General features: G+C 41.5%; 3 protein-coding genes across 4 annotated transcripts in view; 1 reads left to right on the forward strand and 2 right to left on the reverse strand.

Annotated features, from left to right (window-relative positions):
* Nucleotides 1–29258: 29258 nt before the first annotated feature.
* On the reverse strand, nucleotides 29259–38164 carry LOC123765760 (ras-interacting protein RIP3). Of its 2 annotated transcripts, none has more exons than XM_045754488.2 (2): nucleotides 38025–38164; nucleotides 29259–31764 (listed from the first exon to the last, which is right to left on the reverse strand). In XM_045754488.2, the coding sequence occupies exon 2, from the start codon at nucleotides 31654–31656 to the stop codon at nucleotides 29776–29778; it is 1881 nt and encodes a 626-aa protein (XP_045610444.2). In that variant the 5' UTR covers nucleotides 31657–31764; nucleotides 38025–38164; the 3' UTR covers nucleotides 29259–29775. The 2 variants fall into 2 exon arrangements, with proteins under 2 accessions (XP_045610444.2, XP_045610445.2); XM_045754489.2 differs by lacking the exon at nucleotides 38025–38164 and adding an exon at nucleotides 36909–37754.
* On the forward strand, nucleotides 33278–44444 carry LOC138372130 (glutamine-rich protein 2-like). The gene is made up of 2 exons (XM_069337446.1): nucleotides 33278–33412; nucleotides 43146–44444. Exons 1-2 carry the CDS (start codon nucleotides 33278–33280, stop codon nucleotides 44442–44444), a joined length of 1434 nt encoding a protein of 477 aa, XP_069193547.1.
* A 14399-nt stretch (nucleotides 44445–58843) lies between these two features.
* The window catches only part of Tom20 (translocase of outer membrane 20), a 15891-nt gene continuing 2645 nt past the window's right edge, over nucleotides 58844–72089 (reverse strand). The window contains exons 2-4 of the mRNA XM_045754487.2: nucleotides 71278–71381; nucleotides 62465–62632; nucleotides 58844–60169 (exon numbers count right to left, since the gene is read on the reverse strand). Coding sequence (XP_045610443.1) covers nucleotides 60116–60169; nucleotides 62465–62632; nucleotides 71278–71381 — 326 coding nt within the window. The 3' untranslated portion in view covers nucleotides 58844–60115. The remainder of the gene's footprint in view (nucleotides 60170–62464; nucleotides 62633–71277; nucleotides 71382–72089) is intronic.

Consider the following 72089-nt stretch of genomic DNA (forward strand, 5'->3'; position numbering starts at 1 on the left):
CAAAGGGTCAGGTTACCAGAATTTGGATTACTGAGCTCTTACTGTAGGTGCAAATTCACATTCGCCAAACTTGTCCAAAGCAATTTGTGCTTTGGACAAGATGCACAAAGCATTTGTGAATCAGATTTAATAGAATGTGCAACAGATTTAATAGAAAACCCATTACAGAGAAAGATCAGCAGCAGCTATCATGATGACCAAACCACACACCAGAAGATGAAAAGACAACGACGTTTCGGTCTGTCCTGGATCATTATCAAGTCACAATCGACTTGATAATGGTCCAGGATGGACTGAAATGTCGTCGTCTCTTCACCTTCTGGTGTGTGGTTTGGTCATCATATCTTCAATCATGTTATTATAACTCATCATCTGCAACACCTATCATTTTCACTATTTTTTACAATTATTATTTTCTGTTAGCTCCAATGACATTACATGTTTTGGGGTAAATTTTGTTTTAAAAATTATTTTGAAAAAGTAAATTTTATATGGGTTTATAAAAAAAAAATTCAGTACCATATTTCCAACAATATTGTTCAGCCAGATAGAACCCTTCTCAGCCAATAAGAACTCTATTCAGCTGGATAGAACTCCACTTAGCCAGAAAGAACACTGTTCAAACTGGACAAACCATACTCAGCCAGACAGAACACTGCTCAACTGAACAAACCATATTAAGCCAGACAGAACCCTGCTCAACCAGAAAGAACCCTGCCCAGTTAGAACTTTGCATTCTTACCACTCCTGTGCTTGATCAAACTTAGTTGTATCAGGTCCACCTGGAGACATGTAACAACAGAATCTATTCACATAGAATCACAGTGCTGTATTCGTATGTACCATAATTTGGTCAACAGGGAAACTGCTATTAATTTCATAAGAATGTGATGTAAATATGAGAAAATATTGAGGCCATACAATGAGTTCAAAGCTCATCATAGTGGGTTGTGTGACTAGCAACTCCAGGGGTTGATCCCACTGCACCGCCTCAATGCTGTTAATTGTTGAAAATGATGATTTACTATAAACAGATTAACAGAATTTATTTGTTATATTGCACATGACCTTTAAAACATGCTTCAGATAAGAAAATTTTAATGTAAAATGTTGAGTTTTATATATACATGAGAATAGTGTAGTGAATAAAATCAATTTTATGTACTGTATAGTGAATTCTCATAAATTTCTTTCAACTTCGATAATAAATATAATTCAACAATATATTTTACTTTTCTCAAATGCCAACTTTAGGTCTAATCCTTAAAATTAATATTGAAAATATATAAAAGCCAGACTATGATATCACTACTCTATTATTTTTACATGGCCATATTCCTTGAGCCATCAGAGTCATCCAAAGACCACTGTCCACATTCAAGGGCTCAACAGTGCAATTAATTTTTTAACAATACAGAACTCCACAACATCCCCCATGGAGTTCTATGGTAGAATACTAGGAGAATACTCCTAGTATTCCATGGAGTACTAGGATTTTTAACAATTTCCAAATAATTATAAATACCAGTATTATAATACATTCTATGATAGTGGTAATCAAGTATCAAACAATATTGGCATTCAACCAAGTTTAACAATTTACTTTGTATGCAGTATGAGAGCCGACATAATCGTTAACCGCTAAATGACTCAAACTGCTACCTGCTCAAATCATCAAAATTGAATTATTTTTATTAGTTTTGTGAACTACTTTGTTTCATACACACAACGATGTAATTAGCCGAGCCATTAAAGGGTTAAAGATGACAATGTCACTTTCTGTTTCCTCCACATGGATGGTCGTGGTGACTTTCTGCTCACAGAAAAACTCTTGCAACACTCAAGATCTCCTTAAATGAGGAAAATATTTCTTTGGATGCAGATGGCTATCATAGGTTACCTCTTTTTTTGCAATACATAGTACTATATTGTATTGACATGGACAGTTTCTTAATGTATAAACAAAAAGAAATCATATAGTTCATCTTCATAATCTCAAATAATTAAAAGATTTAAAGCTATTTCCTAGGTAGATAAAAGAAAGATACATTGTATCAGAACACATGTTTATGTTGATGAAAAAATGTAAATAATGTTAGTCATGCTGTATGTGTCGGCATCGGGCATTTCTTGATGTCTTACAAGTACTGTATTGTATCTGCCTGGATTTATTTTTTTTGAACATTTGACTTGTAATAGTCCTGAACAGATCCTCACTCCAAGAATACCAGTGGCAAAATTTTGAGGGCAGCCATTTAGTGACTTAAATCCTATATTATATACATGTTAAAGTACTGTAGTAAGTTTAACTACTGAACACACTGCACCTCATTACGTTAGTTTCATACTCTTCAGATTTCTTGTATACAAAATTAGACAAATGTTTACAAAAATGACAGGTTTCATTAAATGCACTTTAAAGTTATTGTACAAAATGTATGCAAATGTACATTTAGAAAGCATTATTGCCCATAAAAATTACTTCAATGTAGAACATGAAAAATAATGTCTGCACATTCATGGTTCTTTAAGAATAAATTAAGATAACATATTGACCAGACCACACACTAGAAGTTAAAGGGACGACGACGTTTTGGTCCGTCCTGGACCATTCTCAAGTTGTCGTCCCTTCAACTTCTAGTGTGTGGTCTGTTCAACATACTTCAGCCACGTTATTGTGACTCATCGCCTGCATAAGATAACATAGATGTTTAAAGATAGTCTTGTGCTCTTAAGCTCTTATCTGGAAACACACTTCACTCTTAAAACAAGTCACTCTATGCTTTAATCATCACCAGCACGCAAACAAGTTTATAACAACCTCTGACGTCACACTGGAGATAAAACGACTCTGTGCTCAAATTGTGTCAAAGGTTCATAATTTCAAATAATTAAAAGATTTAAAGCTATTTCCTAGGTAGAGAAAGGAAAAATATCAGATATGAATAATGAGCTGCACTGATGGTTCTAGCATTGAGAATGACTGAGACACTGTATAGAGTTTGATCATTGTTGTGACATGATGCAAAAGCCATTCTCATAACTAGAACTCAGTGGAATGCACTAAGATAAGTAGTTGTGGAAGCCACCACCATTCACAACTTTAAGGAAAGGTTCAACAAAGATACATGTATTGATTGTTAAAATAGTGAAGTTTAAAGCAAGAGGTAGAACAAGGAGGTTGGGCATATAGAGCTAGACCTCAATTTCCCCTATATCACTGATGGGTAAGTACCTCCCAATTCACCGTATGCTCCACATCTGAATGACCCTGTACACATAATACAGGTTACACCATTCTTTTATTTACACAGATCAGCATGTGATGCCATGTGCAAGGTGTCTATACTGTATTTGAATCACCACCAGTAGGATAGGTGAATGATTCACTCTATACTTGAATCCTCAGATATTATGCAAGTCATTGCCACCATGTAATTACCTAAGTGCAGTAACAGAATGAAAACTATGCTTGTGGTGACCCATCTTCCGTATAGTTTGCCATACGATGCTTTCAAACTACTGATGGTTTGGGCATTCATTACCTTCTCACTTAAATTGTTCAAACTGTCAACAAAACAGAACTTTTGTGCATGACTTACTCAGCTCCAATCAGCATGAAAACGAACCACTCTGTGCCTGAATCATCATCAGTACAATACAGCATATGAAAATCAGTCACACTAAAAGGTATTAGAATCATCACCAGTACAACATAGTATAAGAACAAATCACTCTATGCTTGAATTATGATCAGTGTATGAACGAGTCTAATGCTACTTGGATCACTGCCAGTCTGTGAACATGTTGTTCCATCCTTTAACCACCACATTCAATGTGAGAAGCTGTGCTGTACTGTACTAGACTCTGCCAGCATGTGAACAAGTCACTCTACACTTCAGTCAACCCCAGTATGTGAACAAGTCACTCTACACTTCAGTCAACCCCAGCATGTGAACAAGTCACTCTACACTTCAGTCAACCCCAGCATGTGAACAAGTCACTCTACACTTCAGTCAACCCCAGCATGTGAACAAGTCACTCTACACTTCAGTCAACCCCAGCATGTGAACAAGTCACTCTACATTTTAGTCAACCCCAGCATGTGAACAAGTCACTCTACACTTCAGTCAACCCCAGCATGTGAACAAGTCACTCTACATTTTAGTCAACCCCAGCATGTGAACAAGTCACTCTACACTTCAGTCAACCCCAGCATGTGAACAAGTCACTCTACATTTTAGTCAACCCCAGCATGTGAACAAGTCACTCTACACTTCAGTCAACCCCAGCATGTGAACAAGTCACTCTACACTTCAGTCAACCCCAGCATGTGAACAAGTCACTCTACACTTCAGTCAACCCCAGCATGTGAACAAGTCACTCTACACTTCAGTCAACACCAGCATGTGAACAAGTCACTCTACACTTCAGTCAACATCAGTATGTGAACAAGTCACTCTACACTTCAGTCAACATCAGTATGTGAACAAGTCACTATACACTTCAGTCAACATCAGTATGTGAACAAGTCACTATACACTTCAGTCAACACCAGTATGTGAACAAGCCACTATACACTTCAATCGTTACCAGCTGATGACATTCTACACTTCTAACTTCACCTGCATGTGAACAATTCACTCTACACTTCAATCGTCACCAGCATGTGAACAAGACATTCTAAACTTCAAACTTCACCTGCATGTGACTTACTCTTTCCATACTTGAATCATCACTATTATGTAAGGATTTATGTGAAGATCACCATAATGTGCTGCTTTATATAGTACAATACAATATTGTACTTGAATCACCTTACAGTACGTTAAAAAACCAGCGTTGACTGTAATGTAACGGCATTTTCTGGGTGAGCCCCTCAGGCTTCCTGGAGCTATCAGGCTAATGTGTGTCACATTAGACCGGGGCATTAGTCTATGGAGTTCAGCCTACCGGGGACCACGAGCCAGAACCTAGCCCCCTCAGAGAGGTGCAAGGAGCAATGGCCCTGGAAAACCCCCCCTGTGGTTGGTAGTTTTCCTTATCTGTCTTCGCCTGGGGTTAGGCACCCAGAAAGGTAGGCATAACAAAACAATCCCCATATGGTAAGAAAATCACAACTAAAAACCGAAAAAGATAGGCAGAACGCCCTCCAATCCTAAAGAAACAAGCAAACAAGCAAATGTCACACTCCAACGCCACGTTGCTCGTTTGCACAGCCCTCCCCTCCCCGAGAGGGAAGTGGGGAAGCCCTGGACCTCCCCATGTCAGCTACCTAGCCAGACTTTTTGCCAGACTTCCCTGCCGTATTGTGGCCAAAATATGCCACTTACGATTTTTTTAATATTTTTCCCGTGATCAGGGAACACAAATTAACAGGTTTACAAGAACAAAAAAATTTGATTTTTTTTATGCCCCTGTGGGTGTCAAAGGCCAAATAGCCCTTAGCAGCTTGGAGGTTAAGGCACTCAAACTTGCTCCCCAGGTAAACCTGTAGAACGGTAGATTTCCCACCACTCAACTGTGCGGGTCTAACAGAACCCATGCAACGCCCCCTATGAAAAGAATGGGCAGTCTGCCAGCCAGGAAGAATCCGGAACCTCCAAATGTACCCAATACGAGGGAAGAAGAACCGAACTCAAATAAGGACGGATCCATCATGGAGACGGAATCTGGGTCTCGCAGGAGGTACGCAGCAAGAGCTTCCCGAACCTCCCTAGGGAAGATACGAGAGGCAGAAAACCTCAGGAAGGACTGGGCTGAGGAACCTAAGGGAGCTCGGAACCAAACCCAGGGAAGGAGCCGACCCCAAATCATACTCATACAAGGAAGGAGGGTAAGAATTCCCCCCCCTGCTAAGAGGGCACCAACACCAACATCTTCCAGTGATGTGAAATGTGTGTAGTAAAATGCATCTGTATAATAATAAAGTAGGTACACTTACCTACTTGTGTAAGGGAAGCAAGGTCTAGTTCTAGAGCCCCATCTCATAACTACTGTACCTGGTGCATTCATAACCTCTTAATGCTTAAGTACTCTATCATACCTGCTCTTGAAGTTGTGAATAGTTATTGCTTCCACCACCTCTGGCATTCAATTTAAGTACCACTCTCACTGCATGCAAGTATTTATCTGTGTATCCAACCTGTGTACCCGTTCTGTTGTCTCTCGCCTGAAAAAAAAAAAGGCTGCCTCGACTTTGAATATTCCCTTTACTATCTTTTATTTTGTGATCGTATCACCTCTTGTACGTTCTTTTCCAGTGTACTGTCCTTTTAACTCTTGTAGAGATGGTTGGGTTGACTTCATCTACCTGGACCTAAAAAAGGCTTTCGACGGAGTTCCACAAATAGTTGTTCTGGAAACTGGAACATATAATATAGGAGAGATGACAGGTAAGCGTCTAACATAGATGAAAAATTTTCTGATAGAAAAATGAGGGCAGTAATCAGAGGCAATGTATTGGACTGGAGAAATGTCACAAGTGGAGTACCATAGGGTTCAGTTCTTGCACCGGGAATGTTCATTGTCTACCTAAACCATTTACCAGGTGGAATACAGAATTATCTGAACATGTTTGCTGATGATGCTAAAATAATAGGGAAGATAAGTAACTAAGATGATTGTCATGCCCTTCAAGACAACTTGGACAAAGCAAGTATATGGAGCACCACTTGGCAAATGGAATTTAATGTGAATAAATGTCATGTTATGGAATGTGGAATAGGAAAAACATAAACCCACACAATCTATAAATTGTGGGAAAACTTTTAAAGAATTCTGATTAACCCATTAACTGCACAACGCGCCTGCAGGCCCACATCTGGGGTGCGCTACACGCCTCCAGGTATCTGTATTTTTCACGTTCCATTCAAAACTCCCGTGGCTACATGGGGTTCACATCAGCTTCCTCAGGGCTCTTATAAACAGATGCCATCTTTAAAAAAAATCGTGGTCCACATTCCCGGGTGTGAGAGCCTCAGTAGTGAGTGAGCAACCAAGGCCGGCGCACGCAGCATGAGCTCACAGCACTGCTGTTCAGCTTGATACCACAGCATCGCCTAATAATGTCAACAAATATATATACATAACTTGTTTTATTTAGCCATGATGGTATTACAAGAAAGAGCTTGAGTGTGATAATGACTGTGTACAATGTTCAAATATTAGTGATTCAATGCTGTTCACGATGTTCACAGCGCTAGCCGCAGCACCACAGCATTATTTCCTCCATCTAGGAATCTTCAAACGACTTCTTAGGTTCCTATACAAAATAAACTTGTGGTCAATTATGTATTTACAGAATTTAGTGACCAGTATTGTGATAACAGCAGGATTGTGGTGATAATAAGCACTGTGCGTAATATTGCGGGAGGAGGAATTGTGGTGAGGGAGCGAGGGAGAGAATGGAGGTAGCCTCACGGTGTGGCAGCCACTCTTGTTTTGCTCATCATACTAGCTTAGTGGTTCGCTATGGTAAACACATATGTACATGGGGTATATACAATATGTGTATATACCCCATGTACATATGTGCATAGTATTGTGGGAGGAGTAATTGTGGTGAAGGAGTGAGGGAGAGAATCGAGGTAGCCTCACTGTGTGGCAGCCACTTGTTTTGCTCATCATACTAGCTTAGTAGTTTGCTATGGTGAACACATTTGTACATGGGTATATACAATGTGTGTATATAGTGTAGTAACAGCAACAGGAGTATGTTGGGAGGAGCTATTTTGGTGAGGGAGGTGACGTAATCGTTGAGTCGTCTGCTGGCTGCTGTGTGATTTCTCATGCAGTGTATGGTGGCCACTGTAAAGTTTGGATACAATACTGGCTTACTTGCATAGTTCTGGTTAATAAAACATGTAAATAGGTATACATAACATGTGTAAATAGTGTAATACAAACAATAACAGTATGGTGGGAGGAGCAATGTTGGAGGAGTGGGGGAGAGACTGGATGTTGGAGGAGTGAGGGTGTGGCAGCTGACACTCGCGGAGTTCTGAGTGTGTTCATGGTGAATGTATATAGTGTGTGATAGAGCATAGTGTGTAAATTGACTGTATATATACATAAATTAGCATAATACAATGGAAATATGTGCCAGATATGTGTACACATGTGTCGTGCACGTAACGCAGTGTCTTCGGACAGTACGGATGTTCTACTGCCATAATATACTGTGTACATGTTCATTATACATAGGATTGGCACGAAAAAGCATATAAAATATATTTGGAACTGTGCACAAAAAATGAACAAAAATATATTCGCGGCAACTCGCCGTACCGGTCCCGGGGCGTATGCAACGGGCGACCAGGGAATGATGACGTCACACACGAAGTTACGGACCCCATAGCAGCTAAAGCACTTACAATTTCGACATTCTGTTACTATACCCTTACTTAGGGAAGGGTTTTTGACACTTTAAAAACAGAAAAAAAAAATTTCCAGGGATTTTATTTCCTGCGCACTGGGGGGGGTGGGTGGTCATATTTGGAGGCCGCGCAGTTAAGGGGTTAAGAGAGAGATCTAGGGGTGGTTCTAGATAGAAAACTATCACCTGAGGGCCACATAAAGAACATTGAGCAAGGAGCCTATGCTACACTTTCTAACTTCAGAATTGCTTTTAAATACATGGATGGCAAAATAATAAAGAAATTGTTCACAACTTTTGTTAGACCAAAGCTGGAATATGTAGCAGTTGTATGGTGCCCATATCTTAAGAAGCACATCAACAAACTGGAAAAGGTGCAAAGACATGACATTAAATGGCTCCCAGAACTGAAGGCCAAGAGCTACGAGGAGAGGTTAGAGCCATTAAATATACCGAAGATAGAAGAAAAAGAGGTGATATGATCTCTGTGTACAAAATAGTAACAGGAATCAATAAAATTGATAGGGAAAAATTTCTGAGACCCGGAACTTCAAGAACAAGATGTCATAGATTTAAACTAACTAAACAAAGCTGCCGAAGAAATATAAGAAATTTCACTTTTGCAAACAGAGTGGTAGACAATTGGAACAAGTTAGGCGAGAAGGTGGTGGAGGCCAAAACTGTCAGTAATTTCAAAGCGTTATATGACAGTGTGTTAGGGAGACGGGACACCACGAGCGTAGCTCTCATCCTGTAACTACACTTAGGTAATTGCCTGTCTCACTGCAAGTCTTTGGACCTACTCAATTTTCTTCTTGTGGTTTTCCAGATATGTACATTATTTTAAAGGATTCCATTGGTAGGTTCTTGAATGCCATCCTAATGTTAGCTAGTCTTGTATAAGCAGCTGATGGCATTCTGTTATTTACCTGAGGGCCCCATTTTTAAGAGCCTTGACAGAGACAATAAGTCAGCAGCTTGTCAAAGATTCCTCATTGCTCCTGAGGATTTTTTACAACTGAATCTTAAACTGAAATACTGTAATGTTATAGCATTTAAGATTTCAGTGGATATGCAATTCTATGCATCCCTGAGTAAAAATGCAGGACCTGCTTTGTCCTATTGTGACTTGAAAAGTTTGAAGCTACGGCTCCCTGTAGGCATTATATTGGACCTTTTAAAGTAGTGGGGTGGATGAACATCTACCTATTGATTCAGTATAGTATTTTGACCCTGATAAGATCAGCCGTGTTATATCTGTTATGTTTGGTTCAGGGCCTTACACTCCTAGCATCATGATCCCTAAATAGATCACGATGAGGCCAGTGTGTCTCTGGTGTCATTACATATACATCGAGGTTCTTTTCCTAGTTTGATTCCTGCACCTGCCTTCCTTCTAGAATGTACTGTCCTTCTGGTCTCACCACCACCATTCTCCCTAGCCTCATCAGTTTAAATTTTGTCTTTGTTCACAAAGCAAAGAGGAAACTGCAGAACTGCCTTCTGCAGTTTCCTCTTGTTTGTAAACAGACATTTTTTTCACCTCATCTCATTCCTGCCTATATATCCACCACTGATTTGTAATATCAATCCTTCTGAAGATGTATTGATTAATACGAAAGTATTTAAGGAATTTCCTGTTTCGTTTCTTCCTTCATGATCGACAGGATCACACTATTCATCGCGTGTTAATTTCTTCGTGATTTACACATGAAGGTCGAATTACTGACCCTCCCCAGGATGTAACCCCACAAGAGTTGACTAACTCCCAGGTACCTATTTACTGCTATGTGAAATGAGGCATTAGGTGATAGGAAATGTGCCCAACAATTTTTGTCCTGCCTGAGATTCAAACCAGGAATTGCTGATTGAGTCAAGAATGAACCTAACTGTACTACCGTGAAAAATAAAACTAGAGCAGGGCAAATGGACAATATGAGAAGCATGTGTGGTGTTAAAATGAAGTAGCACATACAATGCTAAAGAGAGATGCAGAGTGAAGGAAAAAATATTGTAGTGAGATTGGGGACAGAATATCAAGATAGTTTGGGCACATTGAACAAGTAGATGATGGTAGAATGAAGTGTGTGTGTATTTAAGTGCGGAGAGGATAGCAGAAAAGAAGATGGGCATACATGACAAGTGTGTGAGGAATAAGTTACAATAACGTGGCTGAAAATATATAACCCAATCCACACATAAAATTAAAAGATGGTGATAACACATTCCTTTCTTTTCATATGTGTACATTGGGTCATTTATTTATTTAACTAATAGGATAATGGAAGGCATAAGGCTGGGTGAAAGCAGATTGTTAGTAAAGCGAATCAGTTATAATTCGTACTGTATTCTATATGCCAATTTACAAAACTGCACACCTAGTCTTATAGAGTAGCGAGGAAGGTGGTGTGGGTGACTGCTGGAGTGCGTTGTTGCTGCTTTATCTGTGATGCTATACAGTGTCGATTACATAATGAATGGATGACTTACAGTTCTTACTCTTGTCTATAACTTTTCACTATACAGTACAGTATTGTTATAGTACTGTACTTGTTTCTCCTGGCAGATACCTGGAGAAACAAGTATAACAAACAATAAGCCATGAACAAGGAGAGCTGGGTCACGATAAAGTATTTTTGTATTTATCAAATCTAACCGTAATATTTAAAGATGTTATTACATAGCCTGGAGGGTGTGAAACTAATGACACATGTTAAACGTAATATGTATAACTATTTTCTTGTCATTAATAAACATTTATTGTTCACCTAAACAATGTTCTTAAAGAATACTTTCAAGTATTTTTTCTCTATTGGCACTTTTTTAAAAATTATCACCAGTTTAATAACATGCTCTCAAAAATGTTCCTACCCCTTAACCTAGCGTAACCTCACCGCCAGTTTCTTGAACAGCATACTTATTGCTGTGTTCCCTCTCATTTTGTTCCTCCTCACTAGTAACCTGATAAAGTTACAATACAAGCCAAAACATTGTCCAATACATGCTCTAATAACTGTTCCTAACCAGTCGAACGGTGGTGGTTACATCAAGCTGTAAGCGCTAATAGCTTGGGTTGCTGATCCCCAGAATCCCTTCAAGGAAGTCAAGTAAAGTTTGTGTAATGAGATATACCGGTGCAGAAAGAACAACACAGCATAATATCTTCTAAATGAGATGTCTGTGCCGTGTACCCTCTGCTAAATGAGATGCATCTAATACTGAGACAAGTGTGGTAGCCTCCACTGCCTTAGTAAGCTCTGAACCCTTAACTCTTCAAGTAATTTTGCAAAGCAACATAATTTAGAATGTGAGGACAATGAGATGTGATGAACTCGAAGGAAACTACTAAAAGTAAATTGTGTTCAATTTAATAAGTGTGTGTGTGTGTGTATATATATATATGTCATACCTAGTAGCCAGAACGCACTTCTCAGCCTACTATGCAAGGTCCGATTTGCCTAATAAGCCAAGTTTTCTTGAAATAATTGTTTTTCGACTACCTAACCTACCTAACCTAACCTAACCTATAAAGATAGGTTAGGTTAGGTTAGGTAGGGTTGGATAGGTTCGGTCATATATCTACGTTAATTTTAACTCCAATAAAAAAAAATTGACCTCATACATAATGAAATGGATAGGTTTATCATTTCATAATAAAAAAAATTAGAGAAAATATATTAATTCATGAAAACTTGGCTTTTATATATATATATATATATATATGTCGTACCTAGTAGCCAGAACGCACTTCTCAGCCTACTATGCAAGGCCTGATTTGCCTAATAAGCCAAGTTTTCCTGAATTAATATATTTTCTCAATTTTTTTTCTTTTGAAATGATAAAGCTACCCATTTCATTATGTATGAGGTCAATTTTTTTTTATTGGAGTTAAAATTAACGTAGATATATGACCGAACCTAACCAACTCTACCTAACCTAACCTAACCAATCTTTATAGGTTAGGTTAGGTTAGGAAGCCGAAAAAGTTAAGTTAGGTTAGGTTAGGTAGGTTAGGTAGTCAAAAAAACATTAATTCATGAAAACTTGGCTTATTAGGCAAATCGGGCCTTGAATAGTAGGCTGAGAAGTGCGTTCTGGCTACTAGGTGCGACATATATATATATATATATATATATATATATATATATATATATATATATATATATATATATATATATATATATGTCGTACCTAGTAGCCAGAACGCACTTCTCAGCCTACTATTCAAGGCCCGATTTGCCTAATAAGCCAAGTTTTCATGAGTTAATTGTTTTTCGACTACCTAACCTACCTAACCTAACCTAACCTAACTTTTTCGGCTACCTAACCAAACCTAACCTATAAAGACAGGTTAGGTTAGGTTAGGTAGGGTTGGTTAGGTTCGGTCATATATCTACGTTAATTTTAACTCCAATAAAAAAAAGTGACCTCATACATAATGAAATGGGTAGCTTTATCATTTCATAAGAAAAAAATTAGAAAAAATATATTAATTCAGGAAAACTTGGCTTATTAGGCAAATCGGGCCTTGAATAGTAGGCCAAAAAGTGAGTTCTGGCTACTAGGTACGACATATATATATATATATATATATATATATATATATATATATATATATATATATATATATATATATATATATATATATATATATATATATATATATATACATACATACATACATACATACATACAGTGGAACCTCGAATAACGAATTTAATCCGTTCCAGCACCAAGCTTGTTATGTGAAACACTCGTCTTTCAAAACAAATTTCCCCATTTAAAATACAGTAATGGGAATCAAATGAATTAGTTCTGCCACCGAAAAACATCAATATGATATTTGATGATTTAAATAATGGAGCAGCCTATTTAACATAAACTGAACAAACCTTTATGGCATTTTTCTTTCTTCAAATTTGTTCAATTTGTTTTTCATTTTTTTTTATAGCAAAAGGTTCTTTCGGTGTTCAGCAGGTAGGCTGCTCCATGTTTCTTAAAAAAAAAAAAAAAAAAAAAAAAAAAACGGTTAAAACAATTTGAAAACGGACAAATGCCATATAGGTTTGTTCAGTGCTTGTCGGGTAGGCTGCTCCATTATGACATTCTTTGTTTCAAATGAGTTCCATTTGTTTTGTATTTTTCATTTATTTCTCAATAATGGAGCAGCCCATCCGACAAACACTAAACGAACCTATATGGCATTTGTCCGTTTTTCAAATTGTTTCAACTGTTTTTTTTATTTTTCATTTTTTTTAAGAAACATGGAGCAACCTACCTGCCGAACATCGAACAAACCTTTTTGACATTCGTTTTTTTTTTTTAAATTCATTTCTTTTTTCTACAAAAAAGTCACTGCTTTGCAACATCACAGCAGTCACCCTTTTACATCCCAGCATCATTAGCATCTTTAAACAAAAAAATAATTTATTTGCATCGTCGAAGGCGTCCGAGAAGCAGTGCGACCCCACCATGTGGTGTTGCTGATATTCAAACGAGCGCTCGCCAAACGAGACAAATTGTCGGCGATCGTTACCCAAATTGCTTGCCAATTGAGGTGCTCATCACTCGAGGTTCTACTGTATATATACACATATACATACATATACAGAATTCAAACATCAACAGAATATAGAAAAACATCAGCAAAATCAAGTATTGGCACATTACTGTACCAATACTAACAGCTATCACGCAAAACACACCTCAACACGCTACATTATTCCAACCCATTACAACACACACATTCAGTATAGCACACTTATCAAAATAATGGAAAAAACAATTAAAACTAAATGGGTAGAACACCTGGAGAAAAACTATAATATCAAACCATCAGTATGGTTTTCGACCTGGAAGATCCCCTGTGACGAATTTACTCAGTTTCTATGATCAAGCCACAGAAATTTTACAGGAAAGAGATGTTTGGGCCGACTGCATCTATCTGGACCTAAAAAAGGTTTTTGACAGAGTTCCACATAGAAGGTTGTTCTAGAAACTGGAACATATTGGAGGGGTGACAGGTAAGCTGCTAACATGGATGAAAAATTTTTTGATAGAAAAATAAGGGCAGTAATCAGAGGCAATGTATCGGACTGGTGAAATGTCACAAGTAGAGTACCACAGGGTTCGTTCTTGCACCGGTAATGTTCACTGTCTACCTAAACGATTTACCAGGTGGAATACAGAATTATCTGAACATGTTTGCTGATGATGCTAAAAAAAATAGGGAAGATAAGTAACTTAGATGATTGTCATGCCCTTCAAGAAGACCTGGACAAAGTAAGTACAGTATATGGAGCACCACTTGGCAAATGGAATTTAAAGTGAATAAATGCCATGTTATGGAATGTGGAGTAAGAGAACATAGACCCCACACATCCTATAAATTTTGTGAGAAATCTTTAAAGAATTCTGATAAAGAAAGAGATATAGGGGTGGTTCTAGATAGAAAACTACCACCTAAGGATCATTTAAAGAATATGGTGCGAGGGGCCTATGCTACACTTTCTAACTTCAGAAATGTTTTTATATACATGGATGCCAAATTACCAAAGAAATTCTTCACAAGTTTTGTTAGACCAAAGCTAGAATATGTAGTGGTTGTATGGTGCCCATATCTTAAGAAGCACATCAACAAACTGGAAAAGATGCAAAGACATGCCACTAAGTGGCTCCCAGAACTGAAGGACAAGAGCAACGAGGAGAGGTTAGAGGCATTAAATATGCCAAAACTAGTAGATAGAAGACGCAATATGATCACTACATACAAAATAGTAACAGGAATCAATAAAATTGACGAGGAAGATTTCCTAAGACCTGAAACTTTAAGTACAAGAGGTCATAGATTTAAAATAACTAAACTAAGATGCCAAAGATATATAAGAAAAATCACTTTCAGAGTAGTAGATGATTGGAACAAGTTAGGTGAAGTGGTGGTGGTGGCCAAAACCGTCAGTAATTTCAAAGCGTTATATGACAGAGTGCTGGAAAGACGCGACACCACGAGTGTAGATCCTGTAACTATAGTTAGGTAATTATACTTCACACTAATTTCTTGTCACACACTACAATATTCCGACCCATTAACGGCACTCACATTCAGCATTATGTACTCATCCACACTCATTTCTAGTACAGGTACACACAAATTTCCTCAGACATGAGGTATAATATCCCATTTTCCTTCTGCAGTGCAATATTGTCACAAATTGCACTATTTTTCCTTAAAACTCTTTAATTCTCCATGCACGAGAAAGCAAAACCGAGTCGTGGAGATGTAATAGCAAGATTAAAATTGGAAAGTTCAATGATGCAGTAGGTTAGATAAGTGTATAACATGTGGCTGTGGGGGTATGAATATAATATGGGAGAGGTTGTGGGAATATGAATACAGTATAACATGGGAAAGATTGGAATATGAATATAACATGGGAGAGGTTATGGGAGTATGAATATAACATGGGAGAGGTTATGGGAGTATGAATATAACATGGGAGAGGTTATGGGAGTATGAATATAACATGGGAGAGGTTATGGGAGTATGAATATAACATGGGAGAGGTTATGAGAGTATGAATATAACATGGGAGATATTATAGGGGTATGACTATAACAGTACAGTATATGGGAGAGGCTGTGGAAGTATGAAAAAACCCACAACAAGCTGACTAACTCCTGGGTACCTATTTACTGCTAGGTGAACAGAGACATTACGTGACAGGAGACGTGCTCAGCCATTTCTGAAGTGCCCGGGATTTGAACCTGGAGGCTGTGAGAGTATGAATATGGAAGAGGCTCTGTGTGTGGGAATAAATATAATATGTGGGAGGCTATGGAAGTATGAACAAACACCTGGAGGAAGTCAATCAGAAATCAAGGCACTGAAGCATTATGAAGAAATTTTTTAAACTGTCACCACTAAATTTGTTCAAAAATATGTGCCAAGAAGAAAAGAAAAAGTACTACTAGATGGGTGACACAGGCAGTAAAAAAAAAACCAGCGTTGAATGTAATGAAACGCCATTTTCTGGGTGAGTCCCGGAGGCTCCCCGGAGCTATCCCAGGCTGATATGCTAATGTCAGACTTTGGCATCAGTCATGTGTATGGAGTTCTTAGGCCTACCGGGGACCACGGCCAGAACCGGGCCCCCTCAGAGAGGCAAGGGAAGCAATGGCCTATAGAAGCCCCCGTGTAGTTGGAAGCATTCTATGTCTGCCATCGACCGGAACAGGCACCCAGAAAGGTAAGCGCCCCAAAACAAACCCCTATTCTGGTTAAAATTGCTACCTAATACCGAACTAGTGGATAGAACTCCCCAACCGAAAACAAGCAAATTAGTGTGACGTCACACACTGCCGCGCCGCTGTCTGCGCAGCTCCCCCCTCCCCGGGAGGGGGAAGGGGGAGCCCCAGACCCCCCGCGCCGGCTACCCACACCTCAGTTCTTGAGGCTGGATGTCAAAAACGCGAAAAACCGCCGACCGGAGGGAGGGAGGGATGCCGGGGAGCCTCCGGGACTCACCCAGAAAATGGCGTTTCATTACATTCAACGCTGGTTTTCTGGGGGGAGCCCCGTCGGCTCCCCGGAGCTAACTACCCACAGACAGAAAAAGAGGGACTTACCCGGGAGGCGGTCGTCGCTCACCCCTCAACACGAAGCCGAGACAACTGGCTGCAACCGCCGACCCAAAGCAACACAGGCCCGACGAGGGCCAGGGACATTCACAAGGTAACGAGCAGCCAGGACCCTGTTCGACCGCCAAAATCCCCGCGCCCGAATATCAGACCAAGACATATTCCCAAAGACGGCAGCAAGAGCCGCGAACTTACGAACGTCATGGGCACGGGGATAGACCGCAGGCTGGCTAGACCTAATAACCCTGCGGACGACCTGAGAGACCCGAACCCGCGAACAGGAAAGAAGGGAAACCGGATCAACCCACAGCGCGTCCCCGGACACAGAAGCTGTGGCGCGCAAATAACGGCGAAGCGCCGCAACCGGACACAAAACATGATGCACCCCCGGCCTGACCAACCAAGCATCAACCACCCATGGACCCCTCCGGAACGCAGCAGTCTCATTCTTCGCCAGAAAAGAAGGAGACGGCTGCAAACGAACAAAACTATCACCACGACCAAAAGAGCAGAAACCCCTGCGCCGGAGGAGAGCATGAAGCTCCCCTACCCGACCCCCAGAGGCCAAAGCCAACAAGAAAAGTGCCTTGGAAAAACAATCCTGGACCGAAGGGGCCACAACGAAACGAGGAGATGAAAGGAAAGAGAGCACTCTGTCCAAAGACCAGGACGGCTCAGGCGACGCATGAGCAGGCCGGAGGTGAAACAATGCACGAGACAGCTTGCGAAACGGCGCAGACGTAACATCGATACCGAAAGCAAGCTGAAGCGGCTCCGCCAGCGCCGCACGATACGAAGCGACAGTGTTAGGCATAAGATGACGGTCCTGAAACAACCACGAGAGGAAGGACAAGACCACCCGAACAGACAAGGAGCTAACACGACGAAGACGCAAAAAGAAACGGAAGGACCGCCAGGAAACTTCATACTGCCGCCGAGAAGAAGCCCTCAGGTGGGACACCAACAAGGAGGCCACCTGATCACCATAGAGATGATGATAGACTCGAGTCAAAAAAACCATACGCGAAGACTCGAGGAGAAGATCGAACCAGCTACGTGACGTACCGGCCCGATCTGCTGAAAGAGGCGGAGCCGCGGGAAAACCCTCGGGTTCGGACACCGAGCAACCAGCGCCTGAAACCAAGGCTGGGCCGGCCACCAAGGGGCCAGAAGGACAACTCTCCCCCGGTAAGTCTCTAAGCGAGTCAGGACCTGGAGCAACAGCCGAACTGGGGGAAAGAGGTACAGGAACCCCCACCTCGACCAGTCGAGCCGAAAGGCATCGACCCCGACGGCCTCGCAATCGGGGAAGGGCGCCGCATAAACGGGAAGACGCCGCGACCACGCCGACGCGAAGAGGTCCACCTCGGGGCGCCCGAACGTCTGGCAAAGCCAACGGAAGGACTCGTCGTCGACCGTCCACTCCGTGGAGAGGGGAACGAAGCGAGACAGGGCGTCGGCCAAGACGTTGGACACGCCCCGTACGTGAACCGCCAGGAGAGCCAAACCCCGAGAACTCAGCAGACGAGTCACCCGAAGCGACCAACCCCAAAGAGACAAGGACCGCATCGAACCCCCGCGGTTCAGGCAATGAACCACCGGAGAGCAGTCCGAATGGAGCCGAATCGTCGATCCGCGGGCCACCCGAATCCTCCTCAGAGCAAACCACACTGCCGCGAACTCCCGCACCGTACTGTGAGCTCGACGGAAGGACGGATCCCAACGCCCCTGGCCGGCCTGGTGAGCACTGGTCACAAAACCCCAGCCGAGAGACGACGCATCCGTGTACACATCGAGCGAGGGCTCGGGTAGGCGCCAAGGCACTGAACCCCGAAAAACCCGAAGAGGAAGCCGGTGACGCAGCAACCGACGCAAGTCCCCCGGGGGTCGAACTCTGCGATCGCGAGAGAGGCGGAAGGGGGAACCCCGAAGGAACCAGAACAGCCGTCGAAGCCAAACCCGACCCGGCGGGTAGACCACCATCGCGAAGTTCAGGCTCCCGCACAGCCCCTCGAGCAACCGCCGGGTGACCCGAGGGCCCTCCAGAAACAGACGAAGGCGGGACCGCAGCCGCAGGAGAGACTCCGGAGGGAGAGACAAGGAGGCGGTTCGAGAGTCCCACACGAGACCCAGCCAAGTCCGAACCTGAGAGGGAACCAGATGGGACTTCCTCCAGTTCACCAAGAACCCGAACCCGGCGAGCTGGGAAAGAACCAAATCCCTGGCTAGCAAGCAAGCTGACTGGCTGGGAGCCCAAACCAGCCAGTCGTCGAGGTAGGCCAACACCCGAACACCTAGGAGACGCAAACGAGCCACCACAACCCGTGTAAGGCGTGTGAACACGCGAGGTGCCAGGTTCAACCCGAACGGGAGACAACGAAAGCGGTAACTCAGACGCCCCACTACAAAACCGAGCCAGTCCCTGAACCGCGGATGAATCGGGACATGCCAATAAGCGTCCCGGAGGTCCAGGGACACCATCCAAGCACCCGGCTCCAAGAGGAGCCGAACCTGAGACAGCGTAGTCATCCGAAAGGAGGGGCAATGAACCCAGGGGTTCAGACGGGACAAGTCCAGAATGAACCGCAGGTCCGCGCAGTCCCGTTTCGGAACCGGAAACAGACGGGAAACCCATCTGAGGGACGACGTCGTTTCGACGACGCCCAAGCGTACCCATTCCAAGACGACTCGACAGAGCGCAGGGGAAGAAGCCTGCCCCGCCACCCCCGACCCCCCAAAGGGGGGAGGGGCCACCCAACGCCACCGCAGGCCGCGAGACACGACCCGAAAGGCCCACGAATCGTGGGACCAGGCGCGGGCGAACAGCGCAAGCCGCCCCCCCATCGCCCCGTCAAAGGGGCAAACCGCGAAAGGGCCGGCGACCCTTACGAGACCCAGAACCCCGCACAGCGCGAACACCGCGCCGACCAGACGAGGGAGGGTCCGCAGGAGGAGCCAACCCCAAACCTGACACCAGAGGCCTACCACGACGAGAGGAACCCCGAGCCCTGGCACGACCTTTCCGGGAAGACCCACCCCGGGACCCCCGGAAAACCAACAAGTCCGACATCGGACGACAAGCCGCCGACGCAGCCTGAATAAACTGCGCCACGGCCGACTCCCCAAACAGGAGAGGACAAAAAGGTGAAGAACGCCTAAGAGCCAGAGCCCAAGCAGATTCCACGGAGGAACCCAGCACCGCCTGCCGACACGCGAGACGGGAAGCATAGAACAGGGAAACCGCATCCCGCAAAATCGGCGTGAACAGCTTCAACAAGGCAGCCGACGAACGCGCAGCCGAGGACAAGGTGCCGGACCCCGGGACGGACCCAAGCGTCCCCACATCCTCCACGAGCCAATCCGAAGACAGCTCCAGGAGGGAAAAGAACCGCAAGGCCGAACACAAAAGGCCCCGAGCGCGCAAGTCCTCCGCCACGAGCGCCGCCGAAAGGGAGGGAACCTGCACATGGAGCTGAATAATGCCCACATCGCGGGGAAGGGCAGGGGCAAACAAGCACTCATTCAGGTACTCAAGTTCACCCCCCAGGAAAACCTGAAGCACCGTGGAAGCTTCCCGCCACTCCAGCGTGCGGGAACGACAGAAGGAATGCCAGGAATCCAGACCAAACAAGGGGCAGTCTGCTAGCCAGGATGACTCCGGAACCTCGTAACGGAGCCAGAAAGGGAACGAAGTCCCAAACCTGAACGTGGACGGATCCATTTCCGAGGCATAATCCGGGTCACGCAGGAGGTAAGCTGCAAAGGCCGCTCGCACCACACCAGGTTGGATGCGATAAGCCGAAAACCTCCGGAAGGACGGAACCGACGTACCCGGGGGAACACGGAACCGTACCCGGGGAGGGGCCGACACCAAATCCAACTCGTACGCAGAGGGGGGGAAAGAAAACCCCACTCCTTGTAACAATAAGCCCCGCTCAGTGGGAAGAAAAACCCAGGCGGGGTCCAGCGGGGCCCAAGGCCCCCAAGTCAGCCCCTCCCCAGCCTCGAGGTCCGTCACCACAGGACCCGAGGCCGAGTCCTCTCCCCAAGCCCCGACCCCACAAGACAAGGACGGAGCAGCCGGAAAAGCTGGAGGAAGGGGGGCCCACTGGTCAGACCCTGAAGCTTCGGCCGGGAGACAAGACTCGAATGCCTCTGCCGCCCCCCCGGAAGGGGCAACCCCCGAAGCTGCCCGAGTCTCGAGATCAAGTAACCCCTGCTCCGACCCCGAAACCCTCAGACGCTTCGGGGCCGGAAGCAGGGGCGGGGGGACCAGAACGAACAGAAGGGGAAGGACGAGGAGGTGCGGACTGAACCAGGATCGAAGCGACCCCCACCCCCAAGTCCGGGTCTCGAAAAGCAAAGCGGGGCAGCCCCGGGGCATCCGGGGAAGCAACCAACCGAGCGCGTTGCAACAGACGAAACCTAGACTGCAACGCACGTGCCGCCTGTACCCGAATAGAATCATCAGAGGATTGGGTAAATTGAGTCACAAGCAAGCAGCAACACTCACAGGACTCAGGGTCGAAAGTATCACCGACCCAACAGGCAGCGTGGCAGAGGCAAAAACAATGAGGGTCACCCTGAGACAAGGGGACCGAGCAACCCTCAAACTCGCACACAGCGAGTGGGGACTCCGGGGTCACATCCATCGGACCCACGCGCCCCCTAGGGGATTCCCAGGGTCCTGAGCGTTTACTTTAAGAGGACTCGCGCTCAGGTAGTCCCAGGCAGGGTGCTGCAAACCGGCGCCCAAAACTACCAAGCAAACTTCTAAAGCTGAACCCCAGGGACGTGTACACTCACGGGGACCTAGCAGGGGGCGCCACCGAGGAGAACAGTGGAAGGGCAAAAACAAACTGAATAAAATGACAGAACCCCCCACCAGGCAAAAACAAAAAGAAAAACAAAACCCCGCAAGAGGACAGCGAACCCCAAGGAACAGAGCCGGCCGCGATGTCGGGAATTACAAGCTGAGCAGCACCCTGCGCCCCTACCAGTGCAAACTGCCTCTTACCTGCCGGTAACAAGGGAGAACAGAACACCCAAGAGCCCAACAGGCGGCCGAAAAACCGAAAGGTAAAACGGACCAGCAGAGGCAGACCCCGAGGAGCCTGTGGAAGGTGGCCCCAAGCCCCAAGGGCAGTACTTACAGGGCACCTAGGGAAGGCAGCCCTAGGCGCATGCAGCCCGAGTACTGAAGATAACTCCTGGCTCTCGCACCCACAAAACTAACACCACACTCAAAGCACAGTGCAGTAGCGACACCGGAGCCAGAGCACACGACCATCGCCTATAGCATCAGCCTCAAGAACTGAGGTGTGGGTAGCCGGCGCGGGGGGTCTGGGGCTCCCCCTTCCCCCTCCCGGGGAGGGGGGAGCTGCGCAGACAGCGGCGCGGCAGTGTGTGACGTCACACTAATTTGCTTGTTTTCGGTTGGGGAGTTCTATCCACTAGTTCGGTATTAGGTAGCAATTTTAACCAGAATAGGGGTTTGTTTTGGGGCGCTTACCTTTCTGGGTGCCTGTTCCGGTCGATGGCAGACATAGAATGCTTCCAACTACACGGGGGCTTCTATAAGCCATTGCTCCCCTTGCCTCTCTGAGGGGGCCCGGTTCTGGCCGTGGTCCCCGGTAGGCCTAAGAACTCCATACACATGACTGATGCCAAAGTCTGACATTAGCATATCAGCCTGGGATAGCTCCGGGGAGCCGACGGGGCTCCCCCCAGAAAATAAAATAATTAAGCACAACTTCAGGAATGCCATTAATCCACAAAGATTATGAGATACGCAGAAGGGCATTAAATTCAGTCAATCAGGAAATCAGATCAGATAAAAGAAACTATGAAAGAAAACTTGTCCAAAACATAGAGAGATTAGACAACATTCCAATACCCACACAAATGTTTGAACCAGGTGAAGGGAATGAATTAAGGGGTTTTCCTATAACATGCAATATAATCAGGAAAAGCATTGACAAACTAAAAGACTCAAAAACCTCAGGTGTGGACGGAATGTAATACAAAGTTGTATAGGAACTGGCAGATGAACTATGTCTATCACTAAAATTCCTTTTCAGAAAATTTCTGGACCATGGGATAATTCCCAAAAATTTAAAATATGCAAATGTCACCCCTATTTTCAAAAGGCAGAAAGCACTCGGCAGAAAACTACTGTCCAATCAACCTGACCACAAATCTGCACCCTCATGGAAACCCTAACAGAGGGCATCATTCACCATCTCACTGTGAATAACAATCTAGTAAAATCGACACAAGATTTTGTTAAAAATATACCCTGCCTTACAAACCTGCTCACGTTTTTGGAAATACTGTACAGTAGTAACCAGCTGTTCAGACAAAGAAATTCTAAAACAGTGCTAAAACTTTTGATAAGATAACACATGAAAGAAATTAGCTATGAAATTACAAACACAGAATAAACAGAATACTAGAATGAATACCTGAAGCGTGCTTGGAGAGGGTTTCAGTTCTTCTACTCCCGGAGCCTGGGGCCAGGCTCAACTTGTGATAACTTGGTCAAGCAAGCTGTTGCTTGGAGCAGCTCGCAGGTCCATATATCCACAACCCAGTTGCTCCTGCACATCATGCAAGAACTTATCTAATTGCTTTTTGAAGAAGTCCACCTTTATTCCAGCAGTACTTCTAATGCTCGCTGGGAGAGCACTGAACAGCCGTAGACGTCTGATGTTCAGGCGGTACTATCTAAGTATGCCTATGCAACCTGTCCTCTTAAAAAGAAAGTCGCTTTTCGCTCGTATGCGTTATTAAGGTTAAAAAGTGCCATGGAAAATGGAAGTAGCTCGCGAAAGTGACATACTGTCTCTTTTCTGTTTTGGGTCCTCTGGCTTAGTCTGCTAGGTTAGGAGAGGACACTTTAAATTAACCATTTTCTTTATGTTTTGAAATCTTAGGAGGATGGGCTGGCCTATGGCCCCTCTATTTCTTACTGGGTCTATTCTACATTTCCTTCAATATCTTTTGCTCCAGTATGTTGTTTTTCTACTGTGCAAATTTGGGACCTGGCCTTCCAGTATCTTCCGTGGTAAAAACGATGAAAGTAAAGAGTCATTCTAAATTCAAATGAATCTGACAGAAGTGTGGCAAGTGGGGTACCACAAAATTCCATCTTGGGGCCAACCCTTCTTGTCATACACATCAATGACATAAATGAAAATATTATAAACCACATCATAAAATTTCCAGATGACACTATTTATAGTAAAATAGGAAATGAAAACAATATTGAGTCCTTACAAGGAGATCTACATGAACTCCAAAAAAGGTCACAAGACTGGCAAATGCTTTTTAATATAGAACAAGACCTTGAATGTGGGGCATAAGACTGCACATCACAGCTATCAAAATCAATAACATTACCTTATAGCAGTGTTGAAGAAAAGGATCTTGGAAAAGAAATAGAATTATCAGGAGAAAGTGCCAAGCCATTACGATTACATAGCACTTGGAAGGGATCATAATAAGAATTTGGGATGTGCAGGGTAAAGGAATGCCCAACCACTTGGGCATTCCTTTTTCTGTAAGGAAACAGGAATTTTCTCAAGTACAGTACTTTCGTATTTTTAAACAAAACTGTGGATTGAATGTTGAACTGCCTGATGCGAGACTGTTGTTCTACTGTTTGATCTTAGAGTCAGAATCAATTAATCATTGAAGATTGCACAACAAGTAGGAGCTGCAGTAAAAAAAAAAATCTGACCAAACCCTAGGGATAGTCAAATAAACCTTTGGCTTCAAGGAGAAGATAGTTATTCAACTAAACAAATTTCTGGTGTGCCCCATTTAGTCTACCATGGAGACCTTATCTTCAGTAGGATTTATCTGCTCTAGAGAACGTTAAACATTGGGCAACAAAATTCATCCCAAAACTAAGTTGACTTTCATACCAGAAACAGTTCTGGGCAACAGGACTAATAACAGGCCTCATCTCATTGAAACTTTTAAAATACTGAACAATGACAGAACTGATCTCATTGAAACTTTTAAAATACTGAACAATTTGGAGCATATTAATCCAGTCCATTTCTTTGAAAGGTCAGATGACTTCTAGCTGAACAAGTAACAATGTAGGACAGAAAGTCTGTTTTTCATCCACAGGGTTATAAACCCATGGAACTGTCTACCTGATGAAGCCGTAAATCCCAAAACATTGCTGCAGTTCAAAATCCAGCTGGATAAAACTATCAGGAAAATGAGGGGGACCTCAGACAAGCTGCTGGCTTCCTGTTCTCGTCGAGGCTACTAGAGATGGTGCCCTTCAGGTAAATTCAGGTAAATAACATGGGAGAGATTAGGAGTATAAATATAATATTGGAGAGGCTGTGGATGTATGGATATAACATGGGAAAGATTGTGGGAGTATGAACATGGGACAGGTCATGGTCATGGGGGTATGAATATAACATGGAAGAGGTTGTGAGAGTTTGACTATAACATGGGAGACTGTGGGAGTATGAATGCATTAGACACAAGCATAGGAAAGGTACCACAACACAGCACAAACATTCTGCCAAGGATAGCCCACAATTTTTCCAAGCTTAAAATCAGTAGATGTTTTTTTTCGTTCTTAATATTAAAAAAATGTCATAAATTTGTACATTATTTCCAACCTGCCATCCAAAAATTATGTACTTATAGCAACTACAGGTGAACCATGCACAAACTGGATATTGCAGAAGTGCATGCCTTAAACCACTGAACCACAATACAATATAAGTAATGTAATGTTATATTCCCAGGTTACATTGCTGTACCTATAGCGTATTGTGGTTCAGTGGTTTAAGGTGTGCGCTGGGGAGTACCCATGGTGCCGGTTCAACACCCCTGAATGGCTCCAATTGATTTTTTCAACCAAACCTAAACTTTTCTGTGCCTAGAATAGCATATATATATATATATATATGTATGTATTATTTGAGGCCTAAGATAGCATTATATCAAGCCTAGGACAGGTTAGATTAGGATGCATAGTTACTGTTACTGTCTGGCATGGCCTTTGTATTCCTTCAATAGTACAAAACATTAAATATTATTTTGCATAACAGTACATTTTTATATGTTCTACAAATAATTGCTGTATTACCATTTTTGGAGGACGAGTTAATTGTCAAGAGATTTTATTTTCATAAAGAACTGCAGTATGAAAACTGAAGGTTAAACATTTTGCCCTATGTATCGGTAAATAAATTACTGCCGTCTCTCTGTTTCTAAAGTTCTGATCGAGGGAAATATTTCAAACCAAATTCTAATCCATTCAGCAGCTTATTAAGAGCTCTGTACGTGCGCTGCTAAGGTATGGAGACTAGTACATGATTCCCTGCAGTGTGTGCGGGGCTACAAGTACACTTCTACGTGCTTCACCATCACATAACAATCTCCAGGGGGATACACTTCTATGTGAATCACCATCACATAACAATCTCCAGTGGACACACTTCTATGTGCTTCACCATCACATAACAATCTCCAGTGGACACACATCTATGTGCTTCACCATCACATAACAATCTCCAGTAGATGCACTTTTATGTGCTTCACCATCACATAACAATCTCCAGTAATGCACTTTTATGTGCTTCACCATCACATAACAATCTCCAGTAATGCACTTTTATGTGCTTCACCATCACATAACAATCTCCAGTGGACACACTTCATGTGCATCACCATCACACAACAATTTCCCATGTTCCCATCAATTTTCAATGGTCATTTATTTCTTTATTAAAATAGCTAAAAATATAATCTATTATTTTTGTTAAACTGAAATCGATTCCTGTTGAGTGCAGCAAACGAGTTTCGGTCTTTATCCATTAAGAGGTCAACTCATTCACACCACTCATTCCATGATGAAGAAAAAACTTAATCTGGTAGACTTTAGTATAAGATATAATATTAAGCACCTTCATTACAAATTTTTAATATACTGTATATTGTATATATATATATATATATATATATATATATATATATATATATATATATATATATATATATATATATATATATATATATATATATATATATATATATATATATATATATAATATATATATATATAATATATATATATAATATATATATATATATAATATATATATATAATATATATATATATATAATATATATATATATAATATATATATATAATATATATATATAATATATATATATATATAATATATATAATATATATAATATATATATATATATATATATATATATATATATATATATATATATATATATATATATATATATATATATATATATATACTGTGCCATAGTCTTGTTCATTCAGTCTATGGACATAATTGTGTTTTACATAAGAATGTTAGTCTTCTAGGTCCAACCCTATCAGTGCTTGTGGCAACTTGGCTTTACAGTATTTTCACACAATAAGATTATCTGCATTAATTAAAAGGCTGCAAGATTATTCACATACTCGTCTGATATGAAGATAACTGTTTCTAACAGTGGCAGAGACAAACCACTTTATGTTATTGCATTAATTCTTACAATTCATATTGCCAGTCTGATCAAATATGACATCTGCCTCACACCTATACATTATTATTTTAGATACTGTACATACTTATTATGTGTTTTTACTCTTCAATAAGCTCCAAAAGACCGGGAAGGATCTAGTTGGCTAATATCGTTCAGCGGAAAATATACTACTATATTTATGTGTTGGGATGGGTACAATACTCGCCAGGCAGCCAGCATCCAGCTCTGGCAGCATTAGTATGACAAGAAAACATTATCATACGAGATATATATATGTGTGTGTGTGTGTGTGTGTGTGTGTGTGTGTGTGTGTATGACAGTGTCAGACCATGAATGAAGAATTGAAACAGGAATTTCTTTAAGTACTTTCATATTTAATAATACATCTTCAGAAGGGTGAAGAATATATCTTCACCCTTCTGAAGATGTATTATTAAATACGAAAGTACTTAAGGAAATTCCTGTTTCAATTCTTCCTTCATGGTCTGACACTGTCATATGTATGTATGTATGTATGTATGTATGTACGTATGTATGAATGAATGTATGTATGTGTGTGTGTGTGTGTGTGTGTGTGTGTGTGTGTGTGTGTGTGTGTGTGTGTGTGTGTGTGTGTGTGTGTGTGTGTGTATGTGTGTGTGTGTAAATCACGAAAATTAACATGTGATGAAAAATGTGACAGTGTCAGACCACGGAGGAAGAAGTGTAACAGGAATTTCCTTAAGTACTTTTGTATATTAATACGAAATACTGATTCCATACATTGATTCCTTAATACGTATATTGATTCCTTCTGAAGATGTTTTAATATACAAAAGTACAGTACTTAAGGAAATTCCTGTTTCAATTCTTCCTACGTAGTCTGACACTGTCATATTCATATATATATATATATATATATATATATATATATATATATATATATATATATATATATATATATATATATATATATATATATATTTTATATATATATATATATATATATATATATATATATATATATATATATATATATATATATATATGTCGTACCTAGTAGCCAGAACTCACTTTTTGGCCTACTATTCAAGGCCCGATTTGCCTAATAAGCCAAGTTTTCCTGAATTAATATATTTTCTCTAATTTTTTTTCTTATGAAATGATAAATCAACCCATTTCATTATGTATGAGGTCAATTTTTTTTTATTCGAGTTAAAATTAACGTAGATATATGACCGAACCTAACCAACCCTACCTAACCTAACCTAACCTATCTTTATAGGTTAGGTTTGGTTAGGTAGCCGAAAAAGTTAGGTTAGGTTAGGTTAGGTAGGTTAGGTAGTCGAAAAACAATTAATTCATGAAAACTTTGCTTATTAGGCAAATCCGGCCTTGCATAGTAGGCTGAGAAGTGCGTTCTGGCTACTAGGTACGACATATATATATATATATATATATATATATATATATATATATATATATATATATATATATATATATATATATATATTTATATATATATATATATATATATATATATATATATATATATATATATTTATATATATATATATATATATACATTATATATGTATATATATATATGCATATATATATATTATATATATATATATTATATATATATATATATATATATATATATATATATATATATATATATATAATATATATATACATACAAACACATATATATATACATATATATATATGTGTGTGTGTGTGTGTGTGTATACAGTACACACATGTCTTCACATTTCATAAATATGTAAACCTTAGGAAACGTTCAGCTTAAAATGCTGAACCTCACAAGTTACTGCGGTTTTGCACGACAACTCTTAAAATAAAAGAGAGTACACATTCATTGCATATATCACTCTTGGTCTAGCCTGGTACTAACCCAGCTAAATAAGAAATGCTATCATAAGTGAGAGCTTGGAACTATACCAAGGCAGAATCCAAGTCATTACAGACTATTGGCACTTCAAAATTTAGCTTGTACTTCATGTATAAAAAAAATTGAGAATAGATTTAATTACTATTGACACAGTACTGACCTCACGATAATGCCCAGAGCTTAATCACTGACAAGGTTAGATCCTCTCTTGACAACTGACTCCACAGGTATGGGAGATGAAGGCAGTGGGGCTGCTGTGGGCAACATTATCCAGAGGATGCCAACCCTGCATGCAACTGTAAAGGACTCAATTCTACTGAGGATGTCCCTTAACCTTAATGAGGTTCATAATCTGATTCATATCCCCCACATCAACGGTGGCAGGCACCAGGTCGTATTTAATTTCCTGCCGTCCACCGCCAATATTCGTGGGGACCTGGGAAACGTGGATGACCTGCTCAAGCAATGCTGGATGCTGAATGTGTTGAACTTGTTGCACCTGTTGTTGATGCTGCTGGGTCTGTACTGCTCTCATATCAATAACAGCAGTCTGGTGCTGATTAGGAACAGCTGTGTGTATTTGGATGGGTCCGGTAAGTTGCACGGTTGAGCCCGATGACGGCACTGCAGTTACAGTTCGTCCTGTGTGTATCTGCACATGCTGTGGCTGTGTGTGATGAATAACTTGCTGCTGTTGCTCTTGCTGCTGATATTGCTGTTGTACTTGCTGGGACTGTGCTATTGTAACATTTTTAACTGATAGGTGCGGTGCCTTACGCTTCTTATCACAGCGTCTACGATGCGCCTCGTATAATTTACGATACAAAAACACAAACCGGCATTCTTCACATTTGAATGGTCCCTCTCCAGTGTGTTTGGCTTTATGTGTCTGTAAATCTTGAACAGTCTGGAATGAAGCATCACACTCATGGCATTCAAAAGGTCGGTCCTGCCGCTGTTCTTTCTTTTGTCTCTTAAAAGTCGGATTGCTTGGATTGAAAGGAATATTGCTAGTATTGTTCTGCTGTTTATTGTGCTGTGCCGTATTTTTAGCTGCAGGTCTGTTGTTGCTTTGTGGTTGATGTTGCTGTTGTTGCTGCTGCTGTTGCGGGTGCTGGTGCTGCTGTTTTGAGTTTAGTTGTTGATGTGTGGGGAATTGTCGTTTTATAGGAGCTGGCATTATGATTGGTTTTGGTGGGTTGGGCATCATTGCACGCTTTTTCTGGCACCGTGTCTTATGACTTCTAAAATGGCTTTTATACATAAATGTGAAATGACAGTCTTCACAAGTAAAAGGACCATCCCCACTGTGTTTCTTTTTATGCTCATTTAATTCAGTTGGATCAATAAATGATGCAGTGCACTGGTCACACTTGTACGGTCGATCTTTGGTATCTAGCGCTATTACAAGTCGTTGCTGTTGTGGCTCCTGTGGGTGCTGCTGCTGTTGCTGTTGTTGTTGTTGCTGTTGTTGTTGTTGTTGTTGTGCATGTTCTTGAGGTTGCTGGTGGTGGTGGTGATGAATTGTGGCAACAGTTCTGTGTGGCTGTTCGGGTGCTGCAGTCAAAACATAACTTGAGGCAGTGTACGTGGGAACGTTGACCTGTGCTTGTATGGCTGTTATATTTGCAGCATTAATGGCATGAGGGGCTGTAGTTACTACCTGATACCTAGTAGAAGGGGCAACTTCATATATCTGGTGAAGTTCTCCACCATAGGCTCTCTTGTACGCAGTCAATTGAGGGTCTTGGTGAATTATTTGTTGCTGTTGTTGCTGCTGTTGTTGTTGCTGCTGCTGTTGCTGCTGCTGTTGTTGCTGCTGCTGCTGCTGTTGTTGTTGCTGCTGTTGTTGCTGCTGCTGTTGTTGTTGCTGCTGTTGTTGTTGTTGTTGTTGCTGTTGTTGATGTTGCTGCTGTTGTTGCTGTTGCTGCTGCTGCTGCTGCTGCTGTTGTTGCTGTTGCTGCTGCTGCTGCTGCTGATGCTGGTGTTGATGAGCTGGGGCTGGCTGGGGTGTTGGGGTTTGTGGTGCTGCAGTCATAACAATCTGGACAGTAGGTAACTCTCCCTTTTGATGCGTCTGCTTGTGCATCTCAAAGTATGCCTTATCCGAGTACGAGGCATTGCACTGCTCGCACTTGTAGACTTTCGTGGAGGCATTATTCATAAAGAGCTTAAGATCAAGTGGGATATCCATTGTGGAGCATGACCCTAGAAGCTCTGGATCAATTCTGCCGGTAAAAAGTCCTAGTTCGGTAAAAATACTTGTGTGCTGCTCAGCTTTTCCTCAAGTTCTTGATGCAGTCTGAAAGAATTAGAAATAAAATACTGTAAGAGTGCATCATAGCAGTATTTACCAAACCAAAGCACTTTTTGATATCTTTGTACAAATTGGAGATACTATACAGTACTGAGTTATACAGTATGACTAAATACAACATTCATTCATGTACAGTATAGTCTATGACATAACATCCTACAGTATATACATGTTGCACTGCATTAAACTTTTTCCTATGGAACTAGTCTCCTGTAAGGTCAAAATTAATTACAAAAATGAATGTGAATTCTAGTTCGAACCCTCGTCACGGCCCTTATGGATTTGTTCTAATGTAAATTCTATATACTGTAACTGGGTTTTTCTATGGGTCATTCCATACCAAATCATCACGGCTCTCAACTTGATGTACATATCTCACATGTACATGAAATTTGTACGGATGCTAGAGTACATGACGTACAGTAATATACATATGCAAAATTTTAGCCCCTAGTGATGCTAATGTGATAAAAAAAAATACATTTTTACAACAAGCTCAACAAGAAAAATTCATAACTTTGCTTCTAATTGAGTTAGAACCTTCATGTTGGACTTGTTTTGAAACTAAGAAAACATTATCATCATTAAAAACAGTTTTATATTAAAAAATGATTTTTTTCATTTAAAGATCACATGACATAACCTTTGAATTTGAATATATAAACACCAGCATTGAAATTAATGAAATGCCTCTCTCTGGATAAGCTCCAGAAGCTCCTTGAAGCTATCTCAATGAGATGGCTCCCAACTGATGGGTCACACCAGTCATGGCGCTCTGTTTGGCCTACCGGAGACCAGAACCAAAACCTGGCCTCCCTCCATTCACAGTGATGCAGAGAGCAAGTGACACTCTGCCACCCCACTGAGAAAGCATCCAGAAAGTCAGCGAACCAAAACAGACCACTGCTAGATTCAAAAACACTGAAACCTAGAAACTACCAAATGAACTTCCAGGGCAATGTAAACACCCTCCAACAGTAACATGGGCTACTCCCTGAGCCTGGCCTCGGGCCGGGCTTGGGGAGTAGAAGAACTCCCCAGTCAGAATCTTGAGGTAGATGATTTCAGGGCTTAGTGTCCCCGCGGCCCGGTCCTCGACCAGGCCTCCACCCCCAGGAAGCAGCCTGTAGCAGCTGTCTAACTCCCAGGTACCTATTTACTGCTAGGTAACAGGGGCATCAGGGTGAAAGAAACATTTTGCCCATTTGTCTCCGTTTCCACCGGGGATCAAACCCGGAACCTCAGGACTACGAATCCGAAGCGCTGTCCACCCAGCTGTAAGGCGCCCAGGAGCCCATTCTTACAGCGCCCAGCTGTAAGAATGAGCTCGTTTGTATATAGAACTCCCAAAACCCCATCAAGCAGGTATCAGTGGGGAAGGGGGGAAGGGCAGTAAACTAAAAAAAAAACTGCAGGTATTCACCATTGTCTAAATATCAGCCCTGGACATGTTAACAAAGATGGCTATGAGAGCAGCATAATTATGAACATCGTGAGCATGAGGGTAGACTGCAGGCTGGCTGCACTCAATAACAATGTGGACGACCTGAGAAATACAAGCCTTAGAACAGGGAACCAAGGAAGTAGGAGCAATCCACAAAGCATCCACAGAAACAGAATTGATGCCACAAAGGTAGAGGTGAAGAATCAAAAAGCCAGAAGAGGAAAGCGGCAACACAGCAGCCGACGAAGGTTAATTAAGGCCCGAACCCAGTGGTTGTGGTGAAGGGGTAGAACTGGAGAAACAAAACAGCCCATGAAGCCACACTTTACCCAGTGGGCCTCTAAATGAGGCCCAGCCAAGTCCAAACCTGGGACAGAACCAACTGGGACTTCTGCAAGTTCATCAGGAACCAGAATCCAGAGCTGGTAAAGAACCAGATCCCTGGCTAGTAGACATGCAGACCAGCTGAGAGCCCACTCCATAAATAAAGTAAAAGGAACTATAAATAAAGTTCCTTTTTTTATTTATAAGGTGCAAGAAACTGCATTATATAAATATCGTGAGAAACAATTAAAATAAATGGACAAAGTTATTCCTGTATGGCATCTTCCCTTATTTCTGCTGCAAATTCCCTGGGCCGCTACAGCTAAACCTCAAGAGATAGAGACTTTTTATTTTGAATTTTGTGCTTCCTGGATGCTAATTAACAATGTTAAAAAAAAAAATTTGTCAGAACAATTTATTCTTTTGCACACCAAGGGACATCAGCTATTAACACTTTCGCGCTCTCCGCAAAGGTCACTCAGCCAACCGAATGTGCGCGCTGCGTTTTTATCGCTTAAGCGTAAAAACAAAAATGTGTATACTCTTTTTACTCTTCTGACCTTAGTTCTCATGCTACGTATTTCATTTTGGTACCAACGTGTTCGCAATAAAATTCTCTAGAAGAACATCAGTAAAATAAGTCACGAAACATATAGGGATACCAGCACCAAATAAATAACTACAGTACGTAGATGACTCGCCGTGAGCGCCCATCAGCAACAAAATGTTTTTACTCTTGGGATTGTAATCACCTCCACACTTGTTCTACAGCGTTAATTTTGGTATCAATGGACTCGCAATGAAATTCCCAACACGGTGATATGAATATAAGCATAGAATAATGATGCAGCCCGCCCGCAAGAGTGTGGGAAGTGGTGAAATTGTTACCCGGTATCGGTGACGGGACGACGCACGGCGCTTTGAAAGTTTATACTTATTTCACTCTCATGACATTAATTTTCTATGTACGTCATTCATTTTTATGTCAATGTGTTCGCAATAGAATGTTCTATGTGCCCATAGGTAAAAAATATCAACAAAGCATAAGTTAGAATAGCGACAAATATAAAACAACGCTGGAACATATCAGTGAGTGTCAAACACACACGAAATATTTTTACTTTTGTTATGTTTGTCAAGTTTATACTTGTTGCACACAGTTATTTTTGGTTGTATATTGATCGGAATAAAATTCCCTAAACAGACATATGCATATAATACATGATATGGGGGAAGAATTACCAGTATAAACGGCTAAAGTCACCCACCTGCAACCCGTTTGGGACAAAATACCATTTGATCGAAGTTATCCACACCTTTCATGAACTTATTGTACCATGCAGCCTAGTGGTGAGAAAGAGAGCCTCATAGCGCGCAGTTTGAAACAAACCCAAAGTAAATCGGATAAAAATTGAATTTTATACAAATATTTTAAAAGTAGACATAACTTTATGTCCACTATGCGTTTGCGTTAGACGAAACCGAACGCGCCGGCGCGTCCAGATAGCGCGAAAGTGTTAACAGGTGCACAGCCCAGGGGTTAATTAATGTAAAACTATTTCTAATGAAAGCAATGCTTCCTTAGCTTCAAACTAAGTGCAGTGTGAAGGGTATACCCACTTAGATGCAAAGTTATGATTTTTTTGAGCGTGTAAGCAAAATTTTTTTTGTTCACATTGATAATCCTGATGTATGAATGTCATGCATCAATGAGCACTAAAATGTTGCCAATTTAAATGACTTTTTACCTGAGGGCCACTAACACACTAATAGCCTCGATGAGGACAGAAAGCAGGCAGCTTGTCAAAGGTCCCCACATTTGCTTTGATGATTTTTTTCCGACTAGATATTAAAATTTAACAGAGTTTTGGCATTTATGGCTTTGGCAGACAGGCAGTTTCATAGTTTATACCCTGTAAGTGAAAAAGGCCTCTCCTGCTTTCAGTCCTACATTGTGGCATGCTGAACTAGAACCCATTGCTCCTTGTTTGTGTTACATCTGACCTTTTGAAGAAATTGTCTGGATCAACATCCTCCAAATTGTTCAGTATTTTAAAGATTTCGATGAAATCAACCCTGTCATGCCTGGTTTACAGTGCTGTTAGCCGAGACCCTTCTTGTCCTCAAATATCATACTAAATTTCATGAGTCAAAGATGGTCTGGTTGACAGTCCACTTTTTATGATGATTTAGCACGGAATGACATGTATTACAATTTTGATAGTAGATGATATATATATTCCACTGAGCATTAAAATCCAGTACAGTACTATATTGTATCAGCCCATTCTCCTAAATGATAATACAGTACTTATAGCAGAGATCTGGTCAAATATACAAAAATGTGCTCTATACTGGATCCAAAAATTTCACATTTTGTATTACTGAATTAGACTAAATGGCATACCATTAAAACAGAAATGTAACTAAAGAGCCTAAACTAAACTGTCCAAGCAATCCTAGGCCTAGTACATATATTTTAGGCCTAGCAGAGTACATATATGTGCTTTAACAGGTTTAGGAATGTTCAAGTTTGGTTTTTAGATTTTTCCCAAAAACATAAGTAGTACAAAAAATTATTTTTTTGGGGGGTGGGGTTCAATATACACTATTAGCATATTCAGCCAAATAGTTACTACATGTACCTGTACAATACTATCATTTTGACAGCATGGGTTATTGTATACATGAATGTATAATTTGCTGTATACATATTCATGTACTCATGTTGTATACATGAAAGTATACAACAATTACATGTGCTTACAAGGCTAATATTTACCAACCACTAAAACTATTTAAATTATTCATCCGTTAATGAGCACTAATATTTTTTCCTCAATAAAACTTGTCTCTAGCATGGTCTACCAAGATAGTAATACTGTATGAAAGGGAGTGACAAAAAGACTAGCATTCCAGTGGAGGGAATTGTAGCAGCTCTTAGGTCTAGTATTGAGAGACTGTATAGACCAGAAAAATGCTTGTATGATACAGGTGTGGTTTTCAGTTCTGGTACAATTACGCACTATTCTTATGCACTACCACTGACTAATAAAACTACTCAAATGTTTTATTTAGAAAATCATTGAATTCAGCTATTATGTGAAATGTGCTTTATTTGAAAGTAGGTACACAATTTCCTGGAGATAAGGGGCCAAGGAGTTGAGGTTTCTTCAATTGGAAACTTGCACAAATACACTACTTACAAATTACACACTACTGGCAGCAAGCAATAATTTATATATTTAGTTAAAAATATAACCTCCCACCTCCAAAATCGAAATTCAGTTTGGTTGCTCCCATAGTCAACTCAAGCTCCCTCCACTGACCTCAACAAACTCCATAAGCAGATCCTGATTACCTCAATATAGAACCTGAGCATATCGAGGCAGGTGTTTCTGCACTTGGAAGAAAAGTAGTAGAACCAGGCAGCCCAAAGCAAGTAATGACTATCTTGAAGCAGGCTCTGGCCATCCAAAGACATATAATTCCCACTGTCAAGAGCAAGAAGCTTGTACTAAGGCCTGTCAAGCCCCTTAGATGGCCTAAGGCCTAGGACAAGTACTGAAGTAGGTACTGTAATCAATAGGCAGTTCATATCCATTCAAAAGTAGTTCCTGGCCATCAGGAGGTAATTCCTTGTTTGGAGGCTGGTCCTGGCCATGCTAGGTGGTTTATTCCCATCACAAATTAGGTCCTGGCCAGCCAAAGCTAGTTTTTGCCTCTCCAGAATCAGGACCTAGTTGCTTTGAAAAAGGTCCTGGTTAATCTGAGGCAGAACTGGTGCACCACAAGGAAAGTGTAGGAAACCCTCCAAGGCAGGTATGAGGCACATCAAGGCAGATGTGAGGCACCTCAAGACAGATGTGGAGTACCCCAAAGCAGGTATGAGGAACCCAAAGGCAATGTGAGGTACCCCAAGGAAGATGTGGGGAGCCTAAAGACAGGTGTGGTGCACCCTAAAACAGGTGTAGGGCACCTTGAGGCAGTTATGGTGTACCCCAAGACTGACATGGTGCACTCCTAAGTAGGTATGGAGCACCCCTAAGCAGTTGGGGTACACGAAGGCAGGTGTGAGGCATCTCAAACCATTTCACTGGTCCCCCAAGGCCGTCAAATCCGACACCCCAGGAGCCAGGCTCAAGTGGTGCCCAAGACATCAGTAGTGTGAGGTTGAGCCTCAAGGCCGCCCTTCGCCCTCTGGCCTCTCCCCGCCCTCTTAGCATGACACGCCCCCCCTGACCCAACTCTTGCCCACTAGCCACACCCCCCTCACCACACCACGACCCTCTCCTCCCATGACACAGCCTGTCACGCCTCCATGACGCCAAAGTCACAATAAATACAACCCAGTAAATCAGCAATAGCACTGGGTAGCCATTTGAAAATGTGGTTGCCATTACCACCCATATTTATATACCAAATTTGGGCGCTTTCGGTGGCCTCCTGGCGGCTTATATAATTATTAACAGCTTACCTGCGTGGGTAGTGAGGTGCTGAACTGGTTAGATGGTGAAAAAGTTCTTCACAGAGGCCGAAATTAGTGGGAAAAGAAATAACGATTCTCGATCGACGCTACCTTCGCCATTTGCATGTAAACAACAGCCTCAGCGAAGCTCTCCCGAACATCTTCCGCATTTATTATAACTTCTCCTAGACCACATTTATAAATTTTATAAGTACATTTTAATTTGAGTCACTTTCTAAATATGAATATGAAGCAGAGTAGAGATTGGATAAGCAGGGAAGGAAATATAAGTGAATACGTAGGGAGGGCGGCGGGGAGGTGCTCTGGACAGTCTTTAGCTCCCGACCAAATTTCTACAAATATATTTTCAGCGACTAAATATTGCTATTAGATACAATAAAATATAATTGTCAGTGGCGAATATTCGATGAGACGCATCAGTAAACACAACTGCACTGTCAAAAATAATACAGGTGAGCAACATGTCTTGTACAGTAAGGGGGGGATTCCGATGTGCATTGAATTTTTGTAACTAGCTCATCAAGATTGTAACTTCCTTAGCTAAATGAATTGTGAGTGTAGAGAGTAGATTATGTCAAATGCCAATAATATACTCGTTCCATGGGCCCATTATGTGCTATGTAACCCTTTCCACTACCGCCCACAAGATGGGTATGGGGTGCATAATAAATGAACTAAACTCTGCATGCCGTTCTCATGCAGACGTGAAATTTATCTGATGGCTATTAACACTCCAGTGACCTCGGCGAGGACAGAAAGCCGCCGGCTTGTCAAGGGTCACCCTATTTGCTCTGATGCTTTTTCCGGTTGGATCTTAAAATTTAAGTCTTTACATTTACGGCTTTGGCGGGTAGGCAGTTCCATGGGTTTATAACTCTGTGGGTGAGAAAGCATCTCTTGTTCTCAGTTCTCGTGGATCAACATCCTCGAAATTGTTCAGTATTTTACAAAGTTTCGATGAGATCCGCTCTGTCATGTCCCGACTTTTATACCCCTGGATATTTTGACCAGACCACACACTAGAAGGTAAAGAGACGACGACGTTTCCGGCCGTCCTGGACCATTCTCAAGTCGAATCGACTTGAGAATGGTCCAGGACGGATCGAAACGTCGTCGTCCCTTCACCTTCTAGTGTGTAGTCTGGTCAACATACTTTAGCCACGTTATTGTGACTCATCGCCTGCCCCTGGATATTCTCCCAATTCTAACCCAGCTGTGGTGGAGGAAGGGTGCGTCCTAGGCAGCTCTAGAGAGCTGTGAACTTGTGATCCAGTGACTTTGATGGATGATGACGATTCCAGGCCTCTTTTAGGTAGCAATGATCAGGAGAAACAAACGAAAAACTGCGCAGAGTTAAGTGATATTGACAGTGATGTTCCCTACACCGAAGAGCAATCAAGTTCAAGTTGCAAGTTCCGATTGCAAGTTCCCTGCAATCAGCTTTTTTTATGCAGACAAGTATAGACCCAGAACTTAACCTCTTATCCACTATCTATGACAATAATCACTTTAATGATCTAAATTGCAGATATTTTGCAGCACATGATGTAAACAATGTATTAACTCATAATCACAATATCTCTGTAATCAATTTGAACGTTAGATCCCTAGGTAAACACTTCGATGATGTTAGTGCCTTGATTGAAACTATTGGCAACAAATTCTCTTTTATTATACTTACTGAAACATGGTTGAAAGAGGATACTACTCAACTCTTTAACATGCCTAACTACTCAGCAATTCACAACTGTCGTCAACTTCAGAGAGGTGGTGGCACTGCTCTTTACTACCACCAAGAACTAACATGCTTAAAAGAAATTAGAACTAGAGACTGCTGTGGGGAGTATATCTTCGCCAGCTTTAGAGTCAAAGGTGCCGAGTCTGTCCTGTCTGTGGGTGCAGTTTATAGAATTCCCAACACTGATGTGTCTGAATTCAACTCAAACCTTAGAAATCTAATACTTGATAACAGACTGAACAAAAACCACCTAATTATCGCAGGGGACTTTAATATTGACCTCTGCGAGCCAGAACACCCTACTGCTGTTCGCTTCCTCAACTGTATGAATTCCTGCTTCCTCATACCCTTAATCACTAGACCTACTAGAATCACTGATAGCACTGCCACGACTCTAGATCACATCTGGACCAACATAACCTCTCCGCTTACTTCAGGTATAATCACCGATAGCACTACAGACCATTACCCCACATTTCTCTTAACTAACATTAGCAAACCACCTCTAGAAACAAGGGAGTTAAGCTTTAGGCTGCACAATGAAACTGCTATAAACAATTTTATAACTGCTGCTGATAATGTCAACTGGGAGTCCGAGTTAGGTAACATAGGGGACATCAACCTAGCAGTGCAATCTTTTCTACAAACAACTCTTAGCCTTTATAACACCCACTGTCCTAGGCTTACAAAACAAGTCACAAGCAAAAGGCTTAACAATCCTTGGCTTACAAAGGGAATACTTAAATCCATTAACAAAAAACACGACCTTGAGAAGAAGTATAGGTTAGGAATTGTCTCCAAAGAATTCTCAAAGAATTACTCATTATTGCTATCTAAGATAATTAGACGAGCCAAAACTAAATACTACGAAGATAAATTTACCCAAATAAAGAGCAACATTAAACAAACTTGGAGAACAATTTCACAAATATTGGGATCAAAGAAGTCTTTAAATAACAAACCGACTCTCCTGTCTAATAACGATGGTCAGCTTTCAGCCTCTGATTCTGCTATTGAGTTCAATAGGTTCTTCTCTTCCATTGGTTCATCCCTTGCAAATGATATTCCATCTTCCAGTACTGACATTAAGGACTATCTTACAGGTAACTATCCACAGTCTCTGTACCTAAAGCCTATTAACTCCACTGACGTCAATGAGATAATCCTTTCCCTTAAAACCAAGTCTGGTGCCCTTGAGGAGATACCAACTTTAATTTACAAAAAAGCCTCCAGATCTTTAGCCCCTGCTATTGCTTTGCTCTTCAACAAGTCACTTGAACTCCAAACCTTTCCAGATATTCTAAAAAAGCGAGAGTAACGCCTGTCCACAAATGTGGTGATCTCACAGATGTTAACAACTACAGACCTATATCAATCCTGCCAAACTTGTCAAAAAAATTTGAAAAACTAATCTATAAGCAGCTTTACTCATATCTAGCCAAACTCAATATACTTAGCCCTTGCCAATATGGCTTCAGGCCCAAAAAAAGCACTAACGATGCACTTATTAGTATGCTTAACTCGATTCATACAGCTCTTGATAAAAAGGAGTTCCCTGTTGGGTTATTTGTAGACCTGCGTAAAGCTTTTGATACTGTCAACCACCAAAACCTTCTTCTTAAATTACATCATTATGGAGTCAGAGGACACTCCCTACAATACCTCGAATCCTACCTTACTGACAGGCTCCAATATGTTTCTGTGAATAATACAATTTCTCCCACCCTACCCATAAACATTGGTGTTCCTCAGGGCAGCATACTTGGCCCTCTCCTCTTTCTCATCTACATTAATGACCTTCCTAATGCCTCCCAACACCTCAAACCAATTCTATTTGCTGACGACACAACCTTCATTTACTCCAGTCCTGACCCTCTTGCTCTAAATGCCACAGTAAATACTGAGCTAAATAAAGTCCATCTTTGGCTAACTGCCAACAAACTCACCCTTAACATTGACAAAACTTTCTATATTCTGTTTGGCAATAAATCCTCTAGTCAAATAAATCTCAAAATAAACAATACCCAAATTTGTAACAAATTAGATGGCAAATTCCTTGGCATTCTCATTGACCACAAGCTGAATTTCCAGGGACACATTCTAAATATATCAAAAAAAGTTTCAAAAACTGTGGGCATTCTTTCTAAGATCAGATATTATGTACCACGCCCTGCCCTGGTGACTCTCTATTACTCCCTTATCTATCCATATCTCAACTATGGTATTTGTGCTTGGGGTTCTACTACCCAAAATCACTTACGTCCTCTAATTACCCAACACAAAGCTGCTATTAGAACAATATCCAACTCTGGCCCCAGACATCACTCGGTACCCCTACTCAAATCTCTGAATATGTTAGACATTAAGTCACTGCACATTCTCTCATGTGTATTATACATATATAAAACGCTAAACTATAATGCCAATCCTGATCTCAAAAGCTTCATAGAAGGTTGTAACAGAACCCATGAGCACCACACCAGAAATAAATACAGTTTTGATATTCCTAGAGTACGACTTAATCAAACTAGAAATGCTCTACAAATCAAGGGGCCCAGAATGTGGAATGACCTTCCCAACCATGTTAAAGACTGTACCTCTCTCAACCAGTTTAAGATAAAAACTAAACACTACCTAATAAATTCCCTGTAACCTACCTCACTCCTCTATTATCAACCCATGTCTGTTATTTTCTTTTTTTAATCAACACTGTTTGTCAACCTATTGTATTTGTGCTGCTTTTTCAGTCATGTTCCCCCTTTTTTTTTATCTTTATTTGTATTTGTTCTCAACACTTTTTATTCTTTATGCTCAATTAGTATTAAGTTCTAGATATTAATGTTTTTCTTGCCCGAAACGCATTGCGTAATAGTGGCTTTAGGCATTGTATGTACTAGCTCTATCTATATATCAATCCATTAATGTAACATCACTTGTATGTATATACCTTACCTGAAAGAGGTGTAGGGAACGTCGACAGACGGGACCTGGGTTTCAAAGTTCTATACAAACTCAGCAGGAAAATTTCACCTGAAGGATGCAAGATTAGTGGAAGGAAGCGGCTGTTATTTACCTCGACATGTCAACTATTGCACTACCCATAGCTCTGCTATTCAATAAATCTCTTGTGTCATACTTTTCCTGATATCCTTAAAAATCTCAGAGTAACGCCAGTTCATAAAGGAGGCAAGACAGCTCACATAAATAATTACAGACCAATATCAAATCTACCTATATTGCTAAAGGGATCTGGGAGTTATGATTAGTAAGAATTTAAAACCAAAAGATCAGTGCATGAATGTTCGCAATAAGGCAAAAAGGACACTGGGATTTATTAATCGAAGCGTTAGTAACATGACACCTCACGGGAGACATGGTACATCCATCCATTACTTCCATCTGTGGTGGAAGATGGTAGTGTTCAACCCCGTGTGGTGGAAGATGGTAGTGTTCAACCCCGTGTGGTGGAAGATGGTAGTGTTCAACCCCGTGTGGTGGAAGATGGTAGTGTTCAACCCCGTGTGGTGGAAGATGGTAGTGTTCAACCCCGTGTGGTGGAAGATGGTAGTGTTCAACCCCGTGTGGTGGAAGATGGTAGTGTTCAACCCCGTGTGGTGGAAGATGGTAGTGTTCAACCCTGTGTGGTGGAAGATGGTAGTGTTCAACCCCGTGTGGTGGAAGATGGTAGTGTTCAACCCCGTGTGGTGGAAGATGGTAGTGTTCAACCCCGTGTGGTGGAAGATGGTAGTGTTCAACCCCGTGTGGTGGAAGATGGTAGTGTTCAACCCCGTGTGGTGGAAGATGGTAGTGTTCAACCCCGTGTGGTGGAAGATGGTAGTGTTCAACCCCGTGTGGTGGAAGATGGTAGTATTCAACCCCGTGTGGAGGAAGATGGTAGTGTTCAACCCCGTGTGGTGGAAGATGGTAGTGTTCAACCCCGTGTGGTGGAAGATGGTAGTGTTCAACCCTGTGTGGTGGAAGATGGTAGTGTTCAACCCCGTGTGGTGGAAGATGGTAGTGTTCAACCCCGTGTGGTGGAAGATGGTAGTGTTCAACCCCGTGTGGTGGAAGATGGTAGTGTTCAACCCCGTGTGGTGGAAGATGGTAGTGTTCAACCCCGTGTGGTGGAAGATGGTAGTGTTCAACCCTGTGTGGTGGAAGATGGTAGTGTTCAACCCCGTGTGGTGGAAGATGGTAGTATTCAACCCCGTGTGGAGGAAGATGGTAGTGTTCAACCCCGTGTGGTGGAAGATGGTAGTGTTCAACCCCGTGTGGTGGAAGATGGTAGTGTTCAACCCCGTGTGGTGGAAGATGGTAGTGTTCAACCCCGTGTGGTGGAAGATGGTAGTGTTCAACCCCGTGTGGTGGAAGATGGTAGTGTTCAACCCCGTGTGGTGGAAGATGGTAGTGTTCAACCCTGTGTGGTGGAAGATGGTAGTGTTCAACCCCGTGTGGTGGAAGATGGTAGTGTTCAACCCCGTGTGGTGGAAGATGGTAGTATTCAACCCCGTGTGGTGGAAAATGTTGAAACAAAAGCTCATGAAAAATGGTTTACTAAAATAGAAGTTGAAGATATATGGTTAATAATAGCATTACCGTTGATTGCAGAGGATGCACGAATGTTGAACAAGAAGAAGTGTTGGAATGTTGCAGACGATGAGACACAATAACGTGGCTGAAGGTATGGTGACCACATCACACACCAGAAGATGGAGGAACACGACAACGTTTTGATCTATCCTGGACCATTATCAAGTCGTATGTGATAGGAAAGAGATTGATTGATGAAGAATAAGCCACCCAAGAGGTGGCACGGGCATGAATAGCCCGTAATGAGAAAGAGATTGATTGATTGATGAAGATTAAGCCACCCAAAAGGTGGCACGGGCATGAATAGCCCGTAAGTGGTGGCCCTTTTGAGCCATTACCAGTATCAAGAGCTGATACTGGAGATCTGTGGAGGTGCGACTGCACCCTGCGTGACGGGAGATGTCTCCCGTGGATGAGTAGATTGATGATTGATGAAGATTAAGCCACCCAAGAGGTGGCACGGGCATGAATAGCCCGTAAGTGGTGACCAAATGGTGTGAGAAAGAGATTGATTGATGAAGATTAAGCCACCCAAAAGGTGGCACGGGCATGAATAGCCCGTAAGTGGTGGCCCTTTTGAGCCATTACCAGTATCAAGAGCTGATACTGGAGATCTGTGGAGGTGCGACTGCACCCTGCGTGACGGGAGATGTCTCCCGGACCAAATGGTGACCAGATGATGGTGTGGTGATGCGTGTTGATTGAGAGAGAGAGAGAAGATTAAGCCACCCAAAAGGTGGCTTGGGCATGAATAGCCCATAAGTGGTGGCCCTTTCGAGCCATTACCAGTATCAAAAGATGATACTGGAGATCTGTGGAGGTGCGAATGCACCCTGCATGGCGGGAGATGTCTCCCTTGTGAATGTGTTAAGATGAAGATGAAGCCACCCAAAAGGTGGCACAGGCATGAAGAGCTCGTAAGTGGTGGCCCTTTTGAGCTATCACCAGTATCAATAGATGATACTGGAGATCTGTGGAGGTGCGACTGCACCCAGCGTGACGGGAGATGTCTCCCGGACCAAATGGTGTGATGAGTAGAGAGAGAGAGAAGATTTAAGCCACCCAAAAGGTGGCTTGGGCATGAATAGCCCATAAGTGGTGGCCCTTTTTGAGCCATTTCCAGTATCAATAGATGATACTGGAGATCTGTGGAGGTGCGACTGCACCCTGCGTGACGGGAAATGTCTCCCGTGGATGAGTAGATTTGATGATTGATGAAGATTAAGCCACCCAAGAGGTGGCACGGGCATGAATAGCCCGTAAGTGGTGACCAAATGGTGTGAGAAAGAGATTGATTGATGAAGATTAAGCCACCCAAAAGGTGGCACGGGCATGAATAGCCCGTAAGTGGTGGCCCTTTCGAGCCATTACCAGTATCAAGAGCTGATACTGGAGATCTGTGGAGGTGCGACTGCATCTGCGTGACGGGAGATGTCTCCCGTGTTGGACGCTGATCGATGATGATGATGAAGATTAAGCCACCCAAAAGGTGGCACGGGCATGAATAGCCCGTAAGTGGTGGCCTTTTTAAGCCATTACCAGTATCAAGAGCTGATACTGGAGATCTGTGGAGGTGCGAATGCACCCTGCATGATAGGAGATGTCTCCCTTGTGAATGTGTTAAGATGAAGATGAAGCCACCCAATAGGTGGCACGGGCATGAATTGGTAAGTGGTGGCCCTTTTGAGCCATCACCAGTATCAATAGATGATACTGGAGATCTGTGGAGGTGCGACTGCACCCAGCGTGACGGAAGATGTCTCCCGTGTTTTAAACAGATGAAGAAGATGAAGATGAAGCCACCCAAAAGGTGGCACGGGCATGAATAGCTCGTAAGTGGTGGCCCTTTCGAGCCATCACCAGTATCAAGAGCTGATACTGGAGATCTGTGGAGGTGCAAGTGCACTCTGCGTGACGGGAGGTGTCTCCCATGAATGTGTCCAAGATGACGATTAAACCATCCAAAAGGTGGCACGGGCATGAATAGCCCGTATGTGGTGGCCCTTTTGAGCCATTACCAATATCAAGAGCTGATACTGGAGATCTGTGGAGGTGCAACTGCACCCTGCGTGACGGGAGATGTCTCCCGGACCAAGTGAGTGGTGGGACCAAAAAAAACTGAGAAAGAGGAAGGAACGGGCAATAAATAAGGAAAAAGTGAGGTGAGGAGCAGGTAAGAGAAGAAGGTAATTTCTAGAGGAAGGTAAGAGCAAGATGAAAGGTGGATGGATGGATAGGATGAACATTACGAATGAGATGAAGGAAGAATGGGATAAGGTAAGAACAAGAGGAGGGTAAGAAAATTAAAAGAGGCTTGGCTTGAGTCATGTCACGTTTGTTAATAAGGTTAGAGCATTTAAGTATATATTGTGAAAGGGTCAACAGCAACAAAGCCCGGACTAAGGTTCATGTTGGGTAGACTGTGTATCAGAGCCGACTTGACAAGACGGCGTCTGTGAAGAGTAGAGGCAGGAAAGATTATTTTAGAGAACAACAACCAATCAATAGAATGATTAGAATCCCTAACATGACAGAAGAGAGCATTGTTTGTGTCTACAGACTTAACACTTCTTTTGTGTTCCTTGAGTCTGTCATTTAGTGTACGGCCAGTTTCCCCAAAGTACTGGAGAGGACAAGACGAACAGGAAACAGAGTAGACACCAGCAGCATTAGAAGCAGGAGCAGCAGTGTGAACCAGAGTACTACGAAGTGTGTTAGTTTGTCGAAAGGTGAGCTTTATGTCAAGAGAACGAAGGGTATTAGTGAGATTTTTTAGTTCAGACATGAAGGGACGGCAAAGCACAATGGTACTAGTGTTGGTAACAGGTTTGGGATGAAAGAAATTTCGTTTAGTTTAAGAATATGCACAGATTCAATCTATTTCTTTATTATGCACATCATACCCATCTTGTGGGGGGTAGTGCAAAGGATTACAGAGGCACATAATGGGCTCAGAGACTGAACCCAATAAACCAAGGCCAGTGAAAGATTTGTAAATAAAGGAAATTTCAAAATCAAGAAACTGAAGGTCACTGATGCGTAGTGAGGAGGGAGTTTATGGATTTAAACTATTTCACACAGATAGATATATTAGACGAGGAGGTGGAGTAGCCATATATGTTAGGGACAATTTGAAATGTAGTCCCAAAGAGGGAATCAAAACAGAGCCACACACAGAAACTATTTGGATTGAATTAAACGAAAAAGCTAATAATATTATAATAGGAGTAATATATAGGCCACCAAATTTAGACAGAATGGAAGCAAAGCATCTATGGGATGAAATATCTAGAGCATCTAGATCTAACAGTATTTATGTCATGGGTGACTTTAATTTTAGCGGAATAAACTGGTTGAACAAAACAGGGAATAGTGAAGCAGAAGATTTTCTAGAATTAATTGACGATTGCTTTCTTACGCAACACATTAAGGAACCAACACGGGAAAATAATATTTTAGATTTAGTGTTAACTAACAGGGAAACGCAAATTAATGACATCGAAATAGGGAGTGAGCTAGGGAGCAGTGATCACAAAGAAATCAGATTTAGCATAGAATGGAATAGACCAGTAGGAGAAAATTCTGTTAAAGTGCCAGATTTTCGAAAAGCTGATTTTAATAGCCTAAGAAATTTTTTGGGTCAAATTGATTGGAAAGGCTTGGGTATGGGGTGTGGGCCGGTCTTGGAGCGAGACATGAACCCAGCGATAGGTGACTTAAATGGGGATTTCGATGTGGATTCAATATATAACTTATTTAAGAATATTCTAAACAAAGCACAGGAACGTAGTATACCATACAAATTGAATAGATCGTATACTAATGACCCAAAGTGGATAACAAAGAATTTGAAGAACCTTATAGGTAAAAAGAGAGCTTGGTACAAAAGGATTAAAAATGGGGAGGTCACTTTAGAACAGGAATTCGTACAACTGGTTAGAAATGTTAAAAAAGAGATAAGGAAAGCAAAAAGAAACTATGAAGTTCGCATAGCAGGGCAAGCAAAGACAAATCCTAAAGGGTTTTTTCAGTTATATCGTACTAAGACTAGGGAAAGGATAGGTCCATTAAAAACTGAGACAGGTCAAATAACAGATAGTGATGAAGAGATGAGTAGTATTTTTAATAAATATTTTGTATCTGTATTTACTAAAGAGGAACTTAACAATATGCCTTCAGCCGAACAAGTCTATGTGGGTGGGGACGAGGACAGGTTGACGAGTTTAGCAGTTACCAGGGAGGATGTTCTTAAGAACATAAGAACATAAGAACAAAGGTAACTGCAGAAGGCCTATTGGCCCATACGAGGCAGCTCCTATTCTATAACCACCCAATCCCACTCATATACTTGTCCAACCCGTGCTTGAAACAATCGAGGGACCCCACCTCCACAATGTTACGCGGCAATTGGTTCCACAAATCAACAACCCTGTTACTGAACCAGTATTTACCCAAGTCTTTCCTAAATCTAAACTTATCTAATTTATATCCATTGTTTCGTGTTCTGTCCTGTGTTGATACTTTTAATACCCTATTAATATCCCCCCGGTTATGTCCATTCATCCACTTGTAAACCTCTATCATGTCACCCCTAGCTCTTCGCCTTTCCAGTGAATGCAACTTAAGCTTTGTTAATCTTTCTTCATATGAAAGATTTCTAATTTGGGGAATTAACTTAGTCATCCTACGCTGGACACGTTCAAGTGAATTTATATCCATTCTATAATATGGCGACCAAAACTGAACTGCATAATCTAAATGGGGCCTAACTAGAGCAAGATATAGCTTGAGAACCACACCAGGTGTCTTGTTACTAACGCTGCGATTAATAAATCCAAGTGTCCGATTTGCCTTATTACGAACATTTATGCATTGATCCTTTTGTTTTAAATTCTTACTAATCATAACTCCCAGATCCCTTTCGCAATCCGACTTCGCAATCACAACACCATCTAGCTCGTATCTTGTAACTCTATCATCATTACCTAACCTCAGAACTTTACATTTATCAGCATTAAACTGCATCTGCCAATCCTTTGACCATTTCAAAACCCTATCTAGATCAACTTGAAGTGATAGTGAGTCCTCCTCCGAATTAATTTCCCTACCGATTTTCGTATCATCGGCAAATTTGCAAATGTTGCTACTCAAACCTGAATCTAAATCATTTATATATATTATAAACAACAGAGGTCCCAGGACAGAGCCTTGAGGCACTCCACTTACAACATTTTCCCACTCTGACTTGATTCCATTTATACTAACTCTCTGTTTCCTTTGGTATAGCCATGCCCTAATCCAGCTTAATATAGCACCCCCAATACCATGAGACTCTATTTTTTTTTTTAATCAGTCTTTCATGTGGCACTGTATCAAAAGCTTTGCTAAAGTCAAGGTATACAACATCGCAATCCTTACCACTATCAACTGCCTCAACAATGCTAGAATAAAAAGATAACAAATTTGTTAAACATGAACGGCCATTTATAAAACCATGTTGCGACTCAATTATTAATTTATGTTTTTCAAGATGAAGACGAATTTTATTTGCTATTATAGATTCGAGTAACTTTCCCACAATAGACGTTAGGCTAATTGGTCGATAGTTAGACGCAAGTGATCTATCTCCTTTCTTAAAAACTGGTATCACATTAGCAACTTTCCAAAACTCTGGCACTCTGCCTGACTCTATTGATTTATTAAATATGGTTGACAGTGGGTCACAAAGCTCCTCTTTGCATTCTTTAAGCACCCTAGCAAACACTTCATCCGGCCCTGGGGATTTGTTTGGTTTGAGTTTTACTATTTGTTTAAGAACATCCTCCCTGGTAACTGCTAAACTCGTCAACCTTAAACAAATAGTAAACTTAAACTTAAACTTAATAGTAAAACTTAAACAAATTTAAATAGTAAATTTAAATAGTAAACTTAAACTTAATAGTAAAACTTAAACAAATAGTAAAACTCAAACCAAACAAATCCCCAGGGCCGGATGAAGTGTTTGCTAGGGTGCTTAAAGAATGCAAAGAGGAGCTTTGTGACCCACTGTCAACCATATTTAATAAATCAATAGAGTCAGGCAGAGTGCCAGAGTTTTGGAAAGTTGCTAATGTGATACCAGTTTTTAAGAAAGGAGATAGATCACTTGCGTCTAACTATCGACCAATTAGCCTAACGTCTATTGTGGGAAAGTTACTCGAATCTATAATAGCAAATAAAATTCGTCTTCATCTTGAAAAACATAAATTAATAATTGAGTCGCAACATGGTTTTATAAATGGCCGTTCATGTTTAACAAATTTGTTATCTTTTTATTCTAGCATTGTTGAGGCAGTTGATAGTGGTAAGGATTGCGATGTTGTATACCTTGACTTTAGCAAAGCTTTTGATACAGTGCCACATGAAAGACTGATTAAAAAAATAGAGTCTCATGGTATTGGGGGTGCTATATTAAGCTGGATTAGGGCATGGCTATACCAAAGGAAACAGAGAGTTAGTATAAATGGAATCAAGTCAGAGTGGGAAAATGTTGTAAGTGGAGTGCCTCAAGGCTCTGTCCTGGGACCTCTGTTGTTTATAATATATATAAATGATTTAGATTCAGGTTTGAGTAGCAACATTTGCAAATTTGCCGATGATACGAAAATCGGTAGGGAAATTAATTCGGAGGAGGACTCACTATCACTTCAAGTTGATCTAGATAGGGTTTTGAAATGGTCAAAGGATTGGCAGATGCAGTTTAATGCTGATAAATGTAAAGTTCTGAGGTTAGGTAATGATGATAGAGTTACAAGATACGAGCTAGATGGTGTTGTGATTGCGAAGTCGGATTGCGAAAGGGATCTGGGAGTTATGATTAGTAAGAATTTAAAACAAAAGGATCAATGCATAAATGTTCGTAATAAGGCAAATCGGACACTTGGATTTATTAATCGCAGCGTTAGTAACAAGACACCTGGTGTGGTTCTCAAGCTATATCTTGCTCTAGTTAGGCCCCATTTAGATTATGCAGTTCAGTTTTGGTCGCCATATTATAGAATGGATATAAATTCACTTGAACGTGTCCAGCGTAGGATGACTAAGTTAATTCCCCAAATTAGAAATCTTTCATATGAAGAAAGATTAACAAAGCTTAAGTTGCATTCACTGGAAAGGCGAAGAGTTAGGGGTGACATGATAGAGGTTTACAAGTGGATGAATGGACATAACCGGGGGGATATTAATAGGGTATTAAAAGTATCAACACAGGACAGAACACGAAACAATGGATATAAATTGGATAAGTTTAGATTTAGGAAAGACTTGGGTAAATACTGGTTCAGTAACAGGGTTGTTGATTTGTGGAACCAATTGCCGCGTAACATTGTGGAGGTGGGGTCCCTCGATTGTTTCAAGCACGGGTTGGACAAGTATATGAGTGGGATTGGGTGGTTATAGAATAGGAGCTGCCTCGTATGGGCCAATAGGCCTTCTGCAGTTACCTTTGTTCTTATGTTCTTATGAGACGAGAACACTTGTAGCCACTATATAATATACTTGCTCCAAACTTTACAAGAATGTAAATTCAACTTAATTTTTATGTTCTTTGTTACCCCAATGTACCTTCTTGTATATAAATAAATAAATAAATAAATAAGAGAAACACCAGGTTTACGAGGCTTAGGTAGACCATAGAAATAAGGATGAATAAGGAATGACACGAAAATGTTTTATTAGATGGCGAAGTAAACATAAGAACATAAGAACATAAGAACAAAGGTAACTGCAGAAGGCCTATTGGCCCATACGAGGCAGCTCCTATTCTATAACCACCCAATCCCACTCATATACTTGTCCAACCCGTGCTTGAAACAATCGAGGGACCCCACCTCCACAATGTTACGCGGCAATTGGTTCCACAAATCAACAACCCTGTTACTGAACCAGTATTTACCCAAGTCTTTCCTAAATCTAAACTTATCCAATTTATATCCATTGTTTCGTGTTCTGTCCTGTGTTGATACTTTTAATACCCTATTAATATCCCCCCGGTTATGTCCATTCATCCACTTGTAAACCTCTATCATGTCACCCCTAACTCTTCGCCTTTCCAGTGAATGCAACTTAAGCTTTGTTAATCTTTCTTCATATGAAAGATTTCTAATTTGGGGAATTAACTTAGTCATCCTACGCTGGACACGTTCAAGTGAATTTATATCCATTCTATAATATGGCGACCAAAACTGAACTGCATAATCTAAATGGGGCCTAACTAGAGCAAGATATAGCTTGAGAACCACACCAGGTGTCTTGTTACTAACGCTGCGATTAATAAATCCAAGTGTCCGATTTGCCTTATTACGAACATTTATGCATTGATCCTTTTGTTTTAAATTCTTACTAATCATAACTCCCAGATCCCTTTCGCAATCCGACTTCGCAATCACAACACCATCTAGCTCGTATCTTGTAACTCTATCATCATTACCTAACCTCAGAACTTTACATTTATCAGCATTAAACTGCATCTGCCAATCCTTTGACCATTTCAAAACCCTATCTAGATCAACTTGAAGTGATAGTGAGTCCTCCTCCGAATTAATTTCCCTACCGATTTTCGTATCATCGGCAAATTTGCAAATGTTGCTACTCAAACCTGAATCTAAATCATTTATATATATTATAAACAACAGAGGTCCCAGGACAGAGCCTTGAGGCACTCCACTTACAACATTTTCCCACTCTGACTTGATTCCATTTATACTAACTCTCTGTTTCCTTTGGTATAGCCATGCCCTAATCCAGCTTAATATAGCACCCCCAATACCATGAGACTATTTTTTTAATCAGTCTTTCATGTGGCACTGTATCAAAAGCTTTGCTAAAGTCAAGGTATACAACATCGCAATCCTTACCACTATCAACTGCCTCAACAATGCTAGAATAAAAAGATAACAAATTTGTTAAACATGAACGGCCATTTATAAAACCATGTTGCGACTCAATTATTAATTTATGTTTTTCAAGATGAAGACGAATTTTATTTGCTATTATAGATTCGAGTAACTTTCCCACAATAGACGTTAGGCTAATTGGTCGATAGTTAGACGCAAGTGATCTATCTCCTTTCTTAAAAACTGGTATCACATTAGCAACTTTCCAAAACTCTGGCACTCTGCCTGACTCTATTGATTTATTAAATATGGTTGACAGTGGGTCACAAAGCTCCTCTTTGCATTCTTTAAGCACCCTAGCAAACACTTCATCCGGCCCTGGGGATTTGTTTGGTTTGAGTTTTACTATTTGTTTAAGAACATCCTCCCTGGTAACTGCTAAACTCGTCAACCTGTCCTCGTCCCCACCCACATAGACTTGTTCGGCTGAAGGCATATTGTTAAGTTCCTCTTTAGTAAATACAGATACAAAATATTTATTAAAAATACTACTCATCTCTTCATCACTATCTGTTATTTGACCTGTCTCAGTTTTTAATGGACCTATCCTTTCCCTAGTCTTAGTACGATATAACTGAAAAAACCCTTTAGGATTTGTCTTTGCTTGCCCTGCTATGCGAACTTCATAGTTTCTTTTTGCTTTCCTTATCTCTTTTTTAACATTTCTAACCAGTTGTACGAATTCCTGTTCTAAAGTGACCTCCCCATTTTTAATCCTTTTGTACCAAGCTCTCTTTTTACCTATAAGGTTCTTCAAATTCTTTGTTATCCACTTTGGGTCATTAGTATACGATCTATTCAATTTGTATGGTATACTACGTTCCTGTGCTTTGTTTAGAATATTCTTAAATAAGTTATATATTGAATCCACATCGAAATCCCCATTTAAGTCACCTATCGCTGGGTTCATGTCTCGCTCCAAGACCGGCCCACACCCCATACCCAAGCCTTTCCAATCAATTTGACCCAAAAAATTTCTTAGGCTATTAAAATCAGCTTTTCGAAAATCTGGCACTTTAACAGAATTTTCTCCTACTGGTCTATTCCATTCTATGCTAAATCTGATTTCTTTGTGATCACTGCTCCCTAGCTCCCTAGCTCCCAAAGCTCTCTAGTCTTTGTCCTAAAGAGGACAAAGACTAGAGAGCTTTCTCAGTTTGCGGTTGACGGAAGTTTTAAGGCGATCCAAAGGGTTAGAAGGAGCATATGTGCAGGAATCAGAGAGCAAGTCATCAGGTTTCTGGAGATAGTCCACACGGTCAAGGACAACCACCGAATTAAGAACATAAGAACATAAGAACAAAGGTAACTGCAGAAGGCCTATTGGCCCATACGAGGCAGCTCCTATTCTATAACCACCCAATCCCACTCATATACTTGTCCAACCCGTGCTTGAAACAATCGAGGGACCCCACCTCCACAATGTTACGCGGCAATTGGTTCCACAAATCAACAACCCTGTTACTGAACCAGCACCCACCCAAGTCTTTCCTAAATCCAAACTTATCCAACCCACATCCACTGCTTCGTGCTCCGTCCCGTGTTGACACCTTCAACACCCCACCAATATCCCCCCGGTTATGACCATTCATCCACTTGTAAACCTCTATCATGTCACCCCTAACTCTTCGCCTTTCCAGTGAATGCAACTTAAGCTTTGTTAATCTTTCTTCATATGAAAGATTTCTAATTTGGGGAATTAACTTAGTCATCCTACGCTGGACACGTTCAAGTGAATTTATATCCATTCTATAATATGGCGACCAAAACTGAACTGCATAATCTAAATGGGGCCTAACTAGAGCAAGATATAGCTTGAGAACCACACCAGGTGTCTTGTTACTAACGCTGCGATTAATAAATCCAAGTGTCCGATTTGCCTTATTACGAACATTTATGCATTGATCCTTTTGTTTTAAATTCTTACTAATCATAACTCCCAGATCCCTTTCGCAATCACAACACCATCTAGCTCGTATCTTGTAACTCTATCATCATTACCTAACCTCAGAACTTTACATTTATCAGCATTAAACTGCATCTGCCAATCCTTTGACCATTTCAAAACCCTATCTAGATCAACTTGAAGTGATAGTGAGTCCTCCTCCGAATTAATTTCCCTACCGATTTTCGTATCATCGGCAAATTTGCAAATGTTGCTACTCAAACCTGAATCTAAATCATTTATATATATTATAAACAACAGAGGTCCCAGGACAGAGCCTTGAGGCACTCCACTTACAACATTTTCCCACTCTGACTTGATTCCATTTATACTAACTCTCTGTTTCCTTTGGTATAGCCATGCCCTAATCCAGCTTAATATAGCAAATTTGTTAAACATGAACGGCCATTTATAAAACCATGTTGCGACTCAATTATTAATTTATGTTTTTCAAGATGAAGACGAAAATTGCCTTTGTCGGAAGGAAGGATAACAATAGAGTTGTTAGCTTTCAGGAAGGCAAGGGCAAGCTGGAAGCGACAAGGAAGGTGTTCAATTGTTGGGAGTGTGTCCAAGGCGCTATTGCTTCTAATTGAATTCTCAAGACAGTGGCAAATTTAAGAGTCTGAGTCATGGAAGAGAAAATTGAGGGAATAATTATTACATATACGTTACATTCCTCCCATGTTGGTGTTATTTTTTTGACAATGCAATACATTCTTGAAAGACATCATACTTTGTAACATTATTAGATATGGATCTCATATACGCTTTCCTATTTTACCTTAACATGCATTGTTCATTTCTTCCCAACTTCTCAAGTGAGAGGATTAATTCATAAACTCCCTCGCCTCTCATTAATCTAATCGCCGGAGCTTCATTTATCTCAGAAATTCTATCCCCAATATGTTCACTCACATCCTCATTACCTCAATCATAGCATTTCTTGGGCATCCCAAGATTACTCTCATGGCCTCATAATTCTTGGGCATCCCAAGATTACTCTCATGGCCTCATAATGTACCTTCTCCAACTTTAGTTTAATTTTACCAAAACAAGAAATTCTAAAAAATAAGCTAAGTGTATTTTGGGGTTGAGTCTCTGTGAGCCCATGGCGTGCCTCTGTAACCCTTTCCACCCCCATACAGAATGGGTTTGGGGTGGAAACAGCCCACGTAATCGATATGGGGTCCACTATACCGCCCACAGAATGGGTATGGGGTGCATAATAAATAAACTAAACTAAAAGGGTTCAGGTACAAACGGTCCTCAAACCAAGTCCATTCCATCCAGCAGTCGACTCCAAAGGCGCATTCATAAATTTTAACATGCTGTTCATTCAAAACAGGAATTTTCTAAAATATGAATAATTATTATTATGTATTACCATATTGTGTATATTTAGGTATTGGTTAGGTTCTGTTGGCGATTATTTGTATATAAATTGAAATAAGTTTATTGAGGTATAAATACACACAGAGGGATGAGGTAGCACAAGCTGTTCTCATCTCGTTCAGTACATTATTTCAATCCGTCCTCGACTCAAGTCCATTACATTCAGCGGTCGACCCCACAGACGTATTCATAAATTTTTACATGCTGTTCATTCTAAACGGGGATTTTCTCAAATATAAATTAATATTATAATATATTAGCATATTGTGTATATATAGGCATAGGATAGGTTAGGTGTTTAGGTTCTGTTGGCGATTATTTGTATTTGTAGTACGTGGGTGAAGCATTTACAGCGTTGTGATTCGAACAAAATTCGTCAGTGAAGCACTTGTTTCGGAAGTGTTCGAACGAAATCAGTTGTGAGTCGTGTGTAAACCGTTTTTCATTCATAAACATTGGGTTTGGCGGGTACATCAACCCGTCCTCGACTCAAGTCCATTACATCCAGCGGTCGACCCCACAGACGCATTCATAAATTTTAATATGCTGTTCATTCAAAACGGGAATTTTCTCAAGTATAAATTAATATTATAATATATTAGCATATTGTGCATATATAGGCATAGGTTAGGTGTTTAGGTTCTGTTGGCGATTATTTGTATTTGTAGTACGTGGGTGAAGCATTTATAGCGTTGTGATTCGAACAAAATTCGTCAGTGAAACACTTGTTCCGGATATGTTCGAACGTCAGCAGTTGTGAGTCGTGTGTAAACCGCTTTTCATTCATAAACAGGGGGTTTGGCGGGTGCATGGAATCACTTTTGGATCTTTGTTTGGAGGACGGGCTGGGTACTTAGAATCACTTTCGAGTTTGGAGAACGGGCTGTGTGGTTCGATCTCTCTTGCGAGCGATCACCCCAGAGGCCAGCCTGTCCCGCTGAATGTAATTGACTTGAGTCGAGGACGGATTGCCAGAGGATATGTCGACAATTGAAATCACTCAACAGGAGCACAGGCTCTGGCAGAGTCCAATAGATGTTTAAAATCAGGAAGAGAAAGTGGGACATTTGGGGGGAGATAAATGGAACAAACCGTGTACCATTTACAAAGACACGGGCAGCATAACATTGGAGTGGCGATGAAGTAAGGGGGGCGAAGGGATCATCAGAACGAATCAAGAGAGCAGAAGAGTTGGGGGGGGGTGAGAGAAAGGAATAGCCACGGAAGTGACCAGGACGAGCACCAAGCATCGGCTACTGGAGACAGACACAGAGGCGAAAACTATGAAATCAGAAGTTAGAGTTCATGGAAATTGGCGTAATATCCATGAATGTTCCATTGAAGAACATCGACAATAAGAGAAAGGATAGCAACAGAGAACAATGAAGTAACAAAGGTTAAAAAGGAACACAGCACGTTATAGCTCAGGGTCAGTTAAGTCAGGGTTAGGGGGCATGGGTAAATTGAGTAAGGATGGAGGGAAGGGAGCGGGAGAACAGACTAGTAGAGTCTGAAGTAGAAAAGCTCCCATTCCCCTAGCCTGGACACCCCAGCCATCCACTCAGGGCAGCCCCTCCAGTGGGCGATCCGATGGCTCACAAGGCCCCTATGTGGCGCCCTTCTGCATGAACACCACCCAAAGAGGGGGGGCAAAGACAACCCTCACTAGTCCCAGGGAGGTGTACACGAGCCCCTCACCACATCAAGGCAACACCAGAGGGGCATACTATATATTGGAAAAGCAAAATTACCTATGGATAAAATGGTAGATATGTGCAAGTAAGTAAGTAATTATCAAAAGAAGGCACCAAACCGGGAAGGCTATGTAGCACCATCAAATACGCAAAATAATCAGAGGGCGCTAAATATCACCAAGGATGCCAATACGAGAACAAAAACGCATAAGGCGAACGATATCAAAAGTATCCGAGTCACCAAGAATTCTATCGAGGGACAGGTGACCGAGATATGTGCAAATATCATAATTGTACTATGCCTCTTAAGTTGCTCCTCATCCTGTTGAAAGTCCTGACTTTCAAGATCAGAAATGTTCCTTTTCAATTTTAAATAAAATCTATAGTTTATATAAAGCATTAGGACAATGGCTGAAAACATTGCCTACTTGAGACTATGTTGTGCATTGAATTTAATCAAATAATTTCACTATGAAATATGAAGGCAAAATTATTCTATGATTAAAACAAGATAAAAAAAAAAACTTTATTTACCTTAAATTAGTACTTTATGTACAGGGATCCCACTGAATGCCACTGGCAACATTCATAAACTTGTAATCTTATATATTAACAATATATTGTAATTCCAATCCACTGAAATATTTGGTCAAACACTTGTTTCAATGCCAGGGAAATACAGAGACTTTACTGAACATCTGGCAGCACACGCACACCTTTCTAATAAAACATCTTCAGTATCAAGACAAAAGCAATGTTAGAGGAAAAAATTACATGATACAAATTAGCAGGTTTGTGCTGATGAAATAAATCACTTTTATAATCAGTTTATAAAACATGACAAACTAATGCCCCATTAGCTAACTAAATGATATTTTATGCATCATTTAATTTGTATGAAATACTTAAATTATTACCAGATAGTTAGACTAAAAAACAAAAACATTTTCAATAATTACAGACAGCAGCATCTAGAAAAGTCTTCTCCATAGTACAATTTTCTCGGATTACGGGCACACAAACACACATCAAAAGGTCAATTGTGGCAATATTTCGTTTACACAAAGTAGACATTTTTCACTGTACCTTATAACAAACTTCCTCTGTCATCCCGACATTCTTCAATTTAATCAATATGCTAATTCGGAAAAATTCAGTACATATTACAGACACAATGTAGTTGGTGGTGAGATGTGGATAGTTGAAGTAAAACAACAAGGTAAAGATGTACGTTTAACATTCCACAAAGTAATAAACTCCACTGCAGATGACCCATATAATATGCGAAAGGCTGCATGACACATCAAATTATCAAATACTGTTAGAATGAGCAGCTTAAATGTACATCAAGTAGGACTTGTTTTAGCAAAGAGAAATCTGAAACCCAAACATTTCTGAACCTTAACAAATATATACACAGCCGTTACACTACTCTTCTGCATATATTACAAATTATATATTGACAAACTATACTGTGAAGTATACCTATAATTTAAGAAAATCTATGAAAACAACACGCTGCATTTAAAACTGTACACAAATACAGTAACAGAGCACCCAAGTTCAACTGTACCAAGGCATATCTGGTTCTTCTATTTTGTAACAACAAACAGAAAAGACCATGTATGACATGGGAACTTATTTTGAGTTAGCAACAGGGAGCTTAAAATATAAGGTCAAAAGCAGAGAGAGAGACTTGTATAAAAATGTTCTATTTTCAGATTAAATCCACACATCACATAAGAGTTCAATGTAATTTACAATTCAAGGCTAGTTGGTACAACTCACTCTACATCCTCTTCAGTTACTTTTGATCCACCAGCTGCCTGGAGTATGCTCTGGAAAAGGAAAAAATAAATGCAAGATCAAACCATCTGCTTGAATTACTTGACTTTCTTGTAGAAAATACAGGAAAGTTGAGATTAAAAATTCTACATTATTGCAAAAACTTGTATAACTAATTAACTAGAGGGTAAAGGAACAAAATAAGTAATCATCAAGCAGCGGCACAAAGCCTGGAAGGCTATTCAGCACTGCCAGTGATGCACAAGTCCAATGTGTCATTCACAATACTAATTTGGGAGCAAAAGGATGCAAGATAAGCCATATCAAACATGTTAGACTCGCCAATGATATTAGTAAGGAACAAGTCGCTAAAACGGACATTGGGAAAACAAGATCTCCAAACATCCTGAAACTCGGGACATTCTATGAGGTGCATGACACAATGTAAGAAACATGCAGCAAGTGAAGTTATGTCCTTAGTGACGTGTACAAAATTAACAATGGACTGAAAACAAGGGAAAGCAATGAAAAAAAGTGGTGGTTTTCTACCTAATACTTTATAGGAATAAGGGCAGTGATACATGCTTAAAAAATGTATAGCAGGCAAACAGAACTAAAGCAGTAACTGAAGGTTGGATACAACAGCAGCAGTATTATGGTGGGAAGTCATTTTTGTTTAGTCCTCCCCCTCCCCACATGGGAAGCAATTTGCATTCCGTATATACTGAATGCATCATCTTAAATGATACTCAATAAATTGAGTATCCACTCAATTTAACGACCTATATGGGCTGTACCCATGTCGTTAAATCTGGAGGTTTTAAAATGTCGTTAACTGTTTAATCATATTTGGGAGAGCAACAGGATGGATGGTGGATTGGTTGGTTAACTGGCTGGTAGGTGGGTGGGTGGGGCAAGTGTGCTGGCTGGCTGGATAGATGAATGGGTAACTGGCTGACTAGTGGATAGTGGTAGGGAATTCTAATAAATACTGCACTCTTGAATATGGCAACAAAAGCTTTACATTTGGAGGATAGCTTTACTAGGAAAATGATTGAGCAAATTAAAATTAGATCTCAATAAATGGATTAATGAAAGCAGTCCCATTAGCCGTGTTCCTTGGGACATGGAGAGCATTACGAAGGACAGCATCCAGATGAACTCCTCAATTAATAACAACTTCAGTTTTCAGAATAGCAGGATTACAGAAAGGACACCTGACCATAATTCCATAGAAGACATTACCACAGGTACATCGACAGTCGCAAATGGAGGTGATGTGGCAGGAGGTCAGGAAAAATAAGAGGATTGGACCCAGGATAGTAGCCTCATTAGACGTTGAGATGCAAGTCTTGTCCTAACCACATACTCAGACCTTGACAAAGCACTAAGTGTGAAAGACTAAATTCTTTACATAAATTTCACATACACATGTTAGGGCTTTTATCCAATCGCTTCTTTTTTTGGCGGTGTCCACAGGTTTATTCGAGGAAACTCCAAAATGGCTGAGTAGCTAACAAAATAGGATTGTCTTAAATTGGCTAGAGATTACTTTTGATAAGAGCCAGTGAATACACACACCAAAAAAAAATAGTAATGCTCATAACTGCCATAGAAAACACCTTCATATTGTTGAAAAGTCAAAGAAGGCAGTACTGTACTAAACCTAACTTTAATGAACGACAAGAGAGGAAGCTTTGAAGGAAAACAGGGAGAGTGTCACGAAGCTCAAAGGAATGCACTTGGACAAAGCATGTTAAACCTTCAGGTGGTATCACATGCCTTTTCCAGGCTAAAAGAATGACTTCAAGACAAAACCCACATACCATCACTAAAACAGTAGATTGGTAAGCTGCAGTGGGCCTATTTGGTCCCATAGTGAGGGGCTTCACCTCACTTAGGTATGTATTCGACTGCTCTAACCATATTGTATTACGGGCTCACCATAGCCCATGCTACTTAGACCTTTTTGCTCAGAGTAGCTGAATCTAAAACAACAATAACCATATTGTATCAACATGCACTCTGCCTATGAAAACACTGACAGGGTCAACAAAATGCATCTCTTAACATTGGGCCATGATAAAACTAAAATGAAATGGCATTATTTTTCAATTTTCTTTTCAAGTGAAGCAAAACACAGGAACATTGACAAGATTTGTGCTCTAAATCATTGACCTCACTCTTCCTGTTATATTCAATACCAAAGGGTCCAGGCTAATTTATCAAACATTAAATAGATCAGACATTTGTTACAATTCAATTAATTTTAAACGAGGAAAGGCTATTAGACAAGTTTGTTAACCAAGAAGTAAACAGTTGAGAGTCTAAGAAAGTTTAGTATTAACCTCGCCAACTGCCGGGAGCTTGTGGAGGAGAAGTTGGAAGACCTGTGGTGGTAGGGTCTGTTGGAGAACCTGCAACAGTTGTTGAGGCTGTCCGCATACCGCCACAGCACGACTCAAGTGCTCAACTCCAGACTCGATCTCTCCCTGTGCTAGCAGCTCTTCCCCAGCCTGAAATAAAAGGGCACAAGGAATTCAGTCGTGTTCACAGATTATTCATTTAAGTACACAAGAAGTGGAGAGATCTTAATATTTTACCACTTGCCATAAAATTGTTATTCATCCTCAAGAGAAAAACCCCCACAGAGCAACACAAATATTTTGAAATTAAACACAGGCAGAATTTAGACTACATATATAAATAGAAGAAAGCATTAGTATCTGAATAAGGTGCTCAGGTTGAGCTGTAACTGGATATGAAAGACAGTTGGATTTCTTATACATTTAATGTTTCTTAGTAACAATGGCTAAACAATTACTATATGTATTAGAATACTAAGTAAGCCATTTCAAAAATTTCACTTCCTGTAGCAAGAGCAAACAAAGCATTCCAATAAACAATAAATAAATAAATAAATAATAAACAAACAAACATTCCTGGATCAACAAAACCAATTTTTTGACGAGTGGCATAAAACTAAAAATACACACATACATCTATACATACATACTGTATACTGTATCTCCAAATTTATATATAATGGATGCCACTATTGACACAAATACATATCACATACAAAAAAAAAAATTAAAGTGAGAATGAAAATAAATGAACAGTTATTTCTGTGTGGCACCTCACTTCATTACTAGAGAACAACTTCTCAATGCCACTATTGCTAAACCTAATTAGGTTTACTAATTAAACTTTTTAGACAAATTAAGCACACAGACTCTGTCGGGCTTCCTGGATACATAGAAAGAAGACAAAAATTTCAGAACAATATATTTTGCACACGACAGACAATGTATCAATATGGCCTGCACAGTTTTACCCCTGCATTGCACATCTCGACCAGAGTTGAATTCCCGCGGTGTACTGGCAAGACATTCACTGGCGTTTTGTGAGCGCTTTGGCCTAGGCTCGTATCCTGGCCGGGGAGGATTTACTGAGCACACATCCTTAACCCCTCAACTGCTTGGCTTCCAAATATGACACCCCCAATGCGCAGGAAATAAATTATCTGGAAATTTTTGTTTTTTTGGTTTGAAAGTGTCAAAAACCCTTCCCTGAGTATGGGTACAGTAACAGAAGGACGAAATTGTACGTACTTTGGGTGCTATGGGGTTTGCAAGTTCGCGCGTGACGTCATTCCCTGGTCGCTTGTGGTGTATGCCCCCCTAGGCCGGTAGGGCGCCCAGGGCAGGATGCAAGAGTTGCCGCGAATATATTTTTGTTCATTTTTTGCACACGGTTCCAAGTACATTTTATTTGTGTTTTTTTTCGTGCCAATCCTATGTATAATGAACACACACAGTATATTATAGCAGTAGAACATCCGTACTGTCCGAAGACACTGTTACGTACATGACACACATGATACACATATTTCCCAGGCATCATGCTAATTTATGTATATATACAATCTATTTACACACTATTCACTATCACACTATGTACATTCACCTTCAACACACTCAGATCTCCGCGAGTATCAGCTGCCACACCCTCACTCCTCCAACATCCAGTGTCTCCCTCACTCCTCCAACATCCAGTGTCTCCCTCACTCCTCCAACATCCAGTGTCTCCCTCACTCCTCCAACATCCAGTGTCTCCCTCACTCCTCCAACATCCAGTGTCTCCCTCACTCCTCCAACATCCAGTGTCTCCCTCACTCCTCCAACATCCAGTGTCTCCCTCACTCCTCCAACATCCAGTGTCTACCTCACTCCTCCAACATCCAGTGTCTACCTCACTCCTCCAACATCCAGTGTCTACCACACTCCTCCAACATCCAGTGTCTACCACACTCCTCCAACATCCAGTGTCTACCACACTCCTCCAACATCCAGTGTCTACCACACTCCTCCAACATCCAGTGTCTACCTCACTCCTCCAACATCCAGTGTCTCCCTCACTCCTCCAACATCCAGTGTCTCCCTCACTCCTCCAACATCCAGTGTCTCCCTCACTCCTCCAACATCCAGTGTCTCCCTCACTCCTCCAACATCCAGTGTCTCCCTCACTCCTCCAACATCCAGTGTCTCCCTCACTCCTCCAACATCCAGTGTCTCCCTCACTCCTCCAACATCCAGTGTCTCCCTCACTCCTCCAACATCCAGTGTCTCCCTCACTCCTCCAACATCCAGTGTCTCCCTCACTCCTCCAACATCCAGTGTCTCCCTCACTCCTCCAACATCCAGTGTCTCCCTCACTCCTCCAACATCCAGTGTCTCCCTCACTCCTCCAACATCCAGTGTCTCCCTCACTCCTCCAACATCCAGTGTCTCCCTCACTCCTCCAACATCCAGTGTCTCCCTCACTCCTCCAACATCCAGTGTCTCCCTCACTCCTCCAACATCCAGTGTCTCCCTCACTCCTCCAACATCCAGTGTCTCCCTCACTCCTCCAACATCCAGTGTCTCCCTCACTCCTCCAACATCCAGTGTCTCCCTCACTCCTCCAACATCCAGTGTCTCCCTCACTCCTCCAACATCCAGTGTCTCCCTCACTCCTCCAACATCCAGTGTCTCCCTCACTCCTCCAACATCCAGTGTCTCCCTCACTCCTCCAACATCCAGTGTCTCCCTCACTCCTCCAACATCCAGTGTCTCCCTCACTCCTCCAACATCCAGTGTCTCCCTCACTCCTCCAACATCCAGTGTCTCCCTCACTCCTCCAACATCCAGTGTCTCCCTCACTCCTCCAACATCCAGTGTCTCCCTCACTCCTCCAACATCCAGTGTCTCCCTCACTCCTCCAACATCCAGTGTCTCCCTCACTCCTCCAACATCCAGTGTCTCCCTCACTCCTCCAACATCCAGTGTCTCCCTCACTCCTCCAACATCCAGTGTCTCCCTCACTCCTCCAACATCCAGTGTCTCCCTCACTCCTCCAACATCCAGTGTCTCCCTCACTCCTCCAACATCCAGTGTCTCCCTCACTCCTCCAACATCCAGTGTCTCCCTCACTCCTCCAACATCCAGTGTCTCCCTCACTCCTCCAACATCCAGTGTCTCCCTCACTCCTCCAACATCCAGTGTCTCCCTCACTCCTCCAACATCCAGTGTCCCCCTCACTCCTCCAACATCCAGTGTCCCCCTCACTCCTCCAACATCCAGTGTCCCCCTCACTCCTCCAACATCCAGTCTCCCCCTCACTCCTCCAACATCCAGTGTCTCCCTCACTCCTCCAACATCCAGTGTCTCCCTCACTCCTCCAACATCCAGTGTCTCCCTCACTCCTCCAACATCCAGTGTCTCCCTCACTCCTCCAACATCCAGTGTCTCCCTCACTCCTCCAACATCCAGTGTCTCCCTCACTCCTCCAACATCCAGTGTCTCCCTCACTCCTCCAACATCCAGTGTCTCCCTCACTCCTCCAACATCCAGTGTCTCCCTCACTCCTCCAACATCCAGTGTCTCCCTCACTCCTCCAACATCCAGTGTCTACCTCACTCCTCCAACATCCAGTGTCTACCTCACTCCTCCAACATCCAGTGTCTACCTCACTCCTCCAACATCCAGTGTCTACCTCACTCCTCCAACATCCAGTGTCTACCTCACTCCTCCAACATCCAGTGTCTACCACACTCCTCCAACATCCAGTGTCTACCACACTCCTCCAACATCCAGTGTCTACCTCACTCCTCCAACATCCAGTGTCTACCTCACTCCTCCAACATCCAGTGTCTACCTCACTCCTCCAACATCCAGTGTCTACCTCCTCCAACATCTTACTCGCCATCATTTCTCCTCCCACCATACCTGTTGTTTTTATTACACTACTTACACATGTTATGCATACTTATCTACATGTTTTATTCACCAGAACTATGCAAGTAAGCCAGTATTGTATCCAAACTTTACAGTGGCCACCATACACTGCATGAGAAATCACACAGCAGCCAGCAGACGACGCTATGATTACATCACCTCCCTCACCAAAATAGCTCCTCTCAACATACTCCTGTTATTACACTATACACACACATTGTATATACCCACGTACAAATGTGTTTACCATAGCGAACCACTAAGCAAGTATGATGAGCAAAATAAGAGTGGCTGCCACACACACACACAGTGAGGCTACCTCGATTCTCTCCCCTACCTCCCTCGCCACAACTCCTCCTCCCACAATACTACGCACAGTGCTTATTATCACCACAATCCTGCTGTTATCACAATACTGGTCATTAAATCCTGTAAATGCATAATTGATCACAAATTTATCTTGTAAAGGAACCTAGGAAGTCGTTTGAAGATTCCTAGACGGACGAAATAATGCTGTGGTGCTGTGGCTAGCGCTGTGAAGATTGTGAACAGCATTGAATCACTGATATTTGAACGTTGTACACAGTCATTATCACACTCAGGCTCTTCTGTAATACTATCATGGCTAAATAATACAAGTTATATATATATTTCGACATTATTAGGCGATGCTGTGGTCACAAGCTGAACAGCAGTGCTGTGAGCTCATGCTGCATGTACCAGCCTTGGTTGCTCACTCACTACCGAGGCTCTCACACCTCGGAATGTGGCCCACAATTTTTTTAAAAGATGGCGTCTGTTTACAAGAGCCCTGAGGAAGCTGATGTGAACCTCATATAGCTGCTGGAGTTTTGAATGTTACGTGAAAAATACAAATACCTGGAGGTGCGTTGCGCAAACCAGACAAGGGCTTGCAGGTGTGTTGCACAGTTTAAGGGTTAACTGTAGTCTGTTTACCCAACAGTAAAATAGGTACCTGGTTATCTTGAGATGACTTAGGAGGCTTAGCATCCTCACGGCCCGGTCCTCGACCATGATACCTGCTTGATGAGGTTCTGGGAGTTGTTCTACTTCTCAAGCCCGGCCTTGACTTGTGAGAGCTTGGTCCACCAGGCTGTTGCTTGGAGCGGCCCGCAGGCCCACATATCCACCACAGCCCGGTTGGTCCGGCACTCTTTGAAGAAAACTATCTAGTTTTCTCTTGAAGATGTCCATGGTTGTTCCGGCAATATTTATTGTACTCCCTGGGAGGATGTTGAACAACCATGGACCTCTGATGTTTATACAATGTCCTCTGAGTGCACCTATGGCACCCCTGCTCTTCAATGGTTCTATTCTGTATTTTCTTCCATATCATTCACTCCAGTATGTTGATATTTTACTGTGTAGATTTGGGACCTGGCCTTTTAGTATTTTTCACATGTATATTATTTGATATCTCTCTCGTCTTCTTTCTAGTGAGCACATTTGGAGAGCTTTGAGACAATCCCAATAATTTAGGTACTTTATTGTGTCTTAACACTTTCGCGCTTCAGATTAGAGATAACTCGTCGCCGTTTTTTCTTACGATTCCGCATAACAGCCTACTTTTCTCGTCCATTGAAAAAATATTTCTATAAATTCCATTTTTTAACCGAAATGGATGGGGATACTCTCAGATTTTTCTCCATGAAATTCCCATTCTCCCTCACCGAACACATGGCATCTCGGCCTACCCGGTCACGTGGTATACCACATGTTCCCGACATAGATGCCAGCGCAGCTCCTCCTGCTGACGCGGCAGTTTCAACACCCGGGCCATCTGGTGCGAGGCGTCCTCTGTTCACCTCAACACCTCAAGCCCACTCATCAACCACAAATTCTGAAATGGACATTGAGGACATAGAACCACTTGATGTTTCTGATTTCATAGAAGATTCTACTACAAGTTTGGTGGTTCCTGTAGAAGACAATATTCCTCCAGTGCATCCAAGAAATACAAGAATTATAGATTCAGAACAGCGTCTCAACTACAAGTTGACGCATGAACTCGTGCACTTGGCTTAAAAAAGATGCCGTGTTTGTTTCAAGTCTGGCAAAAGGAGGGACGTGATATATGGATGTAAAACTTGTGATGTGGCACTGTGCGCTGCGCCTTGCTACACAAGGTACCACCGAAGAAAGATATTTTGGGTGGAGAAAAAATAACCACCGGCAACAGCTTCACTCCACCTAAGAAACATCAGATGAGCAACTTCAGGATCAGAAGCCTGAAGATGGTGGAGTGAAGAAAAAATGCTCAACTGTTGATCTTCAATCAACATAGACAGGGTAAGTACACCTATTTGGAATTTTTTATCATCTATAAGAAGTTATATTATATTATATACGTTTTGTAGAGAATTGATTTGCGAATTTTTTGGTACCAGAATGAATATTATATCACATAAACTTCTATGAGTAAAAAAAAAAAAAAACACAAAGTATGTTTGGGGGTGTGGCGGGTGTGGCTCTGGGTGTGGCGGCCGTGTGGCAGTGGGTTCCCTTTAGCCGTTGATATATCCAACACGTGGGAAATATTTGTATGTGTTATGTATATGTCTGTGTAGGGAATTTTACTGCGATCACTGTCATACAAATTATAAAATGTTTCAACAAGTATAAACATGACAAACATCAAACGAACGAAAACAATGCGTTCGTTTCTGCCGCGAACGCATACTGAGCGACGTGGTTCTATATTTGGCGCTTCTCTTACACATGCTTTGTACAAATGTTATACATTTCATCTTATAGAAAATTTTATTGCGAACACATTGGTATAAAAAAGAAATACGTACATAGAAAAGTAGGGTCAGGAAACGTAAAAATGTATAAACTTTCCAAGCATGATTTCCCCCCTGTGTTTTCGCCAGTGCGCTCGCGGCTAACTACTCTCCACTTCACACACTCTTGCGGGTGGGCAATTACCTATATTAAACATTCATATGCGTATGTCCGTGTAGAGAATTTTATTGCGATTCCAATGATACCAAAATTAGCGATGTAGGACAACTGTAGGCTTCGCAACCATTAAGAGAGTGGAAACATTTTGTTGCTGTTTGGCGCTCTCGGCGAGTGATCTGCATAGTTTTTTTTTTTTGGTGTTGATACTCCTTATGCTTGGGCGGCATTTTATAGGTATGCTCTTATAGACAATTTCATTGCGAACACAGTGATACCAAATTTAAATACGTGCGCCTTCAATTATTGTCAGGACAGTCAAAAGAGTGTACACTTTTTCGGTCTTACCGCGTAGGCGCGCGAAGTGCCGAAAGCATCTGGGGTATTGATTTTTTTTGAGCGCCGAGAGCGCGAAAGTGTTAAAATGCCGTACATAGTGTATTCTCTGTACTCCCTCTATTGCAGCAATCTCTCCTGCTCTGAAAGGGGAAGTGAATACTGAGCAGTACTCAAGACAGGACAACAAGTGATTTGAAGAGTGCAACCATTGTGATGGGATCCCTGGATTTGAAAGTTCTCGTAATCCATCCTATCATTTTTCTGGCTGACAATATTTGCTGGGTTATGCTCCTTAAACATTAGGTCGTAAGACATCATTATTCCCAAATCCTTTACATGTTGCTTTCCTACTATGCCTCCTTTTTGTTACACATCCCTAGGAAGCAGCCCATAGCAGCTGTCTAACTTCCAGGTACCAATTTACTGCTAGGTGAACAGGTGCATCAGGGGTGAAAAAAACTGCTCATTTGTTTCCGCCTCCACTGGGAATCAAAACCTGGGGCCCTTATGACTACGAATCCCAACCACTGTCTGCTCAGCTGTCAGGCCCCTGGTCAGTTGTTAAAACAATTTAGCGAGGTCGTATTTTGGGGAATATCAAGATTAAGAACTTTCCCGAAATGCTATACTTACTAGTGGCTGTACAAGAATGTAAGAACTCTTGTATATATAAATATAAAATAAATAAAAAGTTCTCATTGATGGTGCACACCACAACCAGGGGTGTTCTAGGCCTATCAAAATGTAAAACTCCCAAACATACTACGAGGGGGCCTCGTAGCCTGGTGGATAGCGCGCAGGACTCGTAATTCTGTGGCGCGGGTTCGATTCCCGCACGAGGCAGAAACAAATGGGCAAAGTTTCTTTCACCCTGAATGCCCCTGTTACCTAGCAGTAAATAGGTACCTGGGTGTTAGTCAGCTGTCACGGGCTGCTTCCTGGGGGTGGAGGCCTGGTCAAGGACCGGGCCGCGGGGACACTAAAGCCCCGAAATTAACTCAAGATAACATGCAGTCCACTTCTGCTTCCTAATAATTCACAACAATTTTGTGAATTATATACTCTATGACCACTGCCTCTAATAATTCCCCATTGAGGGGGGGGGATATTATTATTATTATAATAATAATAATAATAATAATAATAATAATAATAATAATAATAATAACAATAATAATAATAATAATAATAATAATAATAATAATAATAATAATCCAGAGTTCTTCATTTTCCTTCATGGGCCTTGGAAGGAAGATGGGGATCATGCCTGGCACATCACCAGCAAGTGTACTGAACATGCAGGATGGTCAGACTAGGAGCCATTGAACTTTTAAAAACAGCAAATGAGTGAATACCACATATATATTTACAGGCAAAATATGTACTATCTGCAATTATAAAATTAGGCGTATAAATGTATATATACACATGTACATTAGTATGAATAAATACATGGCAAGTATATTTACACACACACATCTTATCTGCACATATACAGTATTTTCAAAGTCATACATAATTGACACCACCACTGACATCAATGCAACTTGTTAGAACAAAATAAATAAATACAGTACTGAATATACAATACAAAAAACTGAAATCGAAAAAAGTTAACTTACTTGGACCTGAGCAAGGAAGAACTTCTGAACAGCCTCCTGGTCCTTCAGATTGGGCCAGGTAACCGAGCTGCTTCCTCCGCTCCCACCCTTTGTGGCTCTGCGACCTGTGACAACGGCCAAATTATAAATATACGATTTGATCACACGAATATGTTCCGAGCAGGCATTCCTGGTTTCCTATGCTGCCATATCTCATGATACAAACTGAATTATAATAATTCCCATTGTCAGGTACAAGAACCCTGCGTATTTACTGTACGAGCTCGGTAATTCAAATTCTGGTAACCCAAATATTTTGGTACAGTAAGGCAAATAAATTTGTTCAAGTTTTTGACCGCCCAACTAATAAAAATTTGGATTATCAAGCTTTGTCAAATGAAAACCTGAATAAATCCAAATTTTGTAATTTTTTGGACTTTACAGGTAAAATTTTGGCTAACTCAATTAGGGGAGGGCCTGCATAATCAGATTATTGAGTGTAGACAGTATATACTTCAGGCTTGTATCGAGATATCCCAAGGTCAAACTATTGAACTTCCCAAGGATGCAACCTCACAACAGTTGCGTAACTCCCAGATACCTTTTTATTTCTAGGTGAACAGACATTAGGTGAAAGGAAATGTGCTCAGGATTTTTTTTAACTTGGGAATCTGATCTGGGATTTCTGATTCAGTTGAGAATGACACTTAAGTACTATACACTATGAGAATAAGAACATAAGAACAAAGGTAACTGCAGAAGGCCTATTGGCCCATACGAGGCAGCTCCTATCTATAACCACCCAATCCCACTCATATACATGTCCAACCCGC

Source organism: Procambarus clarkii, chromosome 37, assembly GCF_040958095.1.
Source record: "Procambarus clarkii isolate CNS0578487 chromosome 37, FALCON_Pclarkii_2.0, whole genome shotgun sequence".
NCBI classification, from domain to species: Eukaryota; Metazoa; Arthropoda; class Malacostraca; order Decapoda; family Cambaridae; genus Procambarus; species Procambarus clarkii.

Excerpts from the sequence above, each read along its gene's own strand:
- LOC123765760 (XM_045754488.2), bottom strand. The coding sequence starts at position 31,656 with ATGGATATCCCACTTGATCTTAAGCTCTTTATGAATAATGCCTCCACG.
- LOC138372130 (XM_069337446.1), top strand. The coding sequence starts at position 33,278 with ATGAGGGTAGACTGCAGGCTGGCTGCACTCAATAACAATGTGGACGAC. Across the intron at positions 33,413-43,145 it reads ACAGAATTGATGCCACAAAG|ACATGGTACATCCATCCATT; the intron begins GTAGAGGTGAAG and ends ACCTCACGGGAG.